General features: G+C 37.7%; 1 protein-coding gene across 1 annotated transcript; it reads left to right on the forward strand.

Annotated features, from left to right (window-relative positions):
• The first annotated feature begins 1,134 nt into the window (after positions 1–1,134).
• On the forward strand, positions 1,135–4,233 carry LOC131437010 (angiogenic factor with G patch and FHA domains 1-like). The gene is made up of 7 exons (XM_058606047.1): positions 1,135–1,410; positions 1,471–1,731; positions 1,791–1,925; positions 2,159–2,681; positions 2,773–2,933; positions 2,999–3,335; positions 3,395–4,233. Exons 1-7 carry the CDS (start codon positions 1,249–1,251, stop codon positions 4,162–4,164), a joined length of 2,349 nt encoding a protein of 782 aa, XP_058462030.1. The 5' UTR covers positions 1,135–1,248; the 3' UTR covers positions 4,165–4,233.
• Positions 4,234–72,089: the final 67,856 nt, after the last annotated feature.

Raw genomic sequence — 72,089 nt, forward strand, 5'->3', positions numbered from 1 at the left:
TCCAAAGAAATATGCGAAGTTTTCAGACCTAAGGCTAACTAAGGCGCCTTTTAAAAATGTCTGTGAGAACCTAATCGTAAATATTTCGAGCAGTACTAAACGCAACTACATGATTATTTATCCATGCCATCAAAAATGTTATCAGCAATTTATGTTTCAATTTTGAATTGTGTGAGATATCCACTAATAACTAAAAAATTAAGCATACTTAAACTTTTGAAAACAATGAGAAAAAACTGATGTTGCTTTGTTACCTACTTGGAACTAGGCGACCTTCCACCAACAGCAGCAACGACAGTTTGGATTGGATTCCGGAAATGGATTCAGAACCTGATTCAGATTCTGGTCCATCTGAATTCTGAATTAAATTTTAAGTTTAGAACATAGTTCTAGAATTTAGTCCCGGAGTAGATGACACTGAAACTAAATCCTAATTCAGGATTGTTGGGCTTAGAGTGACTATAATCAGAGTGGCGACAGCTGTTCGTTTGGAATGACAGCTACCAGTTCCAAACGAGCAAACGACCCGTCAATTCAATGTAAAGCTAATGAAATGTTTTGAATTGTTGCCAACATTACGGATGAGATGTCGTCACTCTGGTCATAAGCACTCTAGTTTGGCTAGAGTTTTAAAACTGGTTTCATGACTAGATTTTGAAACTAAATTTAGTGTCTTAACTGGACTAAATTTTAGATCTGAACTCCGAATCTGAATATTGGAACTCGAAGCAGTAAAAGTTGCAAAATTCACACAATCAATCAACCAATACAAACGATAATCATTATTTGGAAGTGTGAAAGAAGCATGTAAATTTTATTCGTATTCACTTCTTTCAGTGATGTCTGTTACATTACATACTCGCCTTTTTTCAATCAGAAACGAAAATGCTTTTTCTCTTTTCGTTTGTTTTGGATGCGATCATTTACGAATGAGACAGGAAATAAACGAATATGAGACTGTTGGAGTTTTTTCTTTGAGTATGCTTCACAGTTTCAAGCTCTGGATTCCTCTAATTGTACTTGCTTGAGTGCCATATCGTTGCTACCGGGCTGGTTCTGGAATGGTAGTTCGACCGGTGAGGAATTTCAAATACTTATTTCTCAGGCAACACTGTATCGCTGTCAAATATCAGAAGGAAAAAGTTGGGAATTTGTAGCGAATTGCGGACTAGCAGTATGTAAAGTTTTTGAAATAATAGCGATATTTCTAATGTAAAGTTGTAAAATTCACTTTAAAAGTGTAGCAAAATGCGCAGAAATAGTTCCCTGTTAAAATTCAAATTCAAAACTATAAACGATCTCAGCAAATTCCCCGCGTTCCAAGTTCGCCAATATGTTCGCAACTTGCATCAACATATCCACAAACAGGATGTGATAATCCGGAAGCTACGGCGGAGGGTGGATAGATTGGTACGAATTTTCCTCGTTCGGGGTTTTTGTGTCGTATTACAATGGTTCTTTATGTTTCAGAAAGCAGCACAAAACGAATTGTTACCCGAAGCTGATCTGACGAAGGACCATGACAAGGTAGACGATGATGTGCTGCAGGCCTTGGAGAAAGCGGAAAGGCAACAAGAACAAGCCGACAAACCGGTTGAATCCTTGGATGTGAAAGCCTTTGTAAACGACATCAAAAAGACCGCCGAAGATTTCGACTTTCAAAACCGGTACATCTATGAACCAACTTCCGGATTGTACTATGATCCTGCCACCGGTTACTATTACAACGCGGTATGCCGCTACAGGAGGCTGCTTTAAAGGATGATATTAAGGATTGTTGTGTTTTACAGATATACGGGTTGCATTATGATGGTCAACGGGGCTGCTACCTGAAATACAATGAAGAGTCCAAAGAGTACGAATTCTACTCGCAAGTGATGCCAGAAGAAACACAGGAAGAGAAAAAACCCAAAGCTCATCAAAAGGTTTACCCAGATCACAGCCTGCCCAGTGTTCAAATTGTTACTGAAATTTGTGTTTTTTTTCACACGCTAGGTTTTTACGCCTACCTCTCAAACTCACTCAGTACATTCCTTAGTATCCGCTTTTACCGGCCTTGCGATCGGACAATTGAGTTCGAACGCGCTAGGTAGGTTTCTTTCGGAGCCGGCGTTCTCAAGAGCGGTCCTTCCGCTGTCTTCTCTTCTCTGCTTTACAGAAACGGGCGGAGCTGGCTAGTGCTGCACTCGACCGGGATGACACGTCCGACCGACGGCGTCGGCGACGATCGAGTTCCACAGAAGAGAGACGGCGATGGCGTGAGGAGCGTGACCAGAAGCGACGCTATTGGCGAAGTCGAAGTCGCAGCCTGAGCCCGAGTCGCTATCGACGCTATAGGGAAAGTCGAAGCCGCAGTCGTAGTCGCGATCGCGACAGGGACTTTCTGGAACAGCGTCGTCAATCGGATTCCTACGAAAATGAAGAATCGCAGTCGTCATCGTCGTCGTCGGAAGAAGATGTCGCTCCATATTTTAAAAATTTGCGAAAAGAAGGAAAAAAATCTGAGCGAAAGAAGCAGATAAAATCCGAGAAGGAGGAATGCATCGAATCCGATGATAACCGAGAGGAAGGGGAGTTGGACAGTAGCGATAGCGAATCAGGCAGTAAATCTGTTGTCCTAGTAGATTCCAGCAGTTCCGATCGAGACGTTCCGTTGAAAGAGTTCACAGGAAATTATTCAGGTATTTTTTCTTTCTTTGCTACGATGAACTGCCGGCTCGTTTGTTCTTTAGTAAGATGGAACAGTTCTTGACTAATTCGATTGCTTTGTAGATGTTGTTAAAAAATATCCTCCCTCGCTGCGAATGATTGTCCGGCAAACCGACCTGCATGATCTGAGAGAAGGTTCTTTATTTATCGTCACCTACAAGGGAGGTTCGCTGGGTCGGGAAGGAGATCATGACGTTATCATTCCAGATATTAAAGTGTCCAAGGTAAGTATCCTGGACGGGACGTTCTACTCGTAGTTCAGTTTTCAATGCCAATTCCTAATTTACAGTACCATTTGAAGTTCACATACGACAACAAACGGAGTGTCTACCAGGTTGTGGATCTCGGTTCTCGCAACGGAACACTTCTGAATGGGGTTCGTATGACCGGGACGATGAAAGAAAGCGATCCGTTTGACATCGAGCATGGAGACGAGATTCGGCTAAATCAAACCACTCTGTTGTGTCACATTCACGATGGCAACGTGACATGTGACAATTGTGAGCCCGGTTTGCTAGTCAAGAATGTTGCTTGTAACGAGTTCGATGATGACCGGATAACGAAACCGGTTAGCTACAAAGAAGGACTGAAACTGCTACAGAAGCGATACGGACTGGAAGATGAAAGTAAGTAAATTTGTTTGCTGCTTGAAATACGTAGTCCAAAATATTTTACATTGTTTTAGAATACGTGGAACCGGCCGAACCATGTGCTCCGGATTATAAGGACCGTGCTGCCCACCGTCGAAATACAAAGGGAAGCAGTAATGAGCATGCCAAGACGGTAGCGGCTTCCGTGGATCAACACATCGATAGCAAGAATAAAGGCTTCAAGATGCTGTCCAAACTGGGCTGGAGCGCTGGGCAGACATTGGGTAAAAATGACGAGGGTCTGGTGGAGCCGATACCGATCGTGAGCAACGTTGGCACCAGTGGGTTGGGCAGTCAAAAGCTTGCTGAACCCGACGTTCGGCAATGGATGAATGATCGGAAACAATCGATATGGAAACTTACTCAGCAGCGATATAAAAAATGCGTCAATGAGGAGGAAAAGAGTGCCGAAGATGGTTCCAAGACGGTTCCGGCCGAAACATCCACAGCAGCAACGGTGCACAAGCAAATCAGTAGTGAAAATAAAGGATTCCAACTGCTGTCAAAATTGGGTTGGAGTGAAGGGCAAGCTTTGGGTAATAAAATCGGTGGATTGAAGGAACCCATCAAGCTGCTGTCCAATGCAGGAACCAGCGGATTAGGGAGCAAGCCTCTACTGCAAATGGGGACCGAGAACCGTGCGACATTGGTTACTGCGAAAAAGAAGAAAATACAGAAGAAAAAGAAAAAGGGCACGGCTGTCAATGGTGCCATCAAAGGACAGCAAACTGCCACCCAGGGTAATCCAAAAAAGAAGAAAAAGCATAAGAAACCGAAAAGCAAAAATGTAACCAGCAATACGTGATTCAGACTGAGATCAATGAACTCTTTGGTATGATTGAATTCCAATAAATTAGTTGTTTTTAGCGCAAAAGTTTGACATTTATTCTGAGAAATTTCCCCGTTTTGAATTTGAAATTCAAACCCCAACCGTTTCAAGCAACCAAGCAATACTTCTGTTCGGGATTGTGTTTGCACGCTGTAAAGAAAAAGGATGCCGCCACGTTCTTGCTTCGAGCGATGGAAACAACCGATTTGCCCCTTACAGTTAGTTGTTTTTCCTTCGTTCAAGATGATGATGATGATGATGGCATCGATGATGTTTGGGTGTTGTGTCTGATGAACTTGAACTTGAAATCGGCAGCCAAGATGACGTAAGTGGGTTTAATGTTTGGTTTGTCTCGTCTGGCACTTGCCGGGAACTAAATATAGGTATATATGCTTTGGTGAAGCTGGGAGATGCACAGATGTTACGCGCCATGGATTTTGTTTTTTCCCCTCGCCATCAGAGTTGGAATTTATCCCGAACATTTCAATGCGGTAATCTGGCTTTTGCCGTAATTGTTTATTTCACCAGATATTTCCAAACTATCAATAATAGCTTTGACGTTCATCGTTAGTTTTGAATACTGCTCGTTTTAATTCAAGTAGAGTGGGTAATGTCAGAGGCATGACTGGATGACGTGATTACGCATAAAATTTACACACTTTCTTCATACTTCTGAATAGCGGACATCATTCTTATTAGTTGAAATGATGCCTTTCACATATTACTCCGATTCTCATGATGTTACAGTGATATCCTTCAAAAAAACTGTTCGTTGAACAGAAACAGGAATGTTTGCTCGGGTGAAACTACAAATCGAAATAGTTTTGAGACAAAATAAAACGATTTTTACGTTTCTAGCAGAGTTGGTCTAAATGTCGGCTTTACCTTTTCTCTATAGAAAGATAATAAAATTGCTGGAAAACCCGACTTTCGAACGGAGCCTCGGAGACCTATGGTGTTATGTACGATTCGACACAGCTCGACAAGACCGAAAAATGTCTGTGTGTGCATTAGGGTGAGACAAGGTTGGGAAAAAGATGAAAAGGTTCATTTTCTCGCTCTACCAACCTTTTCGTGTTCCTCTTTAGCTCCATAAGAAGCTTCTTTAGCTTTGGTTCAAGAACCATATTTCCAAAAGGGAAACTTCTACTTTGGAAAGTTGTTAAACCCAATCTTCGTTACCTTCAACAAGAAGGGTATGACTAGTTCACGGGAAATGCTTCGAGCATACATACATGCAATAATGTTCTCGATGTATTTCTCATATCGGAGCTCACAACTCGGGATATTCGTGCTGTCACATGGAATTTGTGAGCAGTACAAACCGGCACATAGTCAATGCAAGAAACCGTTCAACTTTTGCGAGATCTGGAAGAGAGGAGGTTTTGGACGTAACTCTCTGCTCTGATAGAATTGCGCATGAGTTGGTGAATTGCCTCGTCTCGGATGAGCTCGAACCTTCGTTGTCTGATCATAAGTACATCTTCTTTGATCATTCAAACGTTAAATTTGATATTATCACATATCGTAATCCCAAATCTACAAACTGGGACCTCTATGAAGAGGCCTTGGTGACTAGATTTTACGGGTACCAACCAACAATTGAAACCCCAATTCATTTGGAAAATGTTGTCGACGAGACAAACTCACTCATAGTTGCAGCATACCTTATGATCAAAAAAGAACCGAAATTTTCATTTTAAAATTCCCGCGCTTGTCCAATCGGTAAACTTTTATTCTCTCAACGTTTGCAACACTTTTATACACATTCTGTCAAATTTTGACGCATATCGTACGATTAGTTTTTGTTTGGCGTCTATACAAAGAAGTTGAAAATTTTTCGTGTGGCGATTTTTATAATGGATGAAAATTTAGAACAACGTGCGTGCATCAAATTTTGTGTTGCAATTGGATTTAAGTGTTCCGAAACGTTGAAAATGTTAGAAAAGGCCTTTGGTGAATCGTGTCTATGAAAAACACAGGCATACGAGTGGTATAAACGCTTCAAAGGTGGTCGTACAAGCTTGGATCATGATGAGATCCCTGACCGCCCAACAACATCTGTTACTGAAGAAAACATTGAATCGGCGAAGCAAATCGTGTTGCAAAATCGTTCTGTACCGATTAGAGAGATTGCTGTGTTGTTGGGCATCTTTTATGGATTAGTCGAACATATTTTAACAGATCGGCTGAAAAGTTCGTATCGTTTCTATGAGAGGGCGCCACTAGAATTAAATCCATACCATTTTCAGTTAGTACCAACCTTCAAAAGATACGTGTATAAATTTGACAGCTGTCTGATTATTAGTTTGTGAGATATTGCATTTTGAGTGAAGCTACTTTTGTTATTGTGAAAAAATGGAAAAAAAGGAAATTCGTGTGTTGATGAAACACTACTTTTTGATGAAAAAAAGTTCCGCCGATACCAAAAAATGGCTTGATGAGTGTTATCCAGACTCTGCACCGGGCGAAGCAACAATTCGTAAGTGATTTGCAAAATTTCGTACTGGTCATATGAGCACCGAAGACGATGAACGCAGTGGACGTCCAAAAGAGGCTGTTACCGATAAAAACGTGAAAAAAATCCACAAAATGATTTTCAATGACCGTAAAGTGAAGTTGATCGAGATAGCTGACACCCTAAAGATATCAAAGGAACGTGTTGGACATATTATTCACGACTATTTGGATATGAGAAAGCTTTGTGCAAAATGGGTGCCGCGTGAGCTCACAATCGATCAAAAACAACAACGAATTGATGATTCTGAGCAGTGTTTGGAGCTGTTATATCGAAATAAAACCGATTTTTTTCGTCGATATATAACAATGGACGAAACATGGCTCCATCACTTCACTCCGGAGTCCAATCGACAGTCAGCTGAGTGGACTGCACGCGATGAACCGAACCCAAAGCGTGGAAAGACTCAACAATCGGCCGGTAAGGTTATGGCGTCTGTATTTTGGGATTCGCATGGTATAATTTTCATCGACTACCTTGAAAAGGGAAAAACCATCAACAGTGACTATTATATGGCGTTATTAGAGCGTTTGAAGGACGAAATTTCAAAAAAACGGCCTCATTTGAAGAAGAAAAAAGTTTTGTTTCATCAAGACAATGCACCGTGTCACAAGTCGATGAAAACCATGCTGAAATTGAACGAATTGGGCTTCGAATTGCTCCCTCATCCACCGTATTCTCCAGATTTGGCCCCCAGTGACTTTTTCCTGTTCTCAGATCTCAAGAGAATGCTCGCTGGTAATAAATTTAGAAGCAATGAAGAGGTAATCGCTGAAACTGAGGTCTATTTTAAGGCAAAGGACAAATCATACTACAAAAATGGTATCGAAAAGTTGGAAGATCGCTATAATCGCTGTATCGCCTCTGATGGCAATTATGTTGAATAATAAAAACGAATTTTGGCAAAAAAATGTGTGTTTCTATTAAACGATACGAACATTTCAGCCGAACTGTTAACTGTTGTTTTGGGTTTGAAACGCGTCGCTTCTCGGCTGGTACCAAAAAAAACTGAATTTCATTCAAAAACAGCGTCGTGTTGATGTGGCCAAAGAGATGATTTCCAACGCAGATAGTGACCACACATTTATCGAATGCATCATAAATGGTGATGAGGTGTGGATCTATGAATATCACGTCGAAACCGCACAACAATCGACCGAATGGCGCTTCGAAGCCGAGCCGAAACCATGCATTATAAAAATCGCCACACGAAAATTTTTCAACTTCTTTGTATAAACGCCAAACAAAAACTAATCGTACGATATGCGTCAAAATTTGACAGGATGTGTACAAAAGTGTTGCCAACGTTAAGAGAATAAAAGTTTACCGATTGGACAAGCGCGGGAATTTTAAAATGAAAATTCCGGTTTTTTTAATCATAAGGTATGAAGAGGCTTGTCCACTTCGGATTGTGCGAGCTACTAGAGGAACTCCTTGGTGAAAAGCTGAACTTGCTAGACTAAGGAAACTATGCAGAAGAGCTTGGAACCACCGACGCAGAGATGGGTCGGAGGCATTCGTGTCGGCTCGAAGGGCTTACAAAAATGCTTTTCAATCGTCTGAGGGTTGGTGGAAAAGCTTTTGCACGAATGCCTCTAGTCTCAACGAGGCTAGCAGATTACATAAGTTACTTTCGAAATCAAAGGACTTTAATGTCGGTTTCTTAAGAACTTCAGATGGTGAGTACTTGTGTGATGAAAGTGATGTCCTCCACTATCTTTTTAACACTCACTTTCCAGGATGTATGGATCCATCACCGACAGCTCTTCCCGAGACTATTTCGGGTAGTTACGATTCTTGGACCCTTGCTCGAAATGTTGTGACGATTGAATCGGTCAAATGGGCAGTTGAGAGTTTTGCTCCGTACAAGTCTCCTGGAAAGGATTTAGTTTTCCCAGTGTTACTGCAGAAAGGGTATGAACATTTCAAACATGTTTTGAAGAAAATACTTATTTTTAGTCTTGCGACTGGATATATTCCAAGAGCCTGGCAGGAAATAATTGTCAAATTTATTCCCAAAGCCGGTCGCGACACTTATGAGGAAGCGAAGAGTTTCAGGCCTATCAGTCTACGCTCATTTCTTCTTAAAACAGTGGAACGCATAGTCGATCACTATATCAGGAATGTTAGTCTGGGCGTGTATCCGCTACATGGAATGCAACATGCTTACCAACGTGGAAAGTCCACTACAACCCTGTTACATGATGTTGTGTACAGCATTGAAAAAGCTTTCTCACAAAAGCAATCTTGCTTGGGAGTTTTCCTAGATATTGAAGGTGCCTTTGATAACGTGTCTTTCAATTCAATTCTGGAAGTAGCCCGTGGTCATGGCATACCTTCAAGTATCACAATTTGGATACACGCAATGCTTAGCAATCGACTCCTTTGTTTATCGCTTCGGCAAGCAGAGATTAGAAAGCTGAGTGTCCGTGGGTGTCCTCAAGGTGGTGTACTATCCCCACTTCTATGCAACCTAGTCGCTGATGGTTGAGGAAACTTAATAAAATTGGATTCCCGACTTATGGTTTTGCCGACGATTATCATATATTGCTGACCGGTATAAGCATTAACACTCTCTTTGATTTAATGCAGCAAGCCCTGCGATCTGTTGAGCAAAGGTGTTGTCAGGTTGGATTATCTGTATATCCGGGCAAAACATCAATGGTGCTTTTCATTCATCGTAGGATAATCACAGGAGCTCGTCCGTTACAGTTCTTCGGCTCAGAGGTTACTGTGGTTGATCAAGTTAAATACGTAGTGGTTATTCTTGATTCAAAACTGAATTGGTCTGCTCACATTGACTTCAGAATTAAAAGAGCTTACATGGCTTTCGGCCAATGCAGACGAGCTTTTGGAAATTCATGGGGACTCAAACCCAGATACATTCATTGGATCTACACAACTATTGTTAGACCAATTTTAGCTTATGGATGTCTTGTATGGTGGCAGAAAGGAGAAGTTGCGACAGTTCAGTCAAAGCTAAATCATCTCCAAAGGATGTTCCTAATAACGATGACAGGAGCATTCACGACAACTCCTACTGCTGCTCTAGAAACTATACTGTGCATTCTGAACCACTACATGTGTTCCTAAAACAAGATGCATTATTTTTTACATGCCGTGTTAAGGTTACAGGGCTTTGGAACAATAACGCTATAGACTATGCTACTAGCGACACTCGCTGGTGGTCTCAAATGGTTACTTGGAATGAGTGAGTATTTACTCGTTCCGAGTGACCTAACTCTCACATGCAGTTTTCTTTTTAAAACATTCAATGCGAGATATTCTCTTCGTGAGGAATGGTTGTCTGGTTATTTGGAACGACAGCTAGATGAACACGTATTTTGTGATACGGACGGTTCTCTGTTAGATGGTCGTGCTGGTGCTGGTGTCCACTGTGGTGAAATGAGGCTAGATCATTCTCATTCACTTGGTGGATACTGTACTGTATTCCTAGCAGAAATTTACGCAATTCTGTGTGGAATACAATCGGCACTTCACGATCGAATCTAGTGATTGCATGTGAAACTTAAATCGAAGACCTCAACATTACCTGAACCACCTTTACCACTGTTAACTAGTTGGATAAAACATAAATTCGTACATGGGCTACATCAACACATGCCAGCCTACTGACGAACTTGCCCAATAAATCCTTCCTGTATTGACCTTAAAAGATTTGGCCAGATTGTTTGACTTTCTAAATCCTTTCGGGGGTTGGAGGTTTAATAAAATGTGCATTTTGGCAAGATCGTTTAGCATACCTTCGGGGATGCAGAACGATTTGTTTCTTCATGTTTTGTGCTGTTTTTCGACCTCACTTACTTTACATTTCCCTTCCATGTTCCTTTTACCCTTCCCATCAGGCAAATGATGAGAAACCACGGGCACAAATCTCCAAATAACTAGGGGAACGTGCCACTTGAACCAATTAGCTCTAATTCCTGATATAGAAATATTCCAACTTAAAAAATTTCAACACCCACACGATTTCCCCCAAGTGTAAAAGATAACTTTATTTTTCCATAATATCATTGAAACGACCATGGGCTCCTTAAAATACTTAACTGACTGTATTTACCAACGATTTTTCGATAAACATTATTTAAATTTTATAATCACCTTGTGATTTACTGTGTGTAGATTTTTTTCATTCAGCGTGACGAACGCTTTCGGAAAATTCCTAATAACTTAATAATCCCTGTTTGAGTATTATCTCTAATTCTTTCACGAATCGAATGGAAAAAGCCATTAACGGACACGCATCGAGTGCACATTCCTCCATCTACATCAAGACATTGGAACTACACCCGGCATTATTCAACTGGTTCTTCAGATAATGGCGAATATTAAGTTCCGTTTCTTAAGTCAAAACGCAGATAAAACAACAACTGATTCTTCTGTGAGCATATATGCTGTATGACATTCGCAGTGTGAGTTTCGCTTCAAACAAGAGCGATTGCGTCATCCAGCTGCTGGTGGTCGTTTGCGTTGGAGAAAAAGATAACGATGGGGAACATTACACAAAATCAACCGTTCTAATGACTTTAAATGATATCTAAAGAACTATTAAGATTACTTTTTTGCAAATCGGAGGTAAAAGTCATCAGTTTAGTGCAAATCTAGAACAATTTGATTAGCTTTGTGCACTTTTCGCTGTGCGAAATTCGCACCAAACGAGCGCAAATAAAGCTAGCATTTCACTCCATCGCGCTTGAGCTTAATATCGTAGAGAATTCCACAGTTTGGAACATCTGAATGCCGGAAATGAATACCGTACCGCATTTTGATAATTTCTTTCACTTAAATATTGAGATGTATGAAATATTGAAATATATGAGAGATTGTACGACTTGTGTTACGATGTAATGATTTCTTATAGATCGTGGCACAAACTTACAAGTGACTCCGACTGACGCCCTTCTTTATGGAATAAAAAAAAACGTAATCATCCGTAACAATCCAATCCAAATGCAATCTCCCGAAACTGAATGGTTTTTTTAGGACTACAAAATCTTAAACGGTCAGGCGGTTCCAAATCAATTATTATCTATACACATCTCGAATGCAGTCTTACGTCAATCACGTGGCTATGTCTCTGACAGCTCCATCCCAACCATCTTTATTAAGTATATCTGTTATCTGTGATTACATTGAATATTTATCATCTTTCATTTTGTTCCGGTAATATTGGCTGAGAGGCTTTTTATATTCACCACACAAAAATAAAAACAAATTATTTTTCATACATTTTATAACAAACGCTCATTGAACATAACTCTAAATTGAGTGATACACCACTCAAATTCATAAAAAGTGCACGTAGTCTAAACTTGAGTTACCAGCCATCTACTCATATTTGAGTTAAGGGACAAAGCTGTCAAAGTTTGCGTATTTTTTACTCAAAATAAAAACAATTTTTTTAAAGTTTGAGTAAATAAATTCTTCTTCGTTATTGTAATTTGAGTATCGGTTTGAGAGAGATTTACTTGAATGTTAAGCCTGACATCTTGGATGAAATATCAGTTTTGATCATTTTTCACCAACGTTTGATGGAAAATTGCTTACATTTTAGGAATGTAGATTTTAATTCCCTAATAAAAAAAAGTTAGCAACACTGCTACAATGCATTTGTATTAGATTGCACTACACAGAATTAACTAAACAAAATATTTTCTGTTACAAAAGCAGTTTTCCGGATAAATAAATAGTTTTACAACATTCCATATCCATAGCCTTTCGCGTGTTAAATTAAAGGTTTCTTTTTTGCGGGTTTATTTATAGAAGGTACGTAAATCTTTATATTGTAATAATTTCTGCAAGAGGAAATCCATATAGGAATGTGTTTGTTGCTAATCAAATGTGTCAGTGGAAGTAAGCTGAAAATGAAATAATTTTTCTCGAGCAGTTTTAAAGAAAACGGAGGAGTTTTATACTAAGATTTTCGCTTTTCCTGAATTGTAATTTTAAGCAGTATGAACCGATTGGTTTATTTTTCAACCATATGGAAGATTTATTGAGTAAAATCAGAAAAAGAAGCACCGGAATTTTTTTTTATTTTTTTTACTCGTACGCTTGCGAAGAGTCTTGCTCCTTAAATGGGAAGTGCAAAAAAGTGATTCAAACTCGTTTTCGTTTTGAACGGTTCGGAGTCAGAATTGAAAGATTTTGAAATTCTTATGTTGGACCTACTTGAAACCACAAAATTTGTTTTGAAAACATCTATGATTAATGGTTTCAAAAACCGGGTTCAACTCATGAGCTGAATTGTTCCGAGAGCTTAACAAAGGGAACACGATTTTTTGGTTCAAAATTAACTCTATTCATCAACGTAATCTCCATCAAGAGCAACGCAATCATTTCAGCGTCTCTCTAACATTTTAAAACCACTTTAGTAGAACGATTTATCTATTGCCTCAGAGTAGGTCTCAGTTTCAGCGATAACCTCTTCATTCGTTCAAAAGTTCTTACCGGCGAGCATTTTTTTATGGTTTGCGAATGTTTGTAACGTCATAACTTCGGAACTACTGAACGGATTGCCACCAAACTTGGCACAGGTACTACTCGCATTTCAGAGATGGTTTAGGGAGCATTTCTATAGGGGAGGGAGCGTAGCAAGTGTAATTAACAGGATGAGGTCATGAAAAAATTCATATAACTTGACGACAATCGATACGTTTTGAAGACCATAGAAACATTTTGCATACAGTAGATATGACTTTACGGGGGGTGGATGTAGCAAGTGCCTTTAAAAAGGGGGGGGGTGGTAATGTTTGAAACGGCACAATTCCGAAACTATTGAACGGATTGCCACCAAACTTGGCACAGATACTTCTTGCTCTTCTGAGAAAGTCATTAGGGTATTTTAATGGGGAAGGGAGCGTAGTAAGTGTCCTTAACGGGGGGGGTGGGGGGTGGTGTTCATTAAAAAATTTGTCTAATTTGACGAGAATTGATACTTTTTTAGACCATAGAAACAGTTTGTATATATTAGATATGATTATATGGATGATGGATATAGCAAGTGCCCTTAAAAAGGGGGGGTGTAATGTTGGTAATGTAATAACTCCGGAACTAATTAACGGATTGCTATCAACCTAGGTACAGATACTTATTGCTCTTAAGAGAGAAGATCATAAGGGTATTTTTGTGGGGGAGGGAGCGTACCAAGTGTTCTTAACAGGGGGGGTCATGAAAAAATGTGTCTAATTTGACGAAAATAGATAGTTTTTGACCTTCAAATAGGGGGGTGTAATGTTTTTAACGGCATAACTCCAAGACTACTGAATGTATTGCAATCAAACTTGGCATAGGTACTTCTTGCTCTTCAGTGCTAATCATTAGGACAAGCGTTCTTAATTTGAGGAGGCCATGTCGAAATTTATCTTATTTAAAGAGAATTGATACTTTTTAAAACCATACATACATTTTGAATAACTCAAATATGGTTTAAAGGATACTTGTGGGGGGTGGATCTAATGAGTACCTCTAAAAAAGGAAGTTTATTGTGAAATTTATAGAATTTTCCATAAAACGATACTTCTTGCTGAGTACAGATATTATTTGCGCTTCAGATGATCCTAAGAGCATTTTTAAGAAGAGAGTGGGAGCGGGTGGATAAAGTAAAAGTCTCGACCGAGGGAGGAGCAAAGTTGAAATTGTTAATATAATCGAACGTAACTCCAAAACAACTCAAACTCACCACACCTAACTAGGTTGGATATTTTAAGGTGGTCACGACAAGCTTAGATATTCATGACAAAGGTTTATTGTAACACTTTTTGTTATTCGTCGTCAAACAAGATAGGGAGGCGGATTCAGACTAGAGAAGAGGGATCTTGAAAATCAATTTTCATCTTGATTTTTTTATAAAATAAGAAAGGGGCAAGAATGTCAAGATTGTGCTAGATAGTATTGCTATCGTTAATTTGAATTAAGTAGTACTGCTATTGTTAATTTTAATGAATTAATCGATACTTTTTGAAGAGCACAGATACTTTGTACACTACTAAAAGGTGGTCATAAGTGTTATCATGGAGGAGAGCTGTAGTAAGTTGACTAATAAAAGGGGAGTTCAATATAAAATTTATTCTACGATAAACGATGCATCTTGACAAATACAGATACTACTTTTATGTCAATGTAGATTAGAAGGTTATTTTAAGGGAGAGCGAGTGCAGCAAGTGCCCTAAACATGGGAAGTGTAAGGTAAAATTGATTGAATAGCAACATAAAACTGCTCAGAGCATTACAATAAGTAGGACAACTTCGGGAATTTTGTTCGGCCTTTTCTTCTCGAAACATTTCCGAGCAACGCCGGGTCATTCAGCTAGTAATGCTATATAATATTCACTGTTAATGGTATTTTCTTTCTCAAAACAGTTGGTAACTATTACACCACGCACATCCTCCAAAATACCGAGACCATAACCTTTACAGCCGGTTGTTGTGCTTTCGGACGCTTTGGACGAGGTTCACCAGTTGCCGTCCACTCAGATGACGATCGTTTTGATTCCGGAGTGAAGTGATGAATCCATGTTCCATCCATTGTCACATATCAACGCAAAAATTCCGGTTTGTTGCGTTTAAACATGGCCAAAATATTATGAATTTTGCCAGCTGTCTTTAAAGATTAGTATTAACTGAAAAAAGGTGACTGCAATAAAACTAGCGCCATCTATGTGTTAGGCTCGGGACTTTTCAGCCTATGTGTTAGAAACCGCAATAAAAAACGATGTGTTCTTGCAGTCTTAAATTCAATAAGAATATCCCTTTGAAGTGAAAACGCACTGAGCTGCAAGAAGCATTTTTTTCACTCGAATGTTTGAAAATTTCAACGTTTCCTCTAATTTATGAATAAATGCGGCTTGAGTAAATTTTGCTCAAATCCATACTCAAATTTTGACATATTGCTCCATATTTGAGTGGAGGTTATATCTTTGGTCCAGATATTGAATGAATCGAACTTCACATTCAAACGAAATACAAGTTTCCATGATACTGAACTGGACTGAATTTTCTAGTAAATTTGGTCCCAATGGAACATGAACGTATCATTATGTGCAGAAGACAGAACTATTTTAAATGAGTTCTCGAGGTTATCAACAGACCTGTCCTCAGACTCCTCATTGGGCCAGACCGTTACACACCGGTTCACGTTCCATCCGTCCCATTTCAACTGCACTATGGAGTGAAGCAGAGCTATAATTATTATTCCGAAAATTCTGGCCCGGTCCCTGTCCCGGTAAACCAGTCTGACACGTGACATTTTGGCTTCATCAGCAACATTGAAGAGCCGCGTAAAGTTGCCCAAAAATTGAGACAACTCACAGTTCCAGCCAGACATGCCCGAACAGTCGGCAAACATCCCGGTGGTTGTGCGGTGAAATTCTTTTTCGAAAGTTCTCCAAAAGTTCTTGAACCTTTTCCCCTGCCCAGCAATGCACTGCGCGTGATTGCATTGCCTCTTCGGGGTTTCTGGCTAAGTTTGAGATTGAAATTTCATATCTTTTTTTTTCCTCCTACTCCTTTGAGTATTCATCTGTCCTGTACCTTTTTAGCCTGCAAGCCATTAAAATATCTTTCTCCTTCGGACCAGTCGCCGCGGCAGGCAAAATAATAAACATATTTGTGCTCCGGTTTCCCATTCTGCTCTCGCCGGATGATTTCGAGTGTGTGTGTGTCGTCGCACTTTCGGAACTTTCGGTACCGGTACCGGTAGAATTGCAAAATGGATAGGATGAACATTGAACTTGGACTAAACTCGTAAAAGAGATTGATCGAATGGAACAATCCATCGATGATGCCATCATTCACAGCAAGTAAAATTGTGGGGCCAGTTTCCGGAAACTAAGGAGATGCAGCTTCGCTTGCACGACGGGATACGAATTCGATTGTTCCATTTATGATTTCTTCAAAATGTATCATTTCCGTTGCCAGTCAATCCGAGCATAAAACGTTGATCGTTCCTCAGTTGTCTGAACCAATTCGACGTGAACACTCAAGCGTAAAAGGAACTACATCATCAATTGTAATATTTATGTAGCAACATTTTACTGAATGATCAATGGAGCATTTATGCAACGGAAAACAAGCTGACAATCTTGCTCCGGCAGGTCAATTACGCCACCAGAGGTATTAATAAATTTAAACACATGTAACCAATCAAAACGTTTTCGTTTCCCCCATTAATCACCCTCCTTCGTTTCCAATAAACATTAACTATTATTATAACTGCACCTCGTTAAAATCTATTTTCCTCCGGCGGTGGCAGAGTTTCTACCAACCAACCCCCAACTTCCCCCCCTTGCTAGCAAACTCCACCGTTGTTCCGCTCGATCTTTCCTATACACACAATCAGTGTACCCGACGAAAAGGGTTCGCGGTTGTATACACGGAACACACAACTGTCATTATTGTTGTTATTGCAGCTACACATCCATAAAATACGCGCCTGGCACTTAGAATGCGGAGCGGAGCCTTGGCCGTTTGTTGCAAATCCTGGTCAAGTTTGTGAATGGTCGGTCGGTTGGTCGGTTGGGTGCTCGGGGTTCGACTTTGAATACTTTGCAGGGAGATTGCCGCGTGCACCGGCCAGGCCCAAATAGAATCTATAATCGAGCCAAGAAACGCAGCGCGGACGGACCCACGAATGCATCAACCCCCCCCTTTGGCCTGATCGGACCCACAAGTGCATCTACCCCCCCTTGGAGTGACCGCCGCCGCGGTATGAAGAATTATTAAGATTTATCTCACAACTGTTGGCCGCGATCGGGCATAGTTTATTGGATTTTGATGTTTTCGATTAAAGATTGGCATTTCGAGAATAATGACTGCTGGTTTGCCACGGGGATCGGTTCTATACCGGTAACCGTGTGCAATAAATTCCGCGGATTTATTGAAAGTGCGCGGCTTCTGGTGGCAGTGGTTACTGTTACGGTGCAATGTGTAAATACAATTATAATTAAATGTTCGGTGGTCTATTGGAAGGGAATGGATCGGTTGTTTTGTAACGTCAATAATGAAGGGGAATAAACGATGCAGTGCGATCGTGAACTCGGACTGTCCGGTGGTTGTAGAACATGATCGATTGAGCTTGCTATACAGAATCAAGGAATTGCACAATTTTCATGAAATCGAACGGTTATTTATTTTTCTTCTATAATCTTTTCCATTTAGAAATCAACGGCACATAATGTTGTGAGCTTGAGCGACCACCCCTGGTTGCTACTCAGTTACTGATCGTGAACAGACCTGAGACTGTCAAGTCATCCTTCAATGTATATCTGGCGCCCGTTAGGTCAGAACGTAGATCGACTAAGGCAGGGCTGGTGAAACATGTTAAACCCAGGTGGGTAATTTTTCATACCGGGGAGAACGACCCACTATTTTGAAGTATTCCTATATTCTAATGATAATGATATTTATCCCATAAAAATGCAAGGTCGTTTTTTATATTTTGTTTCTATAAAACTTTGCATGAAACGCGTAAATTCGTAGTTTGAAGAGTTTTAAAACAAAATCTACGGTTTAAATACGACATAAAACGGTGTTGTTGTTCGAACTGTTGACGTAGGACAACCCAGATTGTTTCAAAATCACTGCCAATATTTGTTTTTAATATTAAGGCGACAGTCTTTTGTGAACCGTTTTAACTTATTTGTATCTGCGAATATTCGGAATTATTTCTTTGAGAATTTTGGATATACTTCGTTTAGTACGATGATGTTGATGATGGAAATTGCTGAACTCGTTCATCCAGTACTCCCACATCATCAAGGATATCCTGCCTTTCCTCGAACACGAAAAACAATCGATTTTCGATCAAAATGTGTCTCGCGCTAGTCGAACGGTGCCCAAAGTAAATCCATACACAGTCCAACCGCTGATGTGCATAATACATTGATCAAAAAGGCACTGACCCAGAGATGACGTTTGTGAAGTCAAACTAACCTCATTTTTCGAAAGTACCATCCTTCAAAGAACATGGGTCAAATTTTCACATCAATTAGGTTTGGCACGACGGCGACACAAATGAACTGCCGATGAATCAGGTTCATCTTTGACAGCTGCCATGTGTTTGTTTTGTTTTGCGACTGCAAATTAAAAATTGAAAAATGACGAAAAAGTGCCTGTTGAAAACGTGTTCCACAGCGAAAAGCAGTGATGTCCGAGCTCAGCACACGAGCTGCTCTATTCCTGCAGTGTGTGTCTATTAAACTCGTGTGCTGTGCTTTTCAAACCAGATTCATGAGAGTGTGCCATTTGTCCACCCAAAAATTATATTATATTATTAAATAAAATAAAAACGGACACTCAACTCAGCACGTGAGCTAGCACATGAGTCAGCTCACGAGCTAGCTCCCCATTCCAGCTCATGAGCCAGCAGATGAGCCAGCATCGCGAGCTGGTTTTTCGAATCATACGACTCTCGATATAGTAGCAACACGGCACACGAGCGTGTGCTTCAGACTTCTTGGGCCATCACTGGTGAAAAGAACTAAAAAGATTATCATGTATGCGTTTCCGACATCAAGGAGCGATATTTGTATAAATCTGTTTAATGTTAGGTGACTTACAATTTTTAAATTCAAATGATGAACCTTTGATCAACTTTTAAACTGTAAACAAATACACGGCGACTGTCGAAAATTCTGTTCATCCTGTGAGGTTATGTTATGTTTGTGCAAAACCTAATTAGGTTTTGCACGATGGCTACTCGAATAAACTACCGATGAACTGTCGATGAATCAAGTTCATCTTTTGATAGCTATCAATGGTTCGTTTACATATCTATTAGCACGTATTCAAATTAGAATGTACACATAAACAAACCACTGATAGCTGTCAAAATTGATTCATTTTGTTCAGTTTTGTGAGGTTATGTCATGTTTGTGCAAAAACTAATAGCATCACAAACACTGAACCTGCCTACATATAAGTGACGTTACTTATCCGTTTATGAAAAATGGAAATAATGAATTCCGTGTATTGATAAAACATAGCTTCTTAAAAGGAATAAACCGCGCCACCCTAGAAATTGCTTGAGAAGTTTTTCTTCCACTCAGATCCATTAAAAATAAAGATTTGTGGTATTCTGATTTTGAACGTGACCAAATGAAACAGTTAACTGGAACAAAATTAAGCAAGTTTTGATAATCGTAATGTATGAACACAAAATCAAAGTTCGTGAGATTAGATGTGCTGAGATGTTTAGCACATGAACTGGAAGTTCTTTTACGATCTTGTACGAAAATCTAACGTAACAGGTAGCTGGAACAACCATAGCGTCATTTTTTAGATGTTCGAAGCATAATTAACATCGACTACATTGAACAGGAAAGTACCATTAAAAGTAATTATTACTTTGAGTTATTGATACGTTTGAAGTGCGAAATTGTAAAAAAACGGCCTCATAAGAACAAGAAAATTCCGTGTCATAAGTCATTGTAAACAATAAAAAAACTAAACGAATTGGGCTGCGATCTGTTTCCTCATTTACCTTATTCACAATAACCCAGCCATGTTTAGGTCTATTCGCTATGTTTAGGTCTATTCGATACAGAATTTTGTTTTGTATGAGTTAATTTCTTAAATGCGAACGCACTCATAGAAACATAGAAATCTTATAAAAACCGTGAAGTTATGCATACGAAATTGTCGTATTTGTTAAAGGAAACCATGACAATGATTATCGTTACTAACTGAAGTTTCGATAATCAATTATCTGAAATATAACATTATAGATATAGATTCGTCTACTCCAATCGATGCGTAGAAATATTTCCGAGCAGTTTGTGTAATGATATGAAAAATTAGTTAAAAATGATTGAGATGTAGATGTTCAAAACCGGGGCACTGATTGTACGGCTTTATTTTCTGTATTTAAAATTTTCACACCGGTATAGAAATAAAAACGTAGTCCTACGTCAAAAGGTTATGAATGATTTTATTTATGTGAAGATATAGAAGGTGAGACGTGAGAATGTTCATTAGATCATGTAGAAATTCTATAGTAACATAGCTTTCACTTTCTACCAGAGGAGTCGAGCTTAAGTATCTGCCGGAAAATTCCGATAAAGATCTTCTAACATTTACTATTAGATTCGGCAAAGCCCAGAAGATGTTACTTTCTACTTGTTACTGCATTCTTCTTTGCCGGATCAGATAGTAAATGGTGAAGGATTTTTATTGGTACTTTCCGGTATATTAGAGACTTGAGTGATTCGCATTGAAGAGATGCTTAAGCTCGGCTCTTCTGATGGAAGGGAAAAGATTTCTTCTTGCTCAAATGACCTTTGTCACGTCTCACCACTCTGCGATATATCTTCACATCCATTTACTAGCATTCTATAACTTTAATTTTATTCATTACCCCGAATTACAATAAAAATGTTCTTATTGTTATAAATAATATTAATATTACCATTGTTTTTCGCTCGAAATTTCAGGTGGGTAATTACCCACCATTGGAATTTTCGGGTGGGTAGTATTACCCACCGTACCCATCTCTTTCACCGGCCTTGGACTAAGGAATGGGAAGGGTTGTAAGTCCAACACTTGTTGTTACAAGAGACCGTATATACTACCAAGCACTCCACAAGTATTACGGGAGAAGAAAATTTGTTAGTATAAGTTTCAGTAATGGTAACATCCGCTTGCGATTTAGTACACTGGTAAAAATCGACACCTTTTTAAAATGTGTTTTTCTAAATACATTTCAAGTTCTAGACTTACTAACATATCAAGGACGCTGCATTTGTGCTTCGAAATTCTAGCGCATAAAATTAAAGTGTGTTGTCTATGGCTCAATCAAATGTCTTAGTTCACTTTACTTTAATGGTGCACATCCCGTCTTCGGAATATGACTGAACGAATTGTAGACTTTCGGGATACTCGATCTTGAGCCGCCGTTTTCCAGTCGCTCTGTACTCCCGCTGCGCGTGCATCCTCTTCGATTGCGCAAAGCCAGTGAGTATGAGGTCTACCTCGCAGTCGACGACCTCTCCCAGGTTCTCTGCTGTGTAGGCCATTCTCTCTTCCGGCATTCTTGCTACATGCCCAGCCCACTGTAGTCTCTCAATGTCCGCATCTTTGTATACTTGGTACAGCTCATGGTTTATGCGTCTGCGCCATTCTCTTCATTGCCGCCGAGTATTGAGTGCAGGATTTTTCTCTCAAAGACGCCGAGTACTCGAACATCTGTTTCCTTCAACGACCATGCTTCGTGGCCGTATAGGATAACAGGTAGTATCAAATACTTGTATAGGGCAAGTTTGGTTTGTGTGCAAGCTACGAGACTTCAGCTGGTTACGGAGACCGTAGAAAGCCCTATTAGCAGCTGCAAGCTATCACTATCGTTCCAATATATATGAACTCGTCAACAAGCTCGTATTGTAGCCCATCTATCTCCACCTCGGATCATACAACGTTTGGGCTGCCTCTTCCTTTACCAGCCACCATGAACTTAGTCTTGGTAGAGTTTATCGTCAACACTATTCTCGCAGCTTCTTTCTTGAAGGGCACAAAAGCCTCTTCCACAGCTCTACGATCCACACCAATAATATCAATGTCGTCCGCAAAATCAAGAAGCATGTGAGACTTATTGATGATGGTACAGTTTCTTTGCACGCCAGATCTTCGTATGACACCTTCGAGCGCTATATTGAACAACAGATTTGAGAGCGCGTCGCCCTGCTTCAATCCATCTAACGTCACGAAAGCATTGGATGTCGTAACAGCTATCTTGACGCTTGATTTCGATCCATCGGGCGTCGCACAAATCAGTCTTATTAGCTTTGTCGGAAAGCCATGTTCTAAAGCTTGCTTCAGATAGAATTGGAACAAAGACAATTGCCTGTATGTCAGTTATTTATTATTGAATTCAAGATCTTTTTTATACAAATGTAGCGTTTTCTTCACGGCTCATTAGACGGCGCACACCTTCTTCGTCCATCGTTTTAGCTATCTTATTCCACCAGGTCGTCATCTGATTGATGTCTTTGACAACCTTTCCCTTTGCCTTGAGTCTCCTTTTCATGATTGCCCAGTATTTCTCAATAGGGCGGAACTGGGGGCAGTTGGGTGGGTTAAGGTTTTTCGGAACAAACTGGACCCCTTTCTCTGCATACCATTCTTGAACGACTTTGCTGTAATGACAGCTTGCCAAATCTGGCCAAAACATTACGGGATGGTCGTGGGATCGAATGAACGGCAAAATTCGTTTTCCGATGTCATTGTCTTATTTGTCATGAAAACTTTCGTTTCTTTTTTGCCACAGCTGCAAATGTCCTGCCAAATCATAAATTTTCTTGCAAATTTGTCGGCAAAAACAAATTTAAATTTTGCTGGAACATCCACCCGAGCCGTTGCCAAGTAAAATTGAAGACACCCGTCGAACTTGGTCAGCACCTGGTCATATAGTTTCCGAGCACGAATTTTGACCACACTATTCTGTTTTATGGTCCGATTTGGCTGTTTGCTAGCTCGATACGACTTGATTCCTTCCCGGAGTCGAGTTCTCCTCACGGTACTATGGGCAGCACCGAATTTTCTGGCCAAATCACGGTCCGACAGATTAGGATTCCTCTTAATCGTCTTCAAAATTTTACCACGCAGTTTCCGGTCGACAGTTCCACTCCGACGATTGGCTTGAGGCTTCCGAATCGTCGTCAATGTTTCCTTATACCGTTTGATAACGCGCCATACGGTATTTCTGGGCAATTTCAGCTGTTTTAGTTAGCCTAGATGCAGACCACAATGGATTTTCCAAATAACTGTGCACAATTTTTTCCCTTCTTTCGGCTTCCATGTTGATTGTTTACAAAGTGCCAAGAACTTCCAAATCCGTCCACCAGGAGCGCCACAATATGAGCAAAAGTTTGTTCCAATTCTAAATGAAGCAAGCTTTAACATGCCACAATTCGTTACGTTTCACTGAGTCGTACGCTGCTTTGAAATCTACAAACAGATGATGAGTCCGCAAGTTGTACTTTGGTATTCGCCGACAAATGATTCTACCAATGGACGCGTACCTTGTAGGCGGTATTGAGGAGTGTTATGCCTCGATAGTTTTTACAATCAAGTCGGTGACCCTTTTTGTAGATAGGACATATCCAGCCAGTCCAAAGGCATTTCATCTCCTTCCCAGATCATTCCAATTACTTGGTGGAGTGCGTAGTAAAGCCGATCGCTTTAGACTTTGAGAAGTTCAGCCAGGATCCCGTTCTTTCCTTAGCTGTCTAACCGCTTTTCGTATTTCGTCTAGCGTGGATGGGTCCACAGCTTGTCCATCATCCTCAATCTCCATTCTGTTCATGCGCTCTTCCATTGATTGTTCATTCAATAGTCGCTCGAAGTGCTTCTCCCACCCGGTAGCCACTAATGTGTCATCACATATTAATATTAAGTGCAGACTTGTTGATATAGAATGTTTTAAATTTGATACTAAAGCGTGCAACCTTATGACAGAAATCAATGTCACAACATGTCAGTTTGAAGTGTCACTGTTTTGATGTTGATTTTGATGTTTTCTTCATAATCCTTATATTTCCTGACAATTGTGGCAATACTAAGTGTCAAGCTTATAATAAAAAGGTCCAAAATGGCTATAAGAATCGTCGTGAGATTGATTGGATAAGGTTTTCTATCATATATTTTAGAAAAATATAACACAATAAGTATATCCATTACATTGTCAGTGACTTTTCAAAACATCGTATCAGCAAGTGACAGTTCTCTCAACTTCATCCATGAAAATGAACAAGAAATAATGAGCTAACAGTTGGTATTTGAGAATATTGAAAAAATATATAATCGCAGATAACCAAACTGTCATTTGCGGATACGCCGTGGAAAAATTCTCCATTAAATATTGATTTATCTTCATTTGTATGACTCATACAATGTTCGTGTTTACAGGTAATGAAATTGGAGATTACTAAATAAAATTCCCTTTTAAGGTATTGTGTCAAACTGAATGCACAAATGATTGAAAATTGTAGCGGAAAATCAATAAACTATATTCAACAAATTTTTTAAAAGTTCGTATTTAAATGATGACATTTCAACTATAAAGTTATATCCACCTTATATGAAAAAGCATTCTACATGATAATTATAGGTATAAATCTGTTAAGGCCAGTTTTATTTCTCTCTCATTTTTCGTTACGTTACCAGGAAACTGGAGCAGAAAAAAGGCGGGTGCACAGAAATCGACTTACCTTCACAAAAATAACATTCACTTCATTTTTATCGCAACAACACCTATGTTTTTATGCACTAATCGCATCTAATTTGAATTATCTAGACATTGTCAGGATAGATTTTTGATCCATGCTTTTGAAGGCGAGATATTCAAAGAACAAGTTGAAAGACGGCGTTTTCAGCTATGCAATTCTTCCTTCAGAAAAAATACTTTCCTGACCGCTAATGTCAATGAATCGTTCTGAAATTTTCACAGAATAATCTAAACTAATTTTCTAAGAGATTGTCAGTTGAGTTTTTTTTTTGTCACCGTTTCTGAGAAAATCAGATTTGAAGTGTGAAAATAGCCCTCTAATACACCCTAAAACACACTGGCCTAAGACCTACAATGAGATCATATATACTTGTCTGACCATTCGAATGTAAGTGTGGAATGAACTGAATACTAAGTGTCATAGATTCGAAATAAATCTGCAGTTTGTTTGATAGAATTCAAGTGTATTATGGATAGAATTTTTTATTATTTGATTTGATACGACTTACACTTGAAATTTAAATGTCGAATCAAATCAACGTGTCAATTTTTAGCGGTGTATGTTTCGGTTTCGAGATGCTCGGATATACCACTAAACTCACGGACATCCCGAGTAAACGTTTCAACAATATCCGATACTGAAGCCCCGAAAAGTCTTGATTCACAGTTGTTATTCGTGGAAACTGAAGGAAAATCTTAAACGCCATTGCGCAACGAATAATAACTCCCCTAAATTTTGTTAAATGAAATTGATTTTCCACTACATAGTTATTATTTAACAAGAAAAATAATTCATTGATTATATTGATTGATCTGGGCAGTCAGCTACCGAGAAAACATATTAATTTATTTGCCTTAAATATAGAGTGTGATAGGTAACCTCTTTTATCGGTTATCAGGAGTTAGGTTATCAAACGAGCAAGCGTTTTCCTACTAATTAGGGATGTGATAATCATCGGAAATCAAATAATTGGTGATCTAAGATCACTGCTGAGCTTAAAATCACTCGTACATTAAAAAATTACTACTGGTTTCGTCACAAGTGATCTTAGCCAAGAAAGAAATCATCGTTGCCTAATCACAACTGATCTGATCTCTAAGAGGTTTTGATTTTTTGTATGATCATGATCATGTCAAGTTGAGACCAGTTAAGATCTAAATTCTAAAAAAAAACAATAATTTATAAATTTTGCATTATATGAGTATTGAAAAATGATGTTTTCAAACGGTTGAACTGAAGTTATGCATTGATTTTTGTCAATTTATATAAGTTTGGGTACGCTGGGAATTATCAATTTTCTAATTCTCTAATGATAGCAGAGGTGAAAACTATACCCGAAACCGTAGCTTGATTTTGAAAACATCACCGAGCGCGTGCCTGTACTGTATGTTTGAAACTGTCAAACCCTGCGCTCCTGTTATTTCTATAAATTAAACTCATGTCAAATAGCGTTTTATTGTGTTTAATCAAAATAGTGCATGAACATCATCATCAGTATCAACCAGCTGGAAGTAAAACAAAGTTTTTTTCGCTATAATCACTATGTAGTGTGAAATATTTTTTTACTAATTTATCATTGAGTATTGCTATTGCGTAGTGAATGCTGTCAAATTAACAATATCAATGTAACTACGATCTAAACTTATCATTTTCATAAAACCTTCATCTGGCATTCATTTCTCTAAATCTAGTATTCATTTTATTACAAATCAAACAACCGGTTGCGAAATCGAGCACGATGTGCATCAAACGAGAACATATGTTGAAATCACGTATACTGTGCCGTAAGGAAACCGGTATTTTTCCTAACTCTGGTGATAGTAAGTGTTGAATGAGCATTCCCGAAGATTACAAATTGATGAAGCGCCCTAATTTGAGCACCCTCACGCATATAAATTGAGACAAATTTTTGATGTTTATGCTCCTTTAATATTCTTTATCATCCATAACGAGATTCCCCAAAGATACAAAATTGCGAATTTTCCATGATTTTGTAAGTCTCATTAACAAGCGTTACCCTTAGTTACAAATTCCTGGATTGCTGTTGTCACTAATTTTCACACCCCTCAACGATTTTAGACGTCAATCGATCGGCATTCATGTCTAACGTTGGTCATATGTGCTATTCCTTCACAATGATCAAAACTGATCGAATCATCCAATGATTGATCTGGCATGAAACAAGAATCATTTCAGCTCAAAATCACTGCCGATTTTATGTGACGGAAGATCAGTACCGATTTTGATAGATGTGGTTTAAAGATCATCTCCTTTTAAAAAGATCAGATCAGTAGTGATCTTTATTGGGAAAGATTACAAGTGATCTCGATTCGACGATTTTTTTCACTTTCAATCCCGATGTTCAACTGGGCGAGTATAAATGTTCGAAAATTGATCGTGAAAACTCATTACAAAGACGTATTCTTTCATTCACTGATGAACAGGATATATTTCTGGAAGAACAGTTTGTCCTGGTTTGTCAAACCCAAAACATCAGTTAAAATGTGTTCGGCTGATCCATAGGAGATGCCCAACAACACAGCAATCTCTCTAATCGGTACAGAACGATTTTGCAACACGATTTGCTTCGCCGATTCAATGTTTTCTTCAGTAACAGATGTTGTTGGGCGGCCAGGGATCTCATCATGATCCATGTACGACCACCTTTGAAGCGTTTATACCACTCGTATGCCTGTGTTTCTCCTAGACACGATTCAGCAAAGGCCTCTTCTAACATTTTCAACGTTTCGGAACACTTAAATCCATTTGCAACACAACATTTGATGCACGCACGTTGTTCTAAATTTTCATCCATTATAAAAATCGCCATACGAAAATTTTTCAACTTCTTTGTATAGACGCCAAACAAAAACTAATCGTACGATATGCGTCAAAATTTGACAGAATGTGTATAAAAGTGTTGCCAACGTTGAGAGAATAAAAGTTTACAGATTGGACAAGCGCGGTAATTTTAAAATGAAAATTCCGGTTCTTTTTCGATCATAAGGTACTAGACGGTTTTTCAAGTAATTGCATATGAGAAAGGCAAAAATGGAACACTCAGCGACAGTGCTCATCTAGCCACTCCCGGTCACCTGGTTACTTTAATTCACGTCACCAAAACATAAGTTACTGGTAGTTGCATAATATTGCAGGTTCAATCTGTGCTAAATGCATACAGCAGTGGTAACCTGTTGGTTTTATGTTTGCTGCACAATAAAACCACTTCGAACAAATTTCCCTTACTAGCAGCATAAATCTTCACAAGGGAGTAACGACCGGTTTGCCGGGGATTATTCCTCCTTTGCCCTTCTTATCGTTGCTGTTGAGACGTCAAGCCAACAAGAGTCCTAAAGGATGAAGAGACCACTACATCATACCGTTGTTTGTGATTACCATTAAAACATAAGTTTATACTTCATTGAATCCCGAAAAGTTAGCGGGCAGGTGGGTATGACGAAAGAGACAACAAAAAAATCACATCTGTCATGCTCAACAAGTTCTGCGGCTCAGCCAGTCGACCTGTGCACTCGAGTTCGCGTGCCCGCCAGTGTTAGTGGGTGGTACCGGAGATGACAGTAAGAAGGAAAAAAAATATCCGCAGAAGTACTAACAAACAAAAAAAAAACAAAAACCCGAAGAAATGCAAGGAGTAAACTGCATGCTTGCTACAACGGGAGAAAGTAAATGCTCTTGATAAAGTTTTTGGCGGTATGTCATTCCTGTGCACTCGAGGTTCGTTGCCTTGGGGCTATCGTCACACAAATGGGGAACAAATTGAGTGGCAGAAACCGCTCAGACGTCGTCATTCACGGTGAAGTATTCCTCTCGTTGCCTTCTCGACTAACTACTCTTCATTTAAATTTTTGACTTGTCGTGCGATCTGGTTAGAATTTAGGTGAAACTCCAAGATTTTACGTGTTCTTTGTTTTTGTCGTTTTTATTTTCACCCCGTACACAGAGTCAAACAGAAATTTTCTAACCATAGTGGCGGAAGGTTATAAGGTTTAAACCGTTCTAATCGGAAATGCAGCATTGATACGGGTGAGATCTATGTGTGGTGTTATTTGTCAAAAACAAAAATGCACGGATTCAAGTTTTCGAAATTCTTTGAAAAGTACTTGATGTAGAACAAAATCTTCATAGTTACAGGAAAGATTAACCAAGAAGTTTCCGTTAAAGAGTGTCTGCGAAAGGGTTATCATTCACCCAAAAGTACATGGTTTATATGCTTTTAAGGCCTAAGTCGACGGTAGGAAGTGGTATGCAGTAAACAACATCACCATTGAATCAGAGAACAGCAATCATTCAAACATCCCAGAACTTTGTCAAAAAGAAGGTTGGCCAGTATGAAGTGGAGCCTTGAAAATTGAAAGATCATGTGAATAATAATAAAAGTTTGCGAAGAGATAGGAGACTGGAACCAAACGTAAACTTAAGATCTGAGGACAAAGGGTCGCGTGTTGAGTTTTAAATCGACCACGTGGCTCGCTCAACTCCCTTTGCGCATCGTATTTCTCTTGTACTCTCTCGTATATGAGCAAACTGTACCGGGTTGCCAGCATACATTTTATTATTTTGAAGAGAAGTTTTATCACATAAATCTATCCTATGGGTTTGACATTACATGTATTCCATAAAACAATGAAAAGATATTCAACTTCCACAAAGATTGAATGAAACAAAAAATGTGTTTATGTACAATTAAACGTCCGTGTGTTTGGCAGCCTTGTCGAGCCAATTTTATTTCTCTCTCCTTTTTCAGAATGCTATCAGGAAACCAAAGCGAAAAAAATGGCGGATGCATTAAAACTGACTTTGTTTCACAGAAAAATACAAGATTTTATTTTCATCACGATAACATATATGTTTTTAAGTACTAATCGCATCTAAACTAAATTATTTAGACTTTGTCACGGTAGATTTATGATACAAGCCTTCAAAGGCGAGATATTCGATGAACAAGTAGAGGTATGCATTTCCGAGCGTTCCAATTTTCATCAGTTCTTCAGTCAGAAAAAAATACAACACGGCCGCAAAACTCAATGAATCATTCTGAAAATTTCACAGAATATTCTCAACTAATTTTCGAAGACATTGTCAGGTGGGTTTTTCTATATTCTGCACCGTTTTCCTCAGCCCTTAAAGCATACGGATGAAACAAGTCCGAATAAAGCTATTTATGATAATTTATTAATTTTTGTTGGTTTGACGCAAAGTTGCTTTGATCAAGTTCAGTTTTTACGATGACTGAATGGAAACATATATTTGAGAAGCCAAATGAATGAGAAACTCACAAAAAAATATTTATTTTTGGAAAAAGACACCCTCAGAGACAGGACTCGAACCTGCGTTCCTATGCAATCCGTGCATATGCGTTACCATTTTCGCTACCATTTTTTGCAAAAACTTTTAAAAATTTTAAATCGGAATTCTGGACTCAAATTCCGAACATAAATTAAAGAACTAAATTCAGTTCCAGAATCTAGAATTTAAATTCAGTTCCGGAGTCGTAGTTTCAATTGCTGAACCTGTAATCTGGAACTTAATTCTGAAACTTAATTCTGTACCTGAAATTGAGCTCAGAATTCAGGTAGATAAGAATCCACATTCTGAATTAATCGACATGGTGTCTGAAAAGCAAGTGAGAGCGCGATATTTTTTTGAGTAAATATCTGTTTATTTATCTTATTTTTGTGTATTACAACAACTTGGCTGGCTTCAAAAACAGAAACAAACAAAAAGTTTAAAAAATGCGTGAGATAGAGGTTTTGATAGTTTCGTCGAAATTCCACTGCCGATAGGACACGCAGCGGCAGACCCTACGAAGCGGTTACACAGAACAGAGTCAAAACTACATAAAATGAAGGATAAAACCGGGGCAATACAAACGACAATAATAATAATACATAAAATTGTAATAGATGAGAAAGATATCCTGCCCCTGAATCCCACACATACTTATTTAGGGCTAAAAAGACGAACGCAAGCGCACTTCGAGTACATGTTTGGCTGGATCTATTATTATACACCAGAGAACAGAATGATTATCCGACAATAGACTGAAGCCGGCACGAGTGCCTCGGAGGGCAGCTAAATGGGTCGCAAAGATCATAATGCTGGGTTTCAGTGATCTTCACAGTATACTTTTGGAAGACTACCTCAAATTAGAAAAAAAGCCAGTATTAGCGTACATTAAGAAAGCGATTGAAGACCGCAATCGCTGTGGAATGGTCTTACATGAAGCACATGAGCATCGCTATCTTGCTAAAATCGCCGTTTTATGTTCTGTATTACTTGACCATCGTCTTTGTTCCCCTGATTTGGCTTCCTCGAACTATTATCTGTTCTCAAATCTAAAGTCATCTCTTAGAAATCGATGAGAGTTTCGTTTTGCAATTTTAGACCAGTTTTTGCAATGACTGAGCGAAAACATATATTGGAGGAGCCAAATGAAAGAAAAACTAACAGAAAAGATGAATTTTTGGAAAAAGATACGCTCAGAGACAGGACACGAACCTGCGTTCTTATGCATTCCGTGCATACGCGCTACCATTTCGCCACTCTGAATCTTGTTTTAGTCACTTTAAAACGCCAGACAGACACAGTAGAACGTACATCGAACATGGTCTACATCCTGGCCGTCACCCGACCGATACCTTCTATTGAAACATCTTCTCTGTCCATCAAACACTAGTCCTCTCGTTGTTTCCGCTCAGTCATTGAAAAACTGAACTTAGTTATGGCGGCTTTACGTCAAACTAAAATTTATAATTCGTTAAAAAAAAATTTAGACCGCTACTTCCGGAACCTGAAACCGAAACCAGTATAGCCAAAAGAATTTGTATGACATTACACGTGTTTTTACTCTTGGACCTTTTATCTTTGTTGTTCATACGATTCGTTGTGAATCATAGGTGTTGTAGCTATTCTTTTTCAACATACTAATGTTTAATTATGGAAGGATTCTTAGTAGCAGTAGAATCGTAGCACCAGCCATGCAATAGTTCTGTACACTCTGAATCGGCTGCGAAGTCTGTTGAAACAGAAGGTCAAATTCCACTACAGGAATGTAATACCAAGGCTTTTTTCATTTGCCATGGGTTAGTATATGAAATTCATATAATTTTATGTTCTATTTCTTATTGTACAAAGCTATTGAAATCAACAGTTCGGCTGAAAAGTTCGTATCGTTTAATAGAAACACACATTTTTTTGTCAAAATTCGTTTTTATTGTTCAACATAATTGCCATCATTCTCTTGAGGTCTGAGAACAGGAAAAAGTCACTGGGGGGCCAAATCTGGAGAATACGGTGGATGAGGGAGCAATTCGAAGCCCAATTCGTTCAATTTCAGCATGGTTTTCATCGACTTGTGACACGGTGCATTGTCTTGATGAAACAAAACTTTTTTCTTCTTCAAATGAGGCCGTTTTTTTGAAATTTCGTCCTTCAAACGCTCTAATAACGCCATATAATAGTCACTGTTGATGGTTTTTCCCTTTTCAAGGTAGTCGATGAAAATTACACCATGCGAATCCCAAAATACAGACGCCATAACCTTACCGGCCGATTGTTGAGTTTTTCCACGCTTTGGGTTCGGTTCATCGCGTGCAGTCCACTCAGCTGACTGTCGATTGGACTCCGGAGTGAAGTGATGGAGCCATGTTTCGTCCATTGTTATATATCGACGAAAAAAATCGGTTTTATTTCGATATAACAGCTCCAAACACTGCTCAGAATCATCAATTCGTTGATGTTTTTGATCGATTGTGAGCTCACGCGGCACTCATTTTGCACAAAGCTTTCTCATATACAAATATTCGTGAATAATATGTCCAACACGTTCCTTTGATATCTTTAGGGTGTCAGCTATCTCGATCAACTTCACTTTACGGTCATTGAAAATCATTTTGTGGATTTTTTTTCACGTTTTTATCGGTAACAGCCTCTTTTGGACGTCCACTGCGCTCATCGTCTTCGGTGCTCATATGACCAGTACGAAACCACTTACGAACCACTTACGAATTGTTGCTTCGCCCGGTGCAGAGTCTGGATAACACTCATCAAGCCATTTTTTGGTATCGACTGCACTTTTTTTCATCAAAAAGTAGTGTTTCATCAACACACGAAATTCCTTTTTTTCCATTTTTTTTCACAATAACAAAAGTAGCTTCACTCAAAATGCAATATCTCACAAACTAATAACCAGACAGCTGTCAAATTTATACACGTATCTTTTGAAGGTTGGTACTAACTGAAAATGGTATGGATTTAATTCTAGTGGCGCCCTCTCATAGAAACGATACGAACTTTTCAGCCGATCTGTTATTTAAAAATTTTGTGTTTTCGCAAAATTTATTTTATAAATAAAAAATAAATTCTACGTCTCTATGAAACAGATGAAATCCACACGGATTCCTATTTTTTTAGATTCTACGGCAAACCTAAAACAAAATCAGAATTTTAGTAGTTATCAATTGCGTTTGAGTTGTGCATAAAAATTGTTTTGATCTATTGTCCAATACAAAAATACAATTATTTTTAGAGTTTAGGTATATTAACAAATTTTTTTGAGATTTTCAGTGAAGTCTAAGCTTCAGTTTTTTTTTGTAAATTTTGTTCATAATAAATTTCCAACTGAAATAATAAAGAAATATATGTCATAAAATTTAAAAGTTTTGATTTGATTTTGTTAGGGAAAATTTTCCCAATAATAGAAATTCTCTGTATTTGTATCAAATTTCTAGAGATTCTTTGGACGGATATGTAATTCTGGTGATCAATACATTGTTTCTGGTAATGATTTCAATATTTTGAAGCAGAAAAATGTACATGTCATCGCTTTAATTTTTGAGTTATATACAAACATGTGAAAAAAATGATAAATTCATATATATTTATAAATTCATCGATTTTATGAGGTTTTCTTTTGACTGTGCAGGAATGGTAGTTGAGCGAAAATTGTAGCTGGTATCACTAGCAATCGAATGATGTGTAAAAATATATATTGCTTTGAAGTTCGAGATATTTAAGAAAAAAAAGTCTCACCTTTTCTTTTGTCATCTATCTACAGTTTTCATTATAACTTTTTGTAGACAACCCTTTTTTTCGATTTTTTTAGTGCCTTTTTTTCGGAAAGTAGTACTTTTCCAATGGTGAACAAATTTTGAAAATCGGTTAACTAACAACAAAGTTATGACTCGGTGAAGTTGAAGTTCTCAATATCCGATTCGCGATGCAGGTGCCGCATGAATGCAGATAGGGCATATTTCGAGCTTGAAAAAAAAAACTTGGAGCGGGAAAAATCAGATTTTCGTTGGTTTTTCCTAAAAGATCGTCAATAATGATATACTTAAAATAATCCACAAACTTCGCAAAATTCGAGGGTGTAAAATTTATCGAAATTGGTTAAGTAATAGCTGATCAATGATAGCTCGAAGTTATCGTTCCAATTTTTTTTGAGGCTTCGTATTAGGAGTGTTAAAATCGATATCTGAAAACCTAATTATTATTAATCGATAAGATCTATTCACTAGTCTTAGTACGATCTCGTGGCAATTTGCGCAAGAAACGTTCTTTTCCATTTCGTTATCCTGCGAAAAAATCGTACCATATCTCGGTGGTGAGCCACATCAGGATCGTTCAATTCATCCCTGCCCGCTGGCTGCCATGTAACGAAAGTGCGTTTCAAACGAAACGCCGGGTCTTCCTTCCCCGTTTCCTTGTTGGCTCTTGCCGGAGCTCGCTCGATTCGGTCTCGAATGCGTGTACTTGCACATTCACGGCAATTGCAGCAATTGCAACCCAGCATGCACATGTTTGCGCATCAAAAGGCCATGTAATTAGAGCTCTTATCCTGCCGAGCCTGATGGCTGTATCATGATGCAGTGTGCAGTGTGGAAGCGCAAGTGACCAGATCCAGGCAGTAGCTAATTCTCCACCGGTTCTTACGAGCGGAATGCGTGTGTCACTGTCACTGTCTGAGTCTGTTATCTGCGTGGTTGAATCTCCCACCACCCAATCGGCTCCATTCTGCTCGGTGTTCCTCCGGTCCGGCCTGTAATTCAGGTTGTTTTTGTTTTTTTTCCCTCTCCTATTTACTTCTTTCTCTCCTTCTGCAGTGCAGCACTTGTTGCGCAAATTCTCGCTTTTACCGGACATGCCATGTCCCTGATCTTGATCGTGAAATTTTTTCTCCTGAAATGAAAAATACACAAAATAAGTAAAAACACGCCACTCTTGCCGGACGACAGCTTTTCCCTGCCACTGTGCACGGTCGGTGGACGAAATGGCTTCCTGTTTTCGCTCCGAGGGAGAAAGAAAACATTTTTCGGATCATGAATGAAGCTGGCAAAAATGGGCGAATCGCGATTATGTATGTGACTCTGACTTTGGCCTCCGATGGCAGGTGTGTGTGGGTCAATTTCGGTTTGCTCGCTTGGTTTCCTCCTGCAGGCCAGAACTGGTTCACGCTCTGACAGGTTCTTCCTGTTATTGTTTCTCGTTCTGTAATTTGTGGTGTCAAGGGAGTTGCCCTTGAACGAGAGACAGTTTTTCGCCGGCCGGCCGGTCGGCCGGGACAGGACGTGCAGAGGGAAAAATAAAAATAAATGGATCCATGATTTCCTGTCCAAAGCAAAACCGGGCAGTCTTGTTCCTTGCTATTGCTGTAACTCAAGCGTGATTCCATGCTTGAAGTTATGTTCGCTAGAACCCGATTCAGATTAGTCCCTGGGGGTATGAATTCAGAACAAATGAGGCAGGACTTAATTATGTTACGAGGTGCCGATTAATATTTGATTGATAGAACTTATCTTTTTCAGCTTTGTATTTAGTATTTGGTCTGAACGAAAGTTTTGGCTGTAGTACCAAAATGGATAGCTGTTGTAGAAGTCGATATGCGTGGGAAGTGCTTGTGTAACATAAGTTCTTGGCAAAACAAATAATTCGAACTAAAATTTTTAAACAAATTGCATTCGTATGTCTCGTTTTTGTGTTTTAGTGTAGAGTAGCCGTTTTTTCAACCAACTATTATAAATGTTACACCATACTTGACGAAAAATATTTGTAGTCGTTGTGAGTACATTTTGTAAAATTATTGTATTTTGCGAAAAAAAATTTGTGACTGAATAATACATAAAATTACAGTTGCCCTGAAGATGAAGGTATAACCTTCGAAACGTTGGCCTTTAACGAAAAATAAATGTTTTGACGAGAAACCAATTGACCAAAAAGCCATCTCTTTATTTGAAACAACATTAACTGGTCGCACCCGCATCAAATAAATTCAACAACAATGGCGCTAAGTGAAACAAAATGGATAGCTCTCATTGTGGAGAATTGTTAAATATTCGTCGAAAATCAAGATATGGTCTTACCATTCATGAATTACGGTCAAAACAAATCTCTCGTCTTTGACCCTGAGAACGAGTCAAGCTATCTTTCGATTTTATTCAACTAAAGTAATAAGTACTCGGGTTTGAGCATTTTACATCTACCGTTCAAAGAAAAAATATGGTAGCCCCATATTTGGATTATAAGACGAGTGAGGAAACTTTTCTATTCAGTACTATACTTGTAGATTTTTTAATGAATTTTTTATTAAGGCTTGTTGCATGAACTTTACATGACCGATCATACAGTTTAAAAAAGCCCATTTTGATCCACTTAGTGGTGTAATGATGCCTTTCTTATATTACTCATAACATCATAAATATTACTGTGGAATTCGCAAAAACAACTGTTCATTGAATAGAAACTGGAAAATTCGTCTAAAATGATCTAACAAAATCTACAAATCCTGTTTACTCTGTAGTTTCGAAACCGTTTGAGGAAATCGGTCACGCTATATCTGAGGAAAGTAAATAATCCGAAATTGAAAAACCCTCAATGCAGATATCGGCTTTCGTAGTGTTTGTTTAACCTTTCCATATGAGAAGAGCAAAAATCCCGTGAAATAATATTTCATTCTGAATATTGATTATAGAGACAAGCACTTTGCTTAAATTCCAATTGGATGACTTACTATCTCATGTTCTGTTTCGATCAAACCAAATCTGATAAACGAAGCGAATCTGCGTTTATGTTACTTTTGCATATGTTAGTTAAGCTAAACAAGCATGAATCAGCAGTATAAACTATGTAATAGGATTATTATTATTGTTATATTTATTATCATTGTGAATAATTCCCACATAATAAACTGTTATCATTGACATCACTACACCACCGGCACCATTACTAAGCTACCGGCTGTGAAAATTGCATATACATAGGGGAGCATGAAATTTCTATGTATGTTTATTTTTTCACATAAATTTCAATTCTTTTATTCTTTCGGTAGCTAAGATTTTTATTAACCACAACACCGTCTTTTTACCATAACCACACATTCGTAATCGTTTTGTACGCATCGTTCGTATTGTGTTTTCTTCTTCCACGTTGCACATAGTGGTGTTGTATTGTCATTCTATATGGCGATTTGAGAGCTTTGACACTCATCGCCATGTTACTGTGGAACTGAAAATCGGATACGGATGAAATTTCACAGTAGCTTTTAAGACAATGTGAGCATTAATTTTGGAGTGTTTCTTCACTACTTTTGCTGCTTCCGGAACAGGAAAAAGGGGGACCGGTAGTGCCGAATTAAGTTTATCACCCTCATTCTTGTTTACGGCCGTATGCGATACGTTCGAAAGTATGCTAAACTCGCATCACGGTTTACGTTCGAACCAATTCGAACGAATCTTTTTTTTAGTACATCATTCGTACGAATGAAAAGTGTCATTCCTGTTTACGTACGAATAGATTTGATGCAGTGCATTCGATTCGTCAGGTAAATGTTGCGAATAGGTCGTTCGTATGCTTGATAGCGTGTAAAGAAAAACAGTTTAATTGAGTTTTAATAGCTTTCCTTTCCGATGTAAGTATTGTTTGCATTCTATTGCTAATTTGTAAATTGAAATAACTTTTTATAGGGAAAAAAGATACAAAACACAAAGCACCAATAAAAGGCAGTATGATAAGCTCGTGGACGCATTGAGCGATCAGCCAGATATTGCCAAAGGCTTTGCGAAGTTTGATGTTAAGCCATTTTGGGAGAATCTTGCCACAGATTTAAACAGTCTTGGTCCACCTATGAGAGATTATGCTGGCTGGAAAAAAATAAGAACTATTAAAATAATATCAAAACTATAGTAATATTTTTATTTAATTGAAATCTTCAATTCTAGGTATGGTTTGACTGGAAATCAAATCTCAAAAGGAAAATGGCACACAACAAAAAAGAACAGCAATCTACAGGAGGTGGCAAAAATAAAATTATTGAGTTTACAGCGTTGGAAGAAAAAGTAATTTATTTGGCCGGACTAACAGCTGCGATCGAAGGTGTTAAGGATGCGGTTTCTTTTGGAATACCAATAGCATCAGACGAAAATAATGATGCTATGGAAGATTGCAATTTGGAAACAATCGAAAATCGTTCAGATGAAGCCACAGAATCGTTTGATGAAGATCCCCTGTTATCAAGACCAAAAAAGAGACAAGTAACGAATAGTTTGAACTTGCTAGAAAAACAAGTAGAACAGCAAGAGAAATTTCATTCGAACATGATTGAAATTTTTCAAACACAATCGAAAAAAACTGGTGACATAGCTTATTATACAAAGCAAGTTTTTAAAACACTATCTGAACTTAAAGAACTGAAGGAACAGAATCTACTTGAGCAAAAAAGACATAACCTAGCGATGGAAAAAATCGCATTCGAAAAACTTAAAATCAAGAAACAATTAATTGATCTACAACTGAGTCAGTTGTAAATAAAATATTTACAATACACTAATTAATGTGTAATTTTAACATGTGCTATTGTTTCTTATAAACCATCCGACTCAAATGAACATTGTGTATGCATGTGTGAAGTAGATGAACCTGTTTTTGTTAAATTTTGTCAAGTGAAATAAATTCGAATCGATTGATTTTTTAATTATTTTTGTTTTAATCTATTTTCACATTACTACAAAATACATAACCTACTGTAAACTATTGTCAAGATAAGTTAAGCAGATATTGTGTAAAGCACAACAAACATTAATGATTTTAGAAGATTTCGAAGGCGAATAATGCAATTGGCGGGCACCTAGTATGCATCGAAATCTATTCTTTAATACACCGATTGTTCGCTCAATTGTGCCTCTTCCCAAGCTGTGCCGTCTATTGAAATTACTTTCAGCGCTCCCTTCTTCTGGTGCACGGTGTGGGGTTAACAGCCAAGGCTCCGAAGGATAACCAGCGTCACCTAGAATTTAGTAAAAATTATCATGTGTGAGTACTTCATTTCTGCTTTCAGTACCCAAAATTTTTGTATTTCTTTCCCCATTTCTGTACAACTGGTTCATGTAACTTCGAGCAGAACTCATTCTCCAACCATGTGAGTCATGATTTGATCCTTGATAACTAGCATCAACAAAACGAATCCGCTGCCTGTTGTCACACATCTAAATATAGTAAACATATTATGTCATACAATACAAGCTACTCTCAAAACTCTTACGATCATAACGTTCAAGCTGTAGAATCCTTTTCGATTGTAAAAAAGGTTGCGATTGCTCGTAGGTGGAATTATTCTAATGTGAGTACCATCGACACACATAACTACACCAGATATTCCAGATTTCTCAAAAAAAAACCGTTTTGCTTCCATCATTTCTTCTGCTGTCATTACTATATTTATCCATCCCGCAAGTTTTACTTCTGTCGAAATCCCGCCTTGCTTTTGTAAAGGAAACTCATCTGCGATCTCATCCAGAACGTATTGGAATGCTGATTTATTTAATCGAAAATTTTGCATAAACCTAAAATTAGAACATTTATTCAATAAAGCACAACTATTACTATGTAAGAAACTGAGCTGTTGGACAAAGTGTACAGTTTTTCGGTTAGTATTCTATTTACTTACTCTGAATCTGACATCTCTAGAATGTTGCAACGTTTTCGTAAGTTTGAACGTCTGTTTTGCCTTTCTCATATAGAAAGGTTATGCAATCACTTGAAAAACCGACTAGTGAAAATTGGCCCGGAGGGCCAAGTGTCATATACCATTCGACTCAGTTCATCGAGCTGAGCAATGTCTGTATGTGTGTGTGTGTGTGTGTGTGTGTGTGTGTGTGTGTGTGTGTGTGTATGTATGTGTGTGTGTGTATGTGTCAAATAATCTCACTAGGTTTTCTCGGAGATGGCTGAACCGATTTTGACAAACTAGGATTCAAATGAAAGGTCTCGTGGTCCCATACGGAATTCCTGAATTTCATCCGGATCCGACTTCTGGTTCCGGAATTATAGGGTAAAGTGTGTTCAATATTGTACACCGCCACTTAAACCGGCGAAGCAAAAAACGTGAAAATTTTTCTAAACTGGTCTCAAAACTACACAAATCGATAGTCATTATCAGTAGGCAACTAATCAAACCGATTCCGGCTATCCTGGTTCCCGATATCCGGTTCCGGAAGTACCAGATATAGTGGTCATATATACCAAAATGGATCTCACTCACTTTTCTCAGCGATGGTTTGACCGATTTCCACAAACTTAGATTCAAATGAAAGGTCTCGTGGTCCCATACGGAATTCCTGAATTTCATTCGGATCCGACTTCCGGTTCCGGAATTATAGGGTAAAGTGTGTTCAATATTGTACACCGCCACTTAAACCGGCGAAGCAAAAAACGTGAAAATTTTTCTAAACTGGTCTCAAAACTACACAAATCGATAGTCATTATCAGTAGGCAACTAATCAAACCGATTCCGGCTATCCTGGTTCCCGATATCCGGTTCCGGAAGTACCAGATATAGTGGTCATATATACCAAAATGGACCTCACTCACTTTTCTCAGCGATGGTTTGACCGATTTCCACAAACTTAGATTCAAATGAAAGGTCTCGTGGTCCCATACAGAATTCCTGAATTTCATCCGGATCCGACTTCCGGTTCCGGAATTATAGGGTAAAGTGTGTTCAATATTGTACACCGCCACTTAAACCGGCGAAGCAAAAAACGTGAAAATTTTTCTAAACTGGTCTCAAAACTACACAAATCGATAGTCATTATCAGTAGGCAACTAATCAAACCGATTCCGGCTATCCTGGTTCCCGATATCCGGTTCCGGAAGTACCAGATATAGTGGTCATATATACCAAAATGGATCTCACTCACTTTTCTCAGCGATGGTTTGACCGATTTCCACAAACTTAGATTCAAATGAAAGGTCTCGTGGTCCCATACGGAATTCCTGAGTTTCATCCGGATCCGACTTCCGGTTCCGGAATTATAGGGTAAAGTGTGTTCAATATTGTACACCGTCACTTAAACCGGCGAAGCAAAAAACGTGAAAATTTTTCTAAACTGGTCTCAAAACTACACAAATCGATAGTCATTATCAGTAGGCAACTAATCAAACCGATTCCGGCTATCCTGGTTCCCGATATCCGGTTCCGGAAGTACCAGATATAGTGGTCATATATACCAAAATGGACCTCACTCACTTTTCTCAGCGATGGTTTGACCGATTTCCACAAACTTAGATTCAAATGAAAGGTCTCGTGGTCCCATACAGAATTCCTGAATTTCATCCGGATCCGACTTCCGGTTCCGGAATTATAGGGTAAAGTGTGTTCAATATTGTACACCGCCACTTAAACCGGCGAAGCAAAAAACGTGAAAATTTTTCTAAACTGGTCTCAAAACTACACAAATCGATAGTCATTATCAGTAGGCAACTAATCAAACCGATTCCGGCTATCCTGGTTCCCGATATCCGGTTCCGGAAGTACCAGATATAGTGGTCATATATACCAAAATGGATCTCACTCACTTTTCTCAGCGATGGTTTGACCGATTTCCACAAACTTAGATTCAAATGAAAGGTCTCGTGGTCCCATACGGAATTCCTGAATTTCATCCGGATCCGACTTCCGGATCCGACTTCCGGATCCGACTTCCGGTTCCGGAATTATAGGGTAAAGTGTGTTCAATATTGTACACCGCCACTTAAACCGGCGAAGCAAAAAACGTGAAAATTTTTCTGAACTGGTCTCAAAACTACACAAATCGATAGTCATTATCAGTAGGCAACTAAGCAAACCGATTCCGGCTATCCTGGTTCCCGGTATCCGGTTCCGGAAGTACGAAGAGAAAATTTTTGAATAGAATACCACAATATTATATGTACATGAGAAAGGCATCATTACACCACTAGGTGGATTAAAACAGGTTTTTAATTACACTTTTATCGTATTCCACTGCCATTAAACCTAGCATTACAGTATCCATCTAAAAATCGAATATGTATTACCGATAAACAAAATTCGTCGATTACATTTGTCAATTATGCACCATTTGACAACTACAAAAGTGCTACACAGCAACATAAAAGTTTTATGATAAAGGGCTCTCCGCATTCGGCCGATCCGACCGATCCGAGCTCTCCTGCGTTGACTTTTTCTCTGCTTCGGCTATGGCTGAGCTATGGGCGTGCGCATGTATAGGTACGCCGGACCCGACACAGTTGCTACGGTTCGAAAAGCTCGGTGAGGAATATCGTTGCCAAAGATATGAATTTTATGTCGGGTCCGGCGTTCCTATACATGCGCACGCCGGCAGCTCAGTCATAACCGAAGAACGAACAAAAAGATCGGCGATGGCTATGTCGGTCAAATGCGGTTTGACCTTAATATGTCACACTTGCAATGCTTTTTGATCCACTCATTCGGACGTATTATAAGAAAAAAAATTCTTCCTAATCCACCTAGTGATGGTTTTTTATTGTCGCTCAAATAGTACATAATTTTTATATTATCGATTATATATTTTATATTATCGAACCGAGACAGCAGATGTTCCTCTAACAAATGGTTTCGTATACGAGATGAACACATGAGTTAAGATGAGGTACCATTACCATATCTTTAATAATCGCTGTAGATATATCATTCCTCTCATCAATTTGGTTGAATTACAGGATACTTGTCATCAATCAGCTTGAGTGTTTAAAGCAGGAAAATTCCTCGATCGAAATACGTAGTGGAATTTGTACATATTTGGAATAAAAAATCCGAGTTTATTCACTAAATTTTATTTGTTGAACTTTTCTATTCTTGTTCGTCACATGTACTTTCTCATTGGAAATCTAACATTTGACTTGCGTAAGCTAATTTGCTGAATGAATAATATCAACTTTCTGACCTTATGTGCCGAATTAAGAATCGAACACAGGTAGAATACATGAACGGCATCGATTTATTCTTCACGCTATATCTGTCCTCGGAACACTCATATTCAAAGTGGTCATCAACTGAAAGGTCGATAGAGCGACGACATCAAAATAATTGAAAGCATTCAAACAGTTCGCCGCACCGATTCAACTCTCTAGAAATTCGACGTACGAAACCTCCCGATTCCAGCTGTTCCATTCTCTTGCAAGTATCCGCTCAAAATTGGGAAACACGATGAACTGGAAAACATATCACAAATTACATTGGTTAAACATTTTGTGTTTAAACTATTTTATCAACACGTCGTACCTGGTTAAGCTTTTATACTGCTATGTGCATCTTGCACGTTAATAATACGAAACCAAATGTTCACAACCAGTTACACACTTTTTGCACCAAAACAGACTGCCACAACTCACCACTGCTCGACACTGGTTCGGTTTTGTCAACATCACCAATATTAAACGTATAATGGCTTCAAACTTAGAGTTAAAGTAGGTAGAATCATCCTTTTAAAATAAAAATGCCGGCAAATGAAAATATAACATTGATTGTTTTTGTTTATTTTGCCCATCTGACACTTCTTCGTTGCTTATGTCGTTTTCGTTTTTAAACTGCACTACACCGGTGGAGTGCTACACCATGGCATGAATAAACGAACAAAAATGATGAAAACATAAACAGTAACCATTGACTACAATAAACGATTCCATTGCACAGAGCTACACCAAACTTTTGATGAGTGCTATGTCGTGATTTCTGACCGGTGCTACAACAAAATTGCGCTGTTCCATGACTGCTGCTTGCTGCTGGTTTGACTGGGTACGCCTACACGTTTTGTTGTCAGTTGTTGGACTGAGTCCGTGGACGATTGGGCTGCTCCCTTTATTCTTGCGAGCAGCTAGTGAGAGAAGGTGAGAGAGACTGCTGCTGGTCTTCCTGGACACGTCTACACGCTTCGCCATCTGAATATCGAATGAGCCAGTGAACGCTGGGACTGCTTCCTTTATACTAGCGTGCCGCCAGAGAGAGGAAGAGAGAGAGAGACTGCTGCTTGCTGCTGGTCTGATCAGATGCGTCTACACGCTTCGCCGTCTGAATATCGAATGAGCCAGCGAACGCGGGGACTGCTTCCTTTATACTAGCGTGCCGCCAGAGAGAGGAAGAGAGAGAGAGACTGCTGCTTGCTGCTGGTCTGATCAGATGCGTCTACACGCTTCGCCGTCTGAATATCGAATGAGCCAGCGAACGCGGGGACTGCTTCCTTTATACTAGCGTGCCGCCAGAGAGAGGAAGAGAGAGAGAGACTGCTGCTTGCTGCTGGTCTGATCAGATGCGTCTACACGCTTCGCCGTCTGAATATCGAATGAGCCCGAGAACGCTGGGGCTGCTTCCTTTATACTAGCGTGCTGACAGGGAGAGGAAGAGAGAGACTGCTACTTGTTGCTGGTCTGACGAGGCGCGTCTGTACCCTTCACCGTCTGATTTTAGAAACAGTCCAGTGCAGTATATTAGTTATAGGTTGCAATTGAACGTACGAAGCTTTGAGTGCTGGATAATTTCTTTCAGTTAATTTATTAATACTTTTCTTGAAGTTACGCAATTTTTTTATTATTCTGTAACACCACATCCCTACATGCTACACCAGTGGTATCGGTGCAGAAAAAGTGTAGCACTGGTGTAGTGCAATTGGTAAAAACGAACGGTTTCAGTGCAGCTTTCGCTACACCTGTGTAGTGCAATTTAAAAACGAAAACGACATTAGAATTGGTTCGAAAAAGTGTACCGATGCGGCAACACTTTTTAGCACACGAATCGTATTCGTGTGCGATTCGAGTGAAAACAAGAATAGCTTATTCGCATTCGTTCGAAAGTATGCATTCGTACGAATAGTCCATACGGCCGTAAACAAGAATGAGGGTGTATATGCCCACAAACTAACAAGTCCTGCAAACTAGAAGAATCTATGAAAAAATACTCATGAAATTGAAAATTTTCCATTTTCCCGCTCCAGTTCCGGAGCCGGAAGTCGGAACCAAACGAAATTTAATAGCAGCTATGAGACCATAAGACCTTTCATTTGAGTCTAAGTTTGTGAAAATCAGTTTAGCCATCTCCGAGAAAAGTAATTGCATATTTTTAGTACATACATATGTTTGTTCAGTTCGTCGAGCTGAGTCGAACACCAACACGGGACCTTCGTTTGCCGATTTTGAAACAGACTGTTGAACCTGTTATTTGTTTAAGCTAACAATACATACCTGCAAAATATTTCTACTTCACGTAGAATAACAACACATTTTCTTTCTATGTAAAGTTAACACTTATTTTTCACACTATTTTCGCAAGAGAAAAAACAACAACAAACCGTTCCAGCAAATTGAACGAATATTTCGTGCAATATGTCGTTCAACAAGCGCTCAAAGACCAACACAATTGAACGGCCTGCTGAGAGGGACTAGTCTTCTCACTCTATACCTATTTTCCGCTCAAGCATTGAGTAGGAGAGTGTATGTATAATTGCTTGTCACCTTTTCTACTGGTGCCAGCCGCTGGCTGGATATCGTCAGCGACAGACCTTATGAAGGTTGTTGTATGACAGTCTGTCCGCAAAAAAAAACGCAATTGTGTTTTACGATTTATTAATTTTTAGTTGGTTTGACGTAAAGTCGTCATAAGTAAGTTCAGTTTTTGCCATGATCTAATTTACAAATTCCATTTCATAAATATCCATCATTATATGATAACAAAAAAGGGGGGGGGCGGCGGGGGCGTGCAAGCGTCTTAAATAAATCCCGACCCTGACGGTATTCCATCAATGGTGGTGAAAAAATGTGTTTCATTTTCAATAGGTCACTATCATTAGACTCAAGATACAAGCTTAGTATCGTCAACTACCGCGGCATTGCGTCATTGAGTGCAGCTTCAAAGTTGTTTGAGCTCAGTGTCATGGATTTCATGTACCGTTGCAGTTCTCACTATATCTCTGCCGATCTACATGGATTCCTATACAAGCGCTCGACGAACACAAATCTTATATTTTATAATCTTACATTATTGGCCGCGAAATATCGCTAAAAATTGGCGACACTATTTCAGAATCGTTCACCAGCTTAGGTGTGCCACAAGGAAATCACCTTGGATTAGTTCTGTTCTTGCTTTACATCAATGATGATAATCTTTGAAGTGCTTAAAACTATTGCACGAAGACGACTTCTAACTAGGAGCGATGCAATATTTCTTCAGCAATAACTTGATATTTTCGGCAACTGGTGTCAAGTCCACAGAATCGTGCTAAATGCTTCAAAATGCTACATGATAACATTCAGTCGCAAAAAGAATCCTATAACTTTTAACTTTTCGCTTTTTGGAATTGAGTTAAATAGAGTATACATCGCTTTGGTTTGCTATGTACTCGAGCTCTCGGCAGTCGTCTGGTCCTTTTAATATAATAATGGGGTACAACGCATTGAAACTGTGCAGCATGAATTTATCCGATTGATCCGATAGAGATACGAACACAGATGTAACCTTATCGAACTTGAACTACTAAGTAACATCGACTGCTCTAGTCTTTTCGGACAACTGGACATAAACGTCAGGCGCAGAACTCTTCGGAGTAACTCTTTTCTCTGGGGGACGGAAAACCCGCACGTTATCATGGAGAAGCCACGGTTTGGTGCGGATTTTGGTCTGGCGGCATCATTGATGATTAGCGATTAGTTCTTCCCGTTACTTGAAGAGGAAGACTTGGATACCATTTGGTTCCAACAAGACGGCGCTCCGTGCCACACAGTCAACGCTACGATTGATCTTCTGCGCACAGTCTTTGAAGATCGAATTATCAGTCGAAAGTTCGGATGTCGTTTGGCCGCTTCGGAGCTGTGATTTGACGCCGTTAGACTATTATCCTTGGGAGGCATTGTGTTATTGTGTTAGAAGTAAGTTATATTGTTTATTTGGCCAGGGTTCTCAGCTTCAAAGGTGGTGCCATGAATTCTTAGTTATTACAGATACGCAAGTAGCAATGGGAAAGAAAATGGGGTTTCTTCGAAAAGTTGATTAAACAAACAATTTAACGGGAAAGAGAAAGTTTGCATGTTCACGTTCAGCCCGGTTTATTTTTCTCAAAGTGTATTCACAGTACAAAAATGACAGTACAAAAAAGGCGGTATAAAGTGACAATACATAGTAGACAGTACAAAAAGATAGTACAAAACAAACAATACTAAAAAGACAGTACAAATAAAAACTGTACAAAAATAACAGTACAAAAGAGATAGTGCAAGATAGTGTAAAGATAGGCAGTAAAAAAGTACAAAATAGACAGCACAAAAAAGACAGTACAAAAAACAGGACAAAAACGACAGTACAAAAGGCTAATTTAAAAAAACAGTTCACAAAGACAGTAGAAAAAAGTACAAACAGGACAGCACAAAAAAAAAGACAATACAAAACAAACAGTACAAAAAAAACAGTGCAAAAAATACGGTACAAAAATGACAGTACAAAAACATAAAGTACAAATATTACAGCTAAAAAAAGACAATACAAAAATAATCAGTACAAATAGACGGTACAAAAAAGACAGAACAAAATAGACAGTATAAAAATAGACAGTACAAAAAAAACAATACAAAAATGACAATACAAAATAGACAGTACAAAAAAGACTGTACAAAAAAATACAGTACAAAAAAGACAAAAATGACAATACAAAACAAACAGTACAAAAATAGACAGTACAAAAAGGACAATACAAAAATGTCAGCACAAAAAAACAGTGCAAAAAGACAATAGAAAAAAAAACCAGTATCTATAATTCCTTCAAAATTTCATGAGCAATGGTAAAATGTTATTCACTTATATACTGATATGATATGCACTTTACAAACTAGATATTTTTAGTTTTACAAAGGGTTGATTTCTAACAAAGAATGAAAAATTTCGCATTTTGATTATAAATTGAATGACTAAATGGATCATCCTTAACAACATGCACGAATATGTCTCACTCATATTAGTCAAGTAAATATACTCATGGTTATAAACATCCATAGTTAGCGTCTGTTTTACCAGCTCGCTGGTAGGCCGGAGGCCCACTGCACTCAACCACTGATTTCTATGTGTCGGTTTTGCACGATATGCATTGTGCGATGATTCGTTCCATTCTTACGGTGGAAATGTGGCGCGCCTTAATTTGGCACTGAATTTCACCTTAATGCTCGTTCATACTAAAAATTTTTAACGCTTCAACTTTGAGTTATTATTTGATATTTCATACTACTGAAAATTTTATCCTAAATTGCTGAACATATTTCCGATGGTACCTTATTTTAGCACTGAAAAAAATATGTTGCTGACTTAAATACAGTATGAGATATTCACGATTAGGTTCTACCCATTCTCGTTCAGAATGAATTTTCCCAAGTAGCAAATGAAACTTATTGAAATTTCAAGAGGTTCTACAATTGTTTTAGAATTGTTTTTTTTATATTAGATAAGTTCAGAAACATTTTTAAATATATTAAAATCGGTTGTGCAACTTACAATAAGTTTACAATACTACCCAAAAAATCACTATAGAACAGTTTAAGGTACATCTGAAACAATTGTGCAACAAATCACCAATTTGCCCACGTTGCACTAGCAGTTATGAAATCTCAGCAAAAATTTTCACATCGTCATGTAAAAACGAAGTAACTAAAACAATTGTTCAACTTATCAAAAATTTTCCAAATGACTGTTATAATTGTATCCGACTCAATATATGCCGAAATGGCTGTTTATCTATTGTGAAGAAAAAGAATTGTGAAATTATGCTCTCCGCAAGGCAAAAAATGGTAAGCCGAATTGAAAACCTTGCAGTTAAAACAATTTTGCAGCTGAGTCCGCATAGTCTTGGTTGTCTCATGAAATATTTTTAGAAACACAATTCGAAACTTGCAAATAAGTTGTACCAGATTTATCTGCTTGGAATGAACGCAAAACATGCCGATATGAGAATATTATCATAAAAGTTCCAGAAATACAGTAATACATATGCAAGGAAAACAAAAAACAATGAGATAATTTGTATCCGGTTTTTATCTCGCGAAAAAATGAAAAGACCTGACAACACTTATTAAAGATATTGAAAGAAAAGTTAAGTTCATCATAGTTACTCTCCTAGTTATATATTATCGCTTGAGCAACTAAAGCACACCTACAGTGCGTATCACAAAAGTCGGGGTCACTAAGATGAATGACTAAACTGTATTGTTGTTTAAGTCAACTATTTTGATAAAAATAAAAACAAAAATTTCTCTTTTCAATATTTACATGTTTTTATTTTCTTTTATTTAGGTGAAATGAATCATTACGTTGGGTGAACCATTTTCTTTTCAACACACTGTTATTCTAGATGCCATATTGAAAAATAATGTAGAAAAAATTTATTTCAAGATTTTTCACATCAATTGAAACATCAATATGAATAAAATCGTCTGAAAAGGTGTATGAATGTTTGATAGCTTTCTTATACATATTTTGAACACTGTTCCGATTATATTCATTGAAAAGAATAGAATGTTATATTCATAGAAATTAATGTGCAATCATCGAAACACGGCGCTTGAAAATTTCAGGCGTACGAAGACATGTTCCACCATAAAAATGCAGTTCGTTGTCGATTTTCTATTCACTAAAACATGAAAGATCAATTCTACAATATGTAATATTACCATTTATTTATGTGCAGAATATTTTCAAAGTTCCACGTTTGTGTTAAGAGTAGTTGTTTTGAAAATCAAATGTGAAACTTATTAATTAGAGATTATGTTTGCTATTTTTTTTTGTAAACATCAATTCAATTCTTGTTTACATTACGTAGTAGTTTCCATGAGTTTCACAATCATTTTCTCGCTGATTTAATTGCACCATTTGTAATGGGATCTATGCATGAGTTTTTGTATCAGTTGCACAATAATTGTGAATAAATGTTCGTAACAACGGAAAAACTTAAAGATATGTTGCACAACAAAAAAAATGTGCTTTTTCCATAACACAATAGTTACTAGAATAGTATTATAAACTAATTTGATAAATTGCACAATCAGTAGAAAAGTACAGGACAGTAACTTAACGTGCTACTTGGGTTGATAAGGCAGCCCATAGTAAAGTAAAACGTATTCTCGTCAAAACATACCTAGAATCAAAGAATCTGCGTCATACTCACAGTCCGTTGGAACAGCCCAAACCGATACAACCCTGGTCACGTCGTTTATGATCCGACACCATGGACTGCGCCAGCTCCGTGTGCCGTCCCGATGATAGTTACCCTTCACCGCATTGAAACACCGAAAAATTTAGGACCTTCCAACATTGGGCGATCTATCTGTGTTTCTTTCACTTGGTACGGTTGGCTTGCATGCCCGGCGAGAAATTTGATCATCTGTACCGATTACCTTGCGGATGTGTGTTGTGCAATAGTATGTAATTTGAATTTTTAATGCAATTGCCCGCACCCGCACCCGACCCCACCGGGACCGCCACTGCTAAAATTTGACCCACGCAGGACTCGATCCACCGCAGAACTAAGCTGAACCTGACATTGGCGAAAAGAGTATTATGTTCGAAAAACAGTCGTTTTTCAAGTACGTTGGATGTTGTTACTTTTTTTTCCTTCTGGTCCGATGGTCTCGGTGCAATTCACGCATACGCATTCTCAGACCGAAACAGAAATAAAAAAAAAACAGTTTGCCCGCAGCTGACATCTTTCGATGGTACAGAGATGATAAAACCACCGCTCACTCGTACCGAATGGCCGAGAGACAGAGAAGGAGAGAGAGAGAGAGAGAGACCTGAAAAGGCTACGAATTGTGACCAGGCCACATTTTTGCCCTCGGACTCCCTGCATGAGGCCTCTGCATTCACCAGCCCAAAACTTGCCAAAAACTTTGGCGACCGCGAACTGCACTGGCAATGCAAACTGCATTCGGCACCGCACTGACTTTTGCTCTTGCGGTTTATTTTACCCCCCTTGCTCCAGCACTCGCCCGCCTGCACCCGTTGTTGGAACATTTTATTGCCTTTGTGATATTTGATGGTCACATTTTTTCCAGCTATTTGACGGCGGGCCAGGAAAAAAATTTGGAAGTGCAATTTTTGTTTGTTTTCTCATTTTGGGTTTCAAGTTTGCGCACTGTCTGGCTTGTGGATCGGTGAAGGGATGCCAATTTCTTTCCCAATTCGTCCGAAGCCAACTTTGTGAAGAATATGCCTCACAAACTCATAGGACTAAGCGAACACAGACGAGCGTAGCAAAATCTTCCAAAACCGAACGCCCTATAATGGGGACAGGTCTTGTACACAAAAACCAAAAAAAAAGTACATTCCCATTGGCATTACCCGAAAGTGCATCCAAGAGGAACCCTGTTACTAGCGAAGATACCGATCGACTTCTGAGCACCCCGTCGGGCTCAAAAGGTAGTCACTTTCGTTTTCGAAACGTACCTCGCTGAAAATTGCCCCGAAAACTCTTCAGCATAAAAATTAAATTTTATGTTCACTTCGTCCCGTCCTGCACCGTCGGTTACTGCACCGCCCCTGTCTCCCGGGTACAACTAGATCGACAATGGTTGCGGTTTAAACTCCCGGTCTGTTACGGCCGACGGTCCAACCGCCGTCGACGGTTGTCGGTAATGATGTCACGCGAAATGTGCAATTTTTCGGCGGTTTGCGCGTGGTAATTCAAATGGTTATTAGTTTTAAATTGAAATTAGAAGTTTGCTGCAATTTTTTTTCGGTTGTCTCTGAACTTTGCGTGATGGTAATTTATTAACGCTTATCATGCTAATAAAAGAAAAGGTGCAACGTGTTCGGGTCTTAGGACTTTGGGAGTGTACTTTCAAGGGCTTTAGAGACGTTATTAATTTGCGGTTTGAGCGCAGCTGAAAGTGAATGGATATGCGCTCTAATGCATAATATAATTAGGTGAGAAGGCACGGCGGGAAGTGGCCAAGAGGACAACTGTGGAATTATTTGTATAGGATAATTGATTCTGCATATTAATCAGTATACTTTAAGAACCACTTCGTTTTTCTTACCTTCATCCGTAGGTTTTGTGTGCCTTGTGTTGAGATAATTCGCATGACTTTGGTAACCAAACAAAGTTTATTTCTGAAAACTGGTCTTCTTACACAAAAAATAATATTTCTACTGTGGTAGCAATGTTTCATAGTGTTGAACAAATATCACTACATTGTTTTCTACTTTATTGGATTAAATAGTATTGAAAAGGGCTTTCCTTCAGTATTTAATATAATACAGGGTGATTTTTTAAGAGCTTTTTTAAACAATAAAACGCATAAAATTTGCAAAATCTCATCGGTTCTTTATTTTAAACGTTAGATTGGTACATGACATTTACTTTTTGAAGATAATTTCATTTAAATGTTGACCGCGGCTGCGTCTTAGGTGGTCCATTCGGAAAGTCCAATTTTGGGCAACTTTTTCGAGCATTTCGGCCGGAATAGCCCGAATTTCTTCGGAAATGTTGTCTTCCAAAGCTGGAATAGTTACTGGCTTATTTCTGTAGACTTTAGACTTGACGTAGCCCCACAAAAAATAGTCTAAAGGCGTCAAATCGCATGATCTTGGTGGCCAACTTACCGGTCCATTTCTTGAGATGAATTGTTCTCCGAAGTTTTCCCTCAAAATGGCCATAGAATCGCGAGCTGTGTGGCATGTAGCGCCATCTTGTTGAAACCACATGTCAACCAAGTTCAGTTCTTCCATTTTTGGCAAATGTGGTCGAATAACACAAACCCAATTGCTGCGAACGGCGACGAATAGACATTTCACGCTCTTCAGCAACACTCTCAGAAACAGACGCAATATTAGACGCATTCGTGTGGTTGGTTTAATGTCCAATAAAGTAAACTGAGTGCGAAACTTGGTCACAATCGCATTAATTGTTTGCTCACTTGGTCGATTATGTAGACCATAAATCAAGCGTAAAGCGCGAAACACATTTCGAACCGAACACTGATTTTGGTAATAAAATTCAATGATTTGCAAGCGTTGCTCGTTAGTAAGTCTATTCATGATGAAATGTCAGAGCATACTGAGCAAATAATAATGCATGAAAATCATAACCTCAAAAAATCTGAGCAAATACTAATGCATGAAAATCCTAACCTCAAAAAAATCACCTTTTACTATTTGTAGCTATTCACTCTTCACTCTTCACTCTTCACTCTTCACTCTTCACTCTTCACTCTTCACTCTTCACTCTTCACTCTTCACTCTTCACTCTTCACTCTTCACTCTTCACTCTTCACTCTTCACTCTTCACTCTTCACTCTTCACTCTTCACTCTTCACTCTTCACTCTTCACTCTTCACTCTTCACTCTTCACTCTTCACTCTTCACTCTTCACTCTTCACTCTTCACTCTTCACTCTTCACTCTTCACTCTTCACTCTTCACTCTTCACTCTTCACTCTTCACTCTTCACTCTTCACTCTTCACTCTTCACTCTTCACTCTTCACTCTTCACTCTTCACTCTTCACTCTTCACTCTTCACTCTTCACTCTTCACTCTTCACTCTTCACTCTTCACTCTTCACTCTTCACTCTTCACTCTTCACTCTTCACTCTTCACTGTTAGTTTTTAGCAAAAAACTCCTTAACCGGGCTCGAAAATGCATCGAAAACGAAAATCATTGGTGATGAAAAATTTCCACTGATCGTCGTTATGTAATCGCACCGATCTGATTACGAAGTGATTATGATTCATGTAGCTTCCGTGAAAATCTGAAGTTTGGGAAAAAAGCAAAGTCATGACATTGCATTCCGTTTGTGGAATTTGGTCTTTCTTTTTCAACAGACTTTGCAGCGTACAGCGTACAGAAACATTGAAAGGCTCGTACTACGATCCTACTTACCCTAAGAATTCTTCTAGGTCGGGACACGAACATACGACAACTGGCTTGTAAGACCAGCGCCGTATGCATTGAACCACCAACGTGGGCAGTTTGGGAGCATACAATAATTCGGTGGAGCTAAATTGGACGAATAAAGAGGATAAGGAAGCAATTGGAAGCCCAGAATCGTTGATTTGTGATGCTCGCATTGTCTTGTAGAAACGAAATAAGCTCATTAAGTTGATGAAGAAACTAGAATAAACAAACGGAAGAAGGCCAAAAAATCTTACATAAATGATAATTGTTTCCCATCAGGTTGTATATTGTCTTGCGATTTATCACATTCAAAGTATTGACAGCACAGTTTCACTATATTGAAATGAATTCGTGGGGTCAAGTATCTCAATTTTTTGCACCAGTTTTCCTGCAAATCTATTCGTTTCTTCTCATTTTACCACTAAATGAGAAAGCGAAATGAAATCGACACATTTTGCTCTGAAGATGAAGGGAATATTCCTTCGAAACGTCGGCCCTTAGGGCAAAATAAATATTTTGTAAAACAACACTTGACCAAAAAACATCTTTCATTAACATTCAGCCTTTTGTAGTTATTTCGTTTGTTCTTATAAATTAAAAAAAATCAAGTTCTGTTCATTATTTTTTCTTCGAAACAAACCGATTCTTGTTTGAAAACATAGGCTAAGTTTCCTTTCATTGCAGTTTTGTGGCGGTTTTGCTTGGAGCAACTGTTATCAATTTTTTGGGGTTGAGTCTGGGCAATTCCAATAGATATTTTGGATGAAACTTTGAGCACATTATTAGTATGACAAACAATTTTTTTGCACGGATGGAGAGACCAATTTTAATCGATAATGATTTTTAAGAATGGGAAATCTGTTTTTGCATGAAATTTTCTTCAGAACGTTCAGAACGGCCAAAACGTGCTTAGACCCCTCCCCCATAGTTGCCGCTCCCCTCCATAGTTGGACTTAAAATTAAAGTCTTATAAAAAGTTAATATAAAAAAATCTGTTTTAATCCACCTAGTGGTGTAACGATGCCTTTCTCATATTAATCATACTATCATATATAATACTGTGATATTCTTCAAAATAATTTTCTTCGATTCTTGAGGAAATAACCGAAATCGGTTTGTTTGGCCATCTACTGACAAAACTATCAATTGGAGAAGATTTGAGGTCGATTTCGAATTTTTTTTGTCCTTTTCAGTTATGGTATAAAATTTTTAACACACTTTACCCTATATTTCCGGATCCAGATGAAATTCAGTAATTCCGTATGGGACCACAGGATCTTTCATTTGAACCTAAGTTTGTGAAAATCGGTCTCGCCATCTATGAGAAAAGTAAGAACACATATTTTCATTTTTTGCTCATTTTACCCCATAACTCCGAAACCAGAAGTCAGATCCAAATGAAATCCAGGAATTTAGTATGGGACCACAAGACCATTGATTTGAATATAAGTTTGTGAAAATCGGTTCAGCCATCATCCAGTACTCGACGAACTGAGTCGTATAGTATAGGACACATTCGGTTCGAAAGATGGTTTTCACAGTGATCGCATAACCTTTCTCTATGAGCAAGGCAAACATTTTGTTGTTTGATATTTTCGGTTAATATTTCAATTTCTGAAAAAGTGTTGACCTATTTTTTATCAGTGTATTTTTTGACTTTCTAGAACTTCTTCTTCGGCACCATTTATTAACAGTATTAATAAACAGTTTCCGAGCGACATTGATGCAAAAAAATGCATACAAAAGTAGATCTTTTGCCCGTTTTAAATGTCTTCCATTCGCGGAAAATAGGATCAAAGACATTCACCGAAAGCTGTTTCGCCGAAAGCCATTTCGCCGAATACTTCAATAGTATTTATATCGTGATTGGAATTGATATGGAATAAAGATAATGGAAAAATGATAATCTTTACTTCCGTTTTATTAAACTACAATCGCACTTCTAAAATAATCCAGAAAAACTTGAATGTTTTTTTTTATTTTATTTTTTAATTTATTTTTATTTCATAATCTTCAGAACGAAATTCCCAAGAAAACTTGTTGACTTTATAAAAGTATCCATTTTGTAGATTTTGCTTGATGCCAAATCAGTTTCCCTCCTAAATGGCTGTCAAATCGTTTGGACCTAATTTCAACGCCGTTCAACTGAAATTCGAGTCATTATCGAACTTGAACCTTTCATTTGAATTTAAGTTTGTCAAAATCAATTTAGCAATCTCCGAGAAAACCTGGTGAGATTATTAAAGAAATATACACACTCACACACACAGGCATTGCTCAGCTCGATGTACTGAGTCATATGGTTTATGACATTTACCCCTCCGGGCCAATTTTTCCAGTCAATTTTTCAAGTAATTGCATAACTTTTCTATGTGAGAAAGGCAAAACTTTATCGATATGTTTAAAAAATCACGGAACGACCGAAATTAGCTCTGCGCCTAATTCGTATTACTGTTTTTGAATTAGTTGATTTCAACAATAAAATTTCCAAAATAACTATAAAATTAGTTAAAATTAAGAGTTTACTTTGCTGAAAAAAACTCCTATTTTCAGAGAATGTGTTTAGTTGGCGAATATTCTGGACACAAACCAGCAATATTTAAATCCAAAACGAAATTCTCTTGACAACTAATTTTGTTATTAAAATCAGAAAATTTGTTTCTATTTATCTATTGCCATCATTACTGAAGGACAGCACAAAGAAAACAAAAAAGAAATTGATTTTATTAACAAGTTTATTAGCCAAAAACTCATGAGAAGTGTCAAAGCAAAACAATCCATTGAAAAACAAAAAAAGGACAGTCTTGTTGAAATTGCTTGCAAATTGTTTTTATATTTTTCGCGTGTGTTACGATATATCCATATATAAATTTCTAAACCGACATGTAAAAATGACATAAACTCTTAGTGGAAAGTGCATTTATTCAGAATTTGTGCGCATTTGAAGCGATTGTGCGTAATAATGTTTTTACGCGGAACACTGAAGTAAGTTTCGAATGTTGCACTCTAATTGTATATGTCAAATTAGTTTTTTGTATCTTCCAACCTTCCGGGCTACGCCGTCCGGGGTACTACTTGTATTCGGTTTTTGTTTTCCGAGTTCTCAAAGTTTTCAGTTAGAGAGTCGATTTCGCGAGGTCGAATGAAGAAAGCAGCGATTTAGAAGAAAAATTATCAAAAAGAAGTTTATGTTTTGTTTATGGCTTTGTCTCCAATACAACATCGTATTTATACCTGCCAATATAGAAAAGACTATCGCGACTGAAATTTTGTCGGTAATAGTGTGCCATCTAGTGGCTAGTAGTCATTACGGTGTTAACGTTTTTTCGGTGACAGAGCACCATATAGCTGCAAATTGCAGAAACCAATTCAACTATTTATGTTGGTTGAAAACAACGTTTTATTTCTCTAATTCAACTAAAAAATTAGTTGAATGGAAATGAAGTGTGCCTTAGCTAAGAAATGACAGCACGTTTAATTGGTGAATTCAACTAAAAAAAAGCCATTTCAACAAATATCTTACTATTATTAAAGGAATTAGAATTAAAAAACCTAAATTAACAAAAGTAAGATTTTTTTAGTAGTCTCAAAAAAGAACTAACTTAAATCAGAAAATCAACTAATTTTTTCGCCAAAATGCTGATTTCGGTCTTTCCGTGATACTTTATGAAAATGTCAATCAAATATTTAATAAATACAGCTCACTTTACAACTTTGATCACACCTCCGTTGTTTAGTGCGAACCCAGTTCAGTCCTCGACTTTGTACTATTTTCATAATGGAATCGAATTTGCAACATGGTGTTTGCATTAAATTTTGCGTTAAAAACGGTTTCAATGATGCGACGACATTGCAAATGTTAGAAGAGTGTTTCGGCAACGACACTCTGAAGGAAACAGTCGTTTATCAGTGGCACGAACGTTTCAGAAGTGGCTGTGAGTCTATGATTGATGATGAGAGAAGCGGTAGGCCATCGACATCGAAACCCGACGAAAACATCGACAAAATCAAAGAATGGATGACCGTGAACTGCAAATTGACTGTATATTGAGTATTATTTGGGCGTGATGAGACGTGAAGCAATTCGCCGAAAAAACCATATTTGGGGCAAACAACTCGTGAATCTTGCACCACGATAACGCACTGTCACATAATGCCATCGTTATCCGTGAAGATTTGGCTAAGTCCGAAACAAATACCATTCAGTACCCACCGAATTCACCTGATTTAGCTCTGCGTAACTTTTTCGGTCGACATATCGAAAACTGTATATAAAAAAAAATGTTTCTAGGATTGGATCAAGCGCTGGCATAAGGTTGTTGCAGTCGATGGGGAGTACTTTGAAGGGGACAATATCGAATTTGATTAATAGTCTCGTATTTTCTGAATAAATTCCGAGAACTTTTTGATCAAGGTAGTAGACCAAATACGATTGACTAGATTTTGTTTCATGTTTCACTGTATGTATTCATTTTAAAGAGCAAAGTTCAAGTCAACTTGTCTACGGGACGAAATGCTTCACGAAAAGTCTAGAACTGTGGCTATACCGCCGTACTGAAACAATATCGATATTGTTATGCGCTACAAAAACTTTCCTCCTTTCCATAATTACTGCTCATATTCATCATCTTGGTTTACCCTTTCCAGTTTCATTAACCTGCCCGGGATGCAGCGGGCAGGTTTATTCGCGTCAGCTAAGCCCACTTACCATAATGATGCTTTATCGGCAACGGTAGAAACACTCTTGGCTTGGCAGCATCTGAGTTAATATACGATAGTTTTCCCGGTAATGATTTTCCTTGCTCATTTTTTTTTGGTATGTACATACACTGAAGAACAAAGCGATTGGTGCCAAGTTGTGCCGAGGACAAAAAGAAAGGAAAAGAAAAATCGTTTGAATTACAAGAGTTTTTATCGTGCCTTATCTAGCCAGTCGGTACGGTTTTCAACTGTACACCACTCGGCGAACCGATGCAGCGCTGCATCGTTGCAGTGGATTAGACATCAATTTTCAATTATTGCTTGTAAGACTGCCTGCAGTCCAAACTAATCTCGAGTGGCTCGTGTAGCGATAGCTAATCGAAAATTGTGATCCTCGGCCATCCGTTAGGTGCGGAAGGTTGGAACTGATGGGCCGGGCTGTCATCGTTCATTGGCATGTACACTTGTTGGCTGATGTTTCCTTTTTTAGTCAAATAGCAAAATTATATCCATCAGCATCAGCATCACTATCTGGCAGAGCACAGGCTTTGTACCTCTAATCTGTGTCGGGGCCAGAAGATGCATCTCGAGTTCACTCACTGATCATCTATTGCCCACCGCCATGTACCACCATGTAACCGGTGCAACCCATTTCCCGGCGTCCGTTTTGGGCTCCGACTGACTTTGGCCTGACGGCGGGCTGTAGGCTGACGGTGCGGATTATATGCCGACAGGCCATCTGTCGAGCGACAAACGGCGCGGCCATCAGCAGCCATGTGACGATCGTTGCTTTTTATGCACGAAACGTGACAAAGCATAAAATTGCCAATCATCTCGAACAGAAATTGAAACTAATTTAGACCAATAATTGCAGCTCGGCCGCGGTGGATTGCCATTCAGGCAAATGGGAAAAATCCATTTCTCCTGGAACGGTGATTGTTTTATATGACTGCCCGTAATGGCGATGGTTTGTTTGTTCGATTGGTTAACGAGGCGCAGGGCACAGTGAAAGCCACAGCCATTTGGTGACATTTCGCAGTAGGTATGGTATTTTTTATTCATTTGTTCTAAGGTAAATTACAGAATTCAGATGCTCTGTGTTTTTCATTAAGGAAGGACTAGTACTGTTTGGTTACAACCTACGATGCCTTTGGCGCGGATCCATATTGATGATTTCGAAATGTGAATTCGGAATTATGTATCTCAAAATAAGTTCGATAGTGAACAATAGAAGGGTTGGTCTCAGTGAGCTTGGGTAATTTTTTTTTTGTAACTATTTTGGATGATCTTTGAATCTTCCTGCATGTAAAGTACAACAACCATGTAACATCCAAGCTGTCAGTTACCTGTTAGTTGTTACAGTTATCCATGTTTGTATATAAAACAATCTGGTACTGCGAATAAACAAGCTACACGGAAAACCCTCCAATCAAAAAATTACGATCTCGCAATTTTTGATTTTTGCAGTTGTTGTTTTAACTAATAATTAGTTGATTCAACCAATTTGCTATTTGATTGGCACATATTGAAGTAGTTGAAAAATATGTTGTTTTTAATGCTATCTAATGTCAAAAACAGCACAAAGCAAAACAAAAATCGCAATGGAAAATCAACTATTACTTTAGCTGAAATTCAAACGCGTTTCTTAAACATTTTCATGCAAACGAAATTCGCTTAATATACGTTTGTAAAACTCGTGAAGAGTAACTTTTGAATGATAGTAAATTAATGTTTATCATAACACTAGTTGTCTGAATATTAATGTGTTGATAAATTATCTACATCTTTACTGCTCTGGTGTTACAAGAAGAAACGATTGATATAAAGTAGTGCTATGCACAGAACTGATAGCCTTTAGAGATATTGCAATTTACAAAACGTGTTTAACCAATACTAGAACCCAGTGGATTGTATGCGTTTGAATTTTGGTCTTAAAATCAACTTGATTCTCCATTGTGAAATGCATGCTAATGAATGAGCATCATGTTATCTTCAAGTCATGTACAAAAATTGTATGAACAAAGTGAATAAATTGAAAATGTTTAATATTCATTCATATAATCTGTTGAAACTGTAAGTTGCAATGGCTCAAAAAATAAAAATCAGTGCATTCGGTTCGACTTTTTGTTTTTAAGTAATATAGTACTTACGATTAGAAAGTTTCGCTGACACCAGCTCTACTAAAAGACAGTATATTAAAAACAAAAATAAAAATGGTTTCAATGAATAATTCATTTAATATAAAGCAAGGGCTGAGAAAGGTTTTATCATACCGATAGATAGAAGGTAATATAATTTTTCTGCTTCATTCAAAATAATACTTGGCTTGATAGGATATGAGTGTGATCCTTTACCGAAAACTAAAAATTAAAAATAAATTTTAGGAACATAGGATCTCATTAGACTTTGAATTAAAATACTAGTTTTTTCGCAAATCAGTTACCGATCATAGAAATCAATTAATTTGATGCGTTACTTCTGTACATGACCACCGGTTTCAGTGCGTAGAACTACAACAACATTAACTTTTATTTATACCGTCATAATATAATATATTATTTATATTAAATATTACAAATTTTTATATCTTAACATACCGAATTTCCATTCTAAAAATCAGAACGTATATCAATAAGGAGTATTTTATTGTCATTCAAAATCAATAATTTTGCTTAAGTTGAAATAACTAATCGTAATATCTAAAACAACTAAAACCGATTTGTTTTTCAAGTCACATAACTGTTAAATCAAAAACAAGGTCGGTTGTTGTAACTAAAATCTTTATTGAAATTGAAAGGTGTGTGTCTTGACTAACTGATAGCATCTTTTTTCAACCAAAAATTTTGTTATTTCAACCATCGTTTCTGTTGATCGAAAAACAAAAATGACAGTTTAGAAAAAACAACAATCGATTAGTTGTACCAAATTTTAACCAATCAAATTCAGAAAAACAACTAAAATTTTGGTTGTTTCGCGAGGGGTTCCGTGTAGTGAGAAACGAGTGACAGGCAAGTGATAGTCAAGTGAAAACGAGAAATAGCTCAGATCCCAAAAATGAAATATCAAATGAATGGCTTCTTCTACAGGGATTGCGTAAACGTGTTTTCTAAAAAATGCTCTAAAAATTGCCGAAATCTTACGGAAAGTAATATTGAACTAGAATTGGTTGGAAAAATCTGTCTAATAAAATATTTAAAATTTGCGATTCATTCGTCGTTTGGAGTTGAACAAACGAACTGCTCTAACTAGTAGCGATAACTTATCGAGTAGTGAAGAGGTAGATGCTTGTATGGATACTTGGATGGAGGTATAAAAACACCAATGGAGTCAACAAATTCCAACATGATTGTTTTCACACGGAACCACCCGCTATCCCATTTCAACCAGAACATTAGTTGATTTTCTGAATTCGATTGGTTAAAATTTGGTACAACTAATCGATTGTTGTTTTACTAAGCTGTCATTTTTGTTTTTTCGATTAGCAGAAACGATGGTTGAAACAACTAATTTAACTGTTTGAAAAAAAAATGCTGTCATTTAGTGAGGACACATACCTTTCAATTTCAACAAATATTTTAGTTGAAATAACTGGTGTTGTTATTGAAACAAAATTCTGTTAGTTGAAAAATAAATAGTTTGTTTTTTGTTTTAGACATTGCAAATAGTTGAATCATCTCGAACAATGTTATTAATTTGCGAAAATAATCAAAATATATTTACTGATACACGTCATGATCTATTTGAAATAAGTTCGATATATTGAGATTCATGAAATAAATATCGTTAAATATAAACAGTATTTTATATTGACATGTAATATCATTAGGGCTGGGAAAACCACTGATCACTGCTGATTTCAAGTGATCTTAACCAAGGAATAAATTATCATTACGAAATCTCTAAGTGATTTTGATTTTTGTATGATCATGATCATGTCAAATCGAGATCAGTAACGATCTAAATACCAAAAAAAAAATATTTCTGATGCTATCGGAAATGATTGATGTTGAAAAACGTTTTTCATCAGCAAAAGTGCCCGGAGGGGCGAGTAAATTAGCGAAATTATTAAATTTACCTAAAATGAGTATTGAAAGATGATGCCTTCAAACGGTTGAACTAAAGTCATGCACTGATAAAATTATCAATATATGAGCTTGGGTGCATCAACCGCTGGGAATTGGAATTTTGCGACGGCAATCCAAACGCGCCATTCAATCGCAGCGCGTTCTGTGTGTTTGAAACCCTTCGCTCCTGTTACTTTTATAAATTAAATTCATGTCAAAAAGCGTTTTATTGCTAATGCATGTACATCATCATCGGTATCAAACAGCTGGAAGTAAAACAGTCTGCTGGAAGTAAATCAATGATCGAATTTGAAGCATAAAATTTTTGCGCATACCTGAAAGATTACGAGATGATCATTCATTAACATTTTCTAATTTGTCACCAAATCTTTTTCAGCTTAAACAAGGTTAACTTTATCACAACACCGCTGTTAGATAAACACTTGTTATGGAATCATAAATTTCTCAAATCGAATGAACACAATTTCACCAAACGCTTTAATCATCGATGTTGTTTTCATTGACGTTTTGAAACGACGCGAACAGATTTCAACTAAGAAAGTTGTTGATTTTGCATTGCGATTATTGTTTTGCTTTCAACTGTCTCCGGCATTTGACAGCATTCAAAACAACATATTTTTCAACTACTTGAATATATGCAAATCAAAAACCATATTGGTTGAATCAAGAAGAAATTAGTTAAATCAACTATCGCAAAAATCAAAAACTGCGATATCGCAATTTTATGATCGAAGGGTTCTCCGTGCAGTCAGGAAACATCAGAAGCGACAAAAATTAGTACTGATAAATATATTATGCACGGAACGACCGAAATTAGCTCTGCGCCTAATTGGCATTACTGTTTTTGAATTAATTAATTTTACCAACAAAATTTCCAAAATAACTATGAAATTAGTTAAAATTGAGAATTCACTTTGCTGAAAAAAAAACTCTTATTTTTAGAGAATGTGTTTAGTTGGCGAATATCCTGGACATAAACCAGCAATATTTCAATCCAACACGAAATTCTCTATGACAACTATTTTTATTCCTTTATGGGCTACTCTGGCCGAGGGGGGTGATAACAACGCTTTCCATACCAGACGAAATAGGCTATGGTGCCCAAATGAACACTAGTAGCGAAAGAGGAAACCGACCTATCATTAATAGGTTTCCTCCAGCATGTAACCTAAACGACAGATTCCTTTACGGTTATCAATTTGCAACGAAAGATACGAATATCTTCTATTGTAAGTTCACCAAAGAGTTTGTCAATTGGGCAGGAAGTGTGTGCTTCACCCGGTAACCAGTCAATCATTGAGTCGTGCGTCTGTATCGTATTGGTATTTTGTCATCCTAAATGTCCTCGTCGATGAAACTTTGGAAAATTTCGCATTGTATCCGCTTCGGTCTTGGCTCTGTCTTTTATGTCTGAAGCGGTACAAACGATTATAACTTTAAAGTTCCTAAATAGGTGTAGATAAGTTACTATCCATTCTAATCTACTCTGATTGTTCCTATCTTTGTCGACGTTACGTTAGGTTTCCTTTTCCCCCATTGCATTGTTTTTTTTTACTATGTCGGAGAAACCTGTTAATATCTCAAGCTGATAGATTATCAAGAATAAAGGAATAATAATAATAATAATAATAATAATAATAATAATAATAATAATAATAATAATAATAATAATAATAATAATAATAATAATAATAATAATATAAAATAAAATTTCTAGTAAAAATAGTAGTGCATTTACCTTTTTCTTTTACCATTTTGTAACTTACCAAAAGTTAGGTAATTACATAAAACACCTATTTTTCCTCATTTTCTTGGGACATTCTAGGTTTTTTTTCGATTGATTGATTGATTGATTGATTCGATGATAATCTTATATTTCAACAGTATCGTTTCTCGTCAAGAAAATAAAATAAAATGAGGTGCTAGTGAGCTTGTTGAATTATATAATGTAAGGATGCGCATTTAACACTAGATTTCCCAGGAAAGTCATAATGAAAGGATTGCTTAAAATTCTGTGATCTTTTTTTATTCTTTATTTAACGATATATGCACTAAGGCACATTGCACTAGCTATTCTAGCTAGTTATTCTGTCACAGTTTTTTTATGAGAGAATCCAATTTTTTTGACTGCTTTTGAGCAATTTAGGTCTCTATTAAGTTTTGTAAACATTAGTACCGATACCGAACCGGTTCGAAAAGGTTTGAAAGCTCCTCGACGGTTCATAAGCGGTCAATTTACTCTTATACCTGATAACAATAGTCCTCTTTTTTAATTTAATTCACCAGTTCAGGACGAATGTTATATATTAACATTCATCCCAACTGGACCAAGATAAATCAAATTGGTGACCAATTCCAGGCATAAGAAGGCTAGAAACCACCTAATGACCTATTGTCAATTTCAAGCAGTATTAGTCCTGTCCACTCCGTTATCGATTCAGATAATATAATAAATTTTCATTTTTTACATTAATAAGCGAGCGATCGATCTCGCTGTGGTCCGACTTTGTCAATACGAAGTATAAATTGACTCCCACCCCCATCCGTTAAGCGGGGGTACGCACCCTGTAGCTCATCATCCAAAGCCTAGGCAAATTCTCATTGACAACTAATTTTGTTATTAAAATCAGAAAATTTGTTTCTATTTATCTATCACCATCATTGCTGAAGGACAGCACAAAGAAAACAAAAATGAAATTGGTTTTATTAACAAGTTTATTAGCCAACGTAGACGATTTTAGCATGTGTTACGATATATCCATATTTAAATTTCTAAACCGATATGTAAAAATGCCGTAAACTCTTAGTGGAAAGTGTATTTATTCAGAATTTGTGCGCATTTGAAGCGATTGTGCGTAATAATGTTTTTACGCGGAACAGTGAAGTGAGTTTCGAATGTTGCACTCTACTTGTATATGTCAAATGACGTTTTTTGTAAAGGGTGATTTTTTAAGAGCTTGAGAACTTTTTTAAACAATAAAACGCATAAAATTTGCAAAATCTCATCGGTTCTTTATTTTAAACGTTAGATTGGTACATGACATTTACTTTTTGAAGATAATTTCATTTAAATGTTGACCGCGGCTGCGTCTTAGGTGGTCCATTCGGAAAGTCCAATTTTGGGCAACTTTTTCGAGCATTTCGGCCGGAATAGCCCGAATTTCTTCGGAAATGTTGTCTTCCAAAGCTGGAATAGTTACTGGCTTATTTCTGTAGACTTTAGACTTGACGTAGCCCCACAAAAAATAGTCTAAAGGCGTCAAATCGCATGATCTTGGTGGCCAACTTACCGGTCCATTTCTTGAGATGAATTGTTCTCCGAAGTTTTCCCTCAAAATGGCCATAGAATCGCGAGCTGTGTGGCATGTAGCGCCATCTTGTTGAAACCACATGTCTACCAAGTTCAGTTCTTCCATTTTTGGCAACAAAAAGTTTGTTAGCATCGAACGATAGCGATCGCCATTCACTGTAACGTTGCGTCCAACAGCATCTTTGAAAAAATACGGTCCAATGATTCCACCAGCGTACAAACCACACCAAACAGTGCATTTTTCGGGATGCATGGGCAGTTCTTGAACGGCTTCTGGTTGCTCTTCACTCCAAATGCGGCAATTTTGCTTATTTACGTAGCCATTCAACCAGAAATGAGCCTCATCGCTGAACAAAATTTGTCGATAAAAAAGCGGATTTTCCGAATGGACCACCTAAGACGCAGCCGCGGTCAACATTTAAATGAAATTATCTTCAAAAAGTAAATGTCATGTACCAATCTAACGTTTAAAATAAAGAACCGATGAGATTTTGCAAATTTTATGCGTTTTATTGTTTAAAACAGTTCTCAAGCTCTTAAAAAATCACCCTTTATCTTCCAACCTTCCGGGCTACGCCTTCCGGTGTAATACTTGTATTCGGTTTTTGATTTCCGAGTGCTCAAAGTTTTCAGTAAGAGAGTCGATTTCGCGAAGTCGAATGAAGAAAACAGCGATTTAGAAGAAAAATTTTCAAAAAGAAGTTTATCAAGTCTTTTTCTCCAATACAACATCGTATTTATACCTGCCAATATAGAAAAGACAACCGCGACTGAAAAATTCTTCTCGGCAGTAGTGTGCCATCTAGTGGCTAGTAGTCATTACGGTGTTGACGTTTTTTCGGTGACAGTGCACCATATAGATGCAAATTGCAGAAGCCAATTCAACCATTTATGTTGGTTGAAAACAACGTTTTATTTCTTTAATTCAACTGAAAAATTAGTTGAATGGAAATGAAGTGTGCCTTAGCTAAGAAATGACAGCACGTTTAATTGGTTAATCCAACTAAAAAAATAGCCATTTCAAAAGTAAGAGATTTTTAGTTGTCTCAAAAAATAACTAACTAAAATCAGAAAATCAACTAATTTTTTCGCCAAAATGCTGATTTCGGTCTTTCGTGTGGAGAAATATCACGGGATAATAAACAGCACTAGAAGACATATATTTACTTTAAACTCTAAAGTTAGTTTTGGTGAAGGAAGAATCGACGAGTTGTATGAAATAATAAATTGTAGCTCAAAGAAAAGGGCTGAACAATTTCAACTCTTGACTGTACTGCCTAAGTCATGGAAAACGCCAAAGCTAATGACCACTACAATGCGAGAAGCCTACAACCAATTTAAGGTATTGAACACTGAAATAAAAATCGGCTTTTCATTCTTTGCTCAACTTCGGCCTAAGAATTGCCAACTATTATTGACAGGCTCAGGAACTCACAAAGTGTATGTGCATGTACCATTCACGAAAATGCGAATCGCATCATCCATTATCTAATGAATTGAAAGTGTATGCAAATAGTTTGACATGTGAAAATGTAACAGCAGAATGTTTTTTACGTCAATGCTAAAATTGATTAGATAGATTCAGCCTCATTGGAAAAAAGTTAACTAAAAAAAATAGATGAAAAATGTATTGTTGAAATTAATTTTGAACAATGAGTCACAACTGACAGATACAATATAGAAACGTTTATAAAACAGAATTGGGAGTTTGTTTCCTATTTAGTTCAAAAGTTAAAAAAAAACTGATACCAAATGATTTAATTGAAAGAGTGTTGCCTACTTTTGTGAAAAATTAAAAAAATAACTTGCATGAAGGAGATTTTTTGCACTACGTGAATTTTCAGAAAACTCCATTTTTGTACTGCAAGATGAAGTTCAAAGTCACCACTGGAATGCGCCATCTAATTTTCTCCGATTTTTAAAAGAATAAACGAAATCGGTTTGTTTGACCGTCTTCTGATAAAAACTATCAATTGGAGAAGATTTTAGGTCGGTTTAGATTTTTTTTATACGGTTTTTCGCTCTTTTCAGTGATGGTATAAAATTAAAACACTTTACTCTATATTTTCGGATCCGGACGAAATTTATAAATTACGTATGGGACCACAGGACCTTTTAGTTGAACCTAAGTTTGTGAAAATCGGTCGCGCCATCTATGAGAAAAGTTAGAACAGATATTTTCATTGTTTGCACATTTTACCCCATAATTCCGGAACCGGAAGTCGGATCCAAATAATATTCAGGAATTTGATTTGATTTGAATCTAAGTTTGTGAAAATCGGTTCAGGCATCTCCGAGAAAAGTTAGTGCAAAAAACGTTACATACACACATACACACACAGACATTTTGCGTACTAGACAACCTTAGTCGTATGGTATATGACACTCGGCCCCTTGCATAACCTTTCTATATGAGAAAGGCAAAGGCAATTTAATTCATGTCCGATAGAGCTGCATCATAATATATAAAAAGAAAGAACTTTTCAGTCTTTGGCAATATACGAATAACTATAATATAGATGTTGAGTGGAATTTATTCGCAACATCGCATGGTAAGGGACCATGTGATGCCATAGTAGAAACAATAAAACGCATGGCCAGTGTTGGTGATTGCCGAAAATTTGACAGAAGCTGCTATATTGCTATCTATATTGTATACAACATTTTCAATCCGGTAGAAGATGCTACAAGAACTCGAGTCTCTCAATGCATGAACCGCGAGAGAATTTTTCTACAGTCCTTCGCTCCACTTCATACTCTGAGTATTTCACGGCCCTTAAAAAAATACAGTCTGATAATGATCGTTGCTGTGTGGAATTTCCCAAGAGAGAATCGCAAGTTGACAATTATCGCAGAAAATCGAGTCGATGATTCAACTTGATGATTCTCATACTAAGTTGCAATATTTCAAAACCCTTGTGTGGAGCATTCACATACATTTTCATAGACACAACTTATACAAAGATTATATGCACATATGATTCTATCGCAATTATCAACTGCCTGTGTATAATCGGATCGCGAAACGAGAATAAGCGACCATTTGTCGCTTCAGAGAAGATCCCCACAGCAGCGTGCTAACCTTTGATTCTCAGAAATGTCATCGAGAGAAATTCGCTCTCGCACTGGTGTCGATTCTATGTTAAATGAGCCATGCCGGGTTTTTGTTGTTGCGATGATTTCCAACTCTCTTTGATTGGGTTGATTCAATCGTTGAAGAGTTGCCAGTGAACGTTCTTTGATACGATAAAACCGACTTTTTAACCGAGGCCCGGAGGTGTCTTGGTCCCATAGGGTGCTATTGAATTTTACCCGGACCGGACTTCTGGTTCGGGAGTAACGGGGTGAAATGTGCAAAAAAACGAAGAAAAAGTGCACACGATTTTCTCAGAAACAACTCAACCGATTTTCTTCAACTAAGATTTAAATTGAAGTCCTTGTAGTCTCATAGGTTGCTATTGACCACTAGGTGGATTAAAACAGGTTTTTAAAATATACTCAAATAACTATCCAAAAATCGTTACAAAGTTAAAAATTTCCCCATTTTTTTTTTTAAACCGCTGTATCTCGAGAACGGTAGCATATAGCATTCTTTCATAAATTTTCTTGTAGCGTTCACTCATTATTTAAAAAATGTGTAACTTTTTTAAATATCTTTTCTCTATTCTAGAAATTCGACAGTATTTTACTTTGGACTTCAGTAACATATAAAAAAACACCTTTTTTGGAAATATTCGAATTTAGAGTGTTTTTTTTTCAAAATAATTTTTTTTAACAGTGCTAATTTTTTTTACATACTCCTAAAACATTGCAGGAGATACCAAAACAATCGGACCCACCGGTTCTATAGCATAACATATATTATTGAAAAATTTCATGGGATATTTGCTTAGTCCCTTCTCAAAAGTAAAGCTAGAGTAAAAATGCAAAACATAAGATGCAAATTGTCTCTTTTGATCATACAGAATGCATATGCAAAATTTGAGCTAAATAAAAAAATACAAGAGGAAATCGATTTCGTATGGAATTGCTCTATTGCGTTAGCTAATTCTCTTGCTACAGAAAAGCACTCACTTTCTCTCGCTCACACATACACATACAGTTTTTTTTAAAGTTGATGGCGCTCGGCCTTCGAGCTAGAAAGTTGGAAAATCAACTTAGTCATCGCACAGCTTTTTTTAAACGAGTAAAGACAAAAAATCGTCATTGCTGTACAAAAGTTGAATAAATGAAAAACTCTATAAAACCTCTATTGTAAGTAAAATATGTAAAGGTTTTCTGCGGGTTGCGGAAAAGTCGCGAAGCAAAATTACCATCAAACACCTGATAATAGCATTACTCGTTGTTTACTGCTTCCGAGGGCCAACATAATGGAATGCAACAGTGGGGTTCATTAGTCGTTTTTCCGGTACACCACTGCAAGGTTTATAAGCATTCAATGTTTGGTAGGAAAATGAAACAATTGTATTCATTTGAAAGAGTTCCTCTCTAAGACGCCAGAGAAAAATTTACTGCTCAGACTTCAAACTAATGGCTTAGCGCGAGTGAATGTCAAAAAACTAAATCTTCGAATGTCTTCCTAGTTCGACTTTGAAACTATGCAATTATGTTCTTCGATATCATATCTAAAGGTTAAAGCAGAGATTTCTATATTGATTATCCAGGGGTGGAAAAAAAACAAAAAACACAGACCCCAATGGCTGAAATAAACTCAAAAGTTCATAGTTTCCTCATGTAGTTGTTATTAGTTTTAAGATGACTAATAATGCACAATTAAATGAACAAAAAATGCATCTTTTTCAAAAAAATTCAAAAATATATGGCAATTGCTCAATTATTGTGCTTCGTAGAGATCAGTAATCGCTGTCGGGTCTTCATTCGATCCCACAAGGTAGAAGCTTCCCTTGTTATGAGTATCTTTGGTGCCAATAAATTCGTGTACACTTTCTTTTAATACAAACTGTACTAAGTTAAGCTGATTATTTAGGTTCAGCTGAGTAGGTAAATATTAAAAAAGCATAATTAACATTGTTAACGGGACTCATTGCGACATTAGCAATTGAAATACTAAAGATTGAAACCCGATAGCTTAATTCCGCAGTTTCGCTTAGTATAAGGAAACTTATTTCTATGACTTTAAGGAAATTGTACCAAAGCACGATGTCTGGACCGTGTTTCAAGTCCGCTTTGTAATTCTCAGCAAACTAACAAAACTGCTCTTTCGACGAACTGTACTCGGCATCTTAGGGATACAAATCATCTGAGTCTCTGATCCGAGTCATCTGAGTTACTATCCGAATCGGCTGCTGTCAGTTCCGTGCAAAGGCTCTTTTTCTTATATTCACGTCACCACACATTTTCATCCATAGGGGCGGAGCTAACGAAAGTAAAATATAATAAGCAAAAAATGGTCGATTATTTTTATGACGGAAAGTAGTGCATTTCGAAGCCATAGAGAATTACAAACCATTAGCCTTATCGGAAATTATCTGACATCGATCTATGCGAAATTCTGCCATCTCAGGTTCATCTATTTTGTTTCAATACTAGTCAAAAGGATTGTGTGGTCTCTGCGACAATCAAGTGATTATCAAGATTCTAACAATGTTTTTGTATTTTTAAAACTATATTGGCATTCCATTCTTCTATCTGATGCGCGACTATTTTGAAGAACATTGCTTGTGGGGAATGTTGAACTACTATGCAATTTATCACCAATATTCCGTTTTACGTTGCAAAACATGATCGAACAGAATCTGCACCTTTGAAAAACCAACATCGTTTTTTTTTATCCACATTTGTCATGAAATCGCATCAATATTTGTTCGATTTGGTCTC

The sequence above is a fragment of the Malaya genurostris genome, chromosome 3, assembly GCF_030247185.1.
Source record: "Malaya genurostris strain Urasoe2022 chromosome 3, Malgen_1.1, whole genome shotgun sequence".
NCBI classification, from domain to species: Eukaryota; Metazoa; Arthropoda; class Insecta; order Diptera; family Culicidae; genus Malaya; species Malaya genurostris.

Bases quoted from the DNA above. Each gene is read 5' to 3' on its own strand.
- LOC131437010 (XM_058606047.1), top strand. From the start codon at position 1,249: ATGCGCAGAAATAGTTCCCTGTTAAAATTCAAATTCAAAACTATAAAC. The intron at 1,411-1,470 runs GTACGAATTTTC...TTTATGTTTCAG, and splicing joins GGCGGAGGGTGGATAGATTG to AAAGCAGCACAAAACGAATT. The intron at 3,336-3,394 runs GTAAGTAAATTT...ACATTGTTTTAG, and splicing joins ATACGGACTGGAAGATGAAA to AATACGTGGAACCGGCCGAA.